The sequence below is a fragment of the Sinohyriopsis cumingii genome, chromosome 7 (assembly GCF_028554795.1).
Source record: "Sinohyriopsis cumingii isolate HCF-2022 chromosome 7, ASM2855479v2, whole genome shotgun sequence".
Lineage (NCBI taxonomy): Eukaryota > Metazoa > Mollusca > Bivalvia > Unionida > Unionidae > Sinohyriopsis > Sinohyriopsis cumingii.
Genome location: NC_142967.1, coordinates 33,258,825 through 33,330,913, shown reverse-complemented (window position 1 = coordinate 33,330,913; position 72,089 = coordinate 33,258,825).

Here is a 72,089-nt window from a genome sequence, read left to right as displayed (position 1 = left end):
TTATCTTTCAGAATAAATCATTCACAAAATTTCAAACACAAATATACTTATATAAATAGCCTATCTGTTTTAAAATATAGAATTGGTTCATCATAGAATCGAGAGAACAATCGAAGTCCTTGCCTTCTGCAACTTTATAACCTGCTTATTTCCGGTTCACTCCAACTTCACTGTGGCTGTTCTTCTTTGTCCTTTCGCTGTTGTCTTCTCCAACTTTCTATCGTCTCGCATCTTTCGGCCCTCAACCTTTGTGTGGGTAGGTGGATACGTAATTACGCTGATACGTAGATACTTAGATAAGTAGGTACGTGGTTACGTCAGTGGAGCTATTTCTTCATTCAAAATAAACAGAGAAGCATCCTCAATCTTCTGTCAAATATCCTACTGGGAATAGCTCATTACTCCCCTCTCGTTATGTCAGATATCGTCCTATCGGAATTCAAACAGATATCAAAGTCTATATGGTCAAGCCAAACATGACAGAATATAAACAAACCTTGTTTCATAAGATTAATTTATTTCCTAACCGCTATTTTCATCACTAACTCGCATTAACATCACACGAGATATAACATTTCCGTTCTCGTCTCAACTGCACAAAAGAATGGGTGAAATTCATTACATGCCTTAACTATGTTATTTTCAGCGAATACACACATTCAAGACTTTAGCATACATTAAATATTACTACATGGCTTAACAACGTTAATTTCAGCCAACACGCACCCAAATCTTTATCATACGTGAAATCATCTAAGACTGGCGAATTCACACGGATTCTCGTAACTCATATCAACTAAACTAATGCATGCAATTTTTAGAATACCTGACAAATTTAAAAAATTTCGTCAAACTGATATAAAGAAGATCATGGTACGAATTCAGATAGATGAACTCAAACACAGTTATAATCATATCAAGAAAATTGATCTATGAATTTAAACAAATACATTCATGCAAATATAAGCAAACCAATTCAAGCAAATCATTATATTGGTATCAACGAATTGCATGAGATTGACGCAAATACCTTGTGTTTTCAAGCTTTGGTCGCTTTTACCGCCAGAAGTGTGTCCTTCGACTTTCCACCACATCCGGTCCCTCTGATAAATGTTTTACGAGAGAATTTCTTTTAAATTCAAACTAGGAGTCACCTATATTTATTTCCTCTTGCAGGAAAAGGTAGACTGACGAAGTTGTTCGATGGGACATATTACACCAAAATATTTCGTGTTAGAAACACACCCCTTATTTAGCGTAACCAATTAGGATTAAATATAACTATAGCCTTTTATAACTAGCCGCCAAAATTTTCGTCAGCCTGACATCTAGACTTCCGAATAACTGATTCTGGACAATTTCAACTCTGAAATGTTCGATACAAAGATCGAAGTTAACCTTTTCCTTCCGGTATTTCTGACTTAAATAAACGAAGGCTTAATTAAGAATCATGTCCTCTCACGAAACAGACATTAAAAATCATTGCATTATAGTTATTTAACACGCACCTATCTCCAAAAATCTAATTAATTGTTCTCAAGCCCAAGTTAATGTGCTCTTTATAGATCGACATAAATTTGCACCCTTTCATAGCAATATGTTACATCTGTGAGAAACCAATATGTGACATAAAGTACGAGGCCCCGATAGCTTTTTATGCATTAAGAAACAATATCAAATCAGATAACACATTAAAAAGATAAGATGTTTGATTCTTATTTATTCTGTCTACGTAACAAACCCTGAAATGTTTAGTGACGATAGCCTCTGCATTGATCGTTTCCTTCCATGCCTATCATTTATTTAATCTGATCCTGAGCAGCGGACAATATTTTCCAGAAGTCCAATACTATTTATGAAAGACAGTGATAACATAAAAAAATGCTACAATGTCAAGACGTCTAACTGATTATTGATTAATGTGTACAAGCACAAAATGCATCAGGTATGATTTTGAATTTCGTCTTTTTTCTCCGCGAGACTTTACTGCATGGTAAGTAGTTACTATTTTGATAACAAATTCAAAATTTTTGTTTAAATTATAAATAAATCAACAACAAAGTAATCAATTCACATTTAATCGCGACTACTTTCAAAATCTTTTAGAGTCAATATTTTCGTTTGATGTTTTGAAATTTATATGTTTAAATTTTATTCCAACTAAGACACAACGTAGATAAAACAACATACCAATTTAAACGGCTCTAATTACTGGATGGATCGAATTCTATTTGATGTAATGCACACATCTTTCAGTTTATTTGGCAAACTCTCTGAAGTGTCCATCAGAAGAAATTTGTTAATCAGTGATGTCACGGTATAAATTTTAACACGTCTCAAAGGCTTGGAGATTATTATTGTCAAATATTTTATTCCTTTTTTACTTGTTTCTTGTCCAAATGTTCCGTCTCTTCTTCGGTTACATTTCATCCGTTTACTCCTTACCGTTTCAATTTTCACTAGACATTTGGAATTGCTGTTTGTTCTCTTCAATTTGTTTAGAAATGGAATTGTTATTATTTAGTCTTCGATGAATAAAAATTCGGTGTTCAGTTGTAGTTTATCAATTTCTTCGCTATTTAAATAACCGAAAAAATGGACGAGAGTAGTGGGGATGATTTTCAATATTTATTTAAAAATCCTTCGTACGAATATGATGTTTCTACCTGCCTAATATTGTTAGTCCTTTTTCAGAGAAAATCATAACAATTTTGAAGAATTATTTTGAAGAGTGAATGCGCTAATGTTAACTTCCTCAATGATGATGAAAAGGAAGGCACTGGAATGAGTAAATGACAGTGTAAATGGGAAAACTAATTTTAGAATATAGGAACAAAACACTCTGGTGGTAAAACAGTTCAAATATCAAGGACAGAAAAATATGATACGAATGGTAGCACCAAGCAATGTTGCAGTCCAATTCCTGGATAGGAATTGTTTGGCGTTTAAGAAAGTTTCTCAATCCTTATTTCCGAACCACACACCCAGATTGAAACTACTCGTGCGTCTTCTATGATATTTTAGATGCTGCGAATCTAACGTTTATAAATTCGAATGCCTTTTGAATTTTATTCATAGAGTAAAACTAAAAATATGTCTCAAGCACACAGGAGAGAATATACAATAACTACACAAGTGAATACCTGGGAAAAGAACTTGTTTATTGATAAGAATAATGAATAAGCACACCACATACAATGATGAGAAAGGACCCAAATCTTCGTTATATCTTATTTTTCCAAAGAAAACTAATACAACTACAAGAGGAAAAGGATATGCGCATAATAGAGAGTATTGAGTGGTTGATGGAAAGATATCGCAAGTTGAGACTATAACTTAGGAAAACCACGTACAAATTCATAGCGGAGAAAGCACCACCTGCAAGTAAACATCTTACTCAATTCAAAGATAGAAATATAATTAAATGGTTTTGTAAATGCTGCGGAAGTTGTCATCGTTTGAAAGTATAATCTATTAGATCTGACTTTCAAGACATGTTAAACATCAAAAACAGCGTTAGAGATGGTTTTCAGAGAAAACATGGAAAACCAATTTTTAAAAATAAGATCAAACATTACAGAAAAGGCTAAAGTAACTATTGAAAGAAACGGATGTCTGCAAGACAACCATAGCAACAGCATAAGCATGCATAAATCAACTTTTGTTCTGTGTACGGCACAATCCTACATGGTTTACTAGCTTGTGGAGTAAAACGTCATGACAGCCCGTTTTGGACGCAAATTTGGTTCGTTCTTTGACAAAATGAACAGGGATTAATTAAAACTTGCAATTACTTATCTGGGTTAGCGATAGCTATAGTAAAGGCATTATAGCAAGACGGCTTTGTAAACATCCGGATAGGCAGAACATGATAGTTTGTTTATATTCGCAGTCTGCCATTTGTATAATTTTTTAATCAAAGGTGTTAACAAAGCATCCAAAAAGACACATAATTCTTAAACAATTTGATAAAGTAAACTATAGCAGCTCCTGCAAATTACTTGATTTATTTCATACTCAATCATGTTTTCCTGGTTTCTCTAAATCTTTGTGTTATCTATACGTCCACGAAAACATATCGCAACATAAGATTGGAAAGCAGGAATTTTAAAAGCGCTACAGATTAAACTAAATTATTCATTATTTTTGCTATCGGTGTCTGATTGAATATACCATCGTTAGTTAAGCCTCACAAAGTCCATGCCCTCTTTCTAGTTGTGAGAGGTGGAAACGGGACAAAATAGGGATTTGCTGGGTTTGAGTGAGGTACTACGTGGCTTTATCCCACATTATGGTTTTCATGAAGTTTTCCTGGGTCACCACGAAACGTTCAGGTTAACGGGGCTATCGTTAAGCTATGACAGACCTAGTTAGCCGGTAGTGGATTCTCAACTACTCGAAGAAATGAAAGGAAAAATAACAGAACAGACTTAGTGGATCAACGAAATGGCAACATACAAGGACTACGAGCTAGAACAACAGAAAAGATTGCAACCTGGAACATTTAGCGGAGACATTGAGAAAACACCATATGGCAACAAGCCAAGCCTAGCATTAGTTCTTGACCTGAAACTCTCCCTGCGACGTTTTACGGCACAAGCGCTATGACAACAATAGCATCATTAGGCAAAGGTATTTAAATTCATACATTCATGTAGCAATGTTCGCATCTAGAACAAAATTTTAAATTTGTATACTGATTTGGCTGTGTGTGGAACAAATATGTCTGAAATTCAAGTCGAAAATAGACCATCCAGCTGTATGGCCGAGTTGTCTTGGCGCTCTCCTTTACTGATCTCGAGCAGTCTCGGCCAATGTGGGTATGTGAGAAGGCTTGCCAGCAGCTTAATGTTGTTCTTACTGGGACTTTCCATGTTTCTTTCTCAATCAGTTATACTGGCCGCTATATATAGTCTGTCTTGCGCTGAGAAATGGCGTTAAACCCCAAAACAACACCACCAACATATTAAACATAATACAAAGCCGTTTATTTACTCACATCAGAAAGATATAGAGGTTACTTGCTTGAAACGAGTGAATAACGGATATTATAGTTCATGGAGCGAGTGAAAAACTCAATTATATATGCATTATTGACTTAGCGCTCACTGTTACAGATCATTGCCATTTCACCTCTGTCTGCGTGGGTTCGAGTCTCAGGTTCGGCCATTGTGGGTATGTGAGAAAGCTTGCCAGTAGCTTCTCGTGGGTCGGTGGTTCTTTCCGGGGTTCTCCCGGGTTCTTCCTCCACTATCGATACTGGCCGCCATGTATAGCCTATTTTGTGCTGAAAAATGGCGTTAAACCCTACAACGACAACGACTCTTAGCAAGCAATTTTTTTATATATTTTATTTTATGCTCAAATTTACTGGCTTGCAAGATTTACTGTACAACAGATAGAAGTAGAAGTTGTCTTACTAAATCCCGATCGGTGTACTATTTATGATCTGCTGTGTTTTGTTCGAACATAAATGCAAACAGTAACATATCCCATTCAGAATTCGAAGAAACTTAGAAGAAAAAATAATTCGTGCTTTGTTGAATCTGAACTAAGGTCGTTTTTAACGGAAGGCCGTCATATATATAGCCCGAGTACAAGAGCGTCGAAGAATAACTTCAAATTTTATGATTATTAGGTTATCTGTTATCTATTGACGGCCAGTGACAAATTACGATATTTTTTCACTCTAGGGAAATATCACGATTATTTCAATCAGCAAATCCAGTAATTCACAACCGAGCGTAAAATAAGATTTATTCTTTCTTTATGCTGCTCAGTTTTAATCTTCGTTTCAGAGTGATACTTCTTATTTCTGTGTTGAAATGTAATCTTTAAATCTGCATATTTTCTAAAATTTTACAGTATATCTTTCTTGTTGCTTGAAATAATCATATAAGCGCCTTCATTTTTATGGATGCTATTCGTCAGCACCGGGTACATTTTAGTTGTGCATAAAATTGCAAATAGGTAGGTATAATATCGTGATATTAGCATGATCAACTCGAAAACTATTTCAATCACCTCGATGAAAAACTAACAAATTCATTGCAATGTTGCTGTGAACCACTACTTATATTTTTTAAATAAAATAATTAAATTAGTAGTATTGTTTAACATTACCGTTTAGTGAATATCAATTTGAGTGTGTTGGATAATATTTATTTTGTACGGTAACGTCATCGTTTATTGTGTACCTTTACGTCTTCTTTTATTGCGTACGTTCAAATTTATTGTGTAGTTAAGCCAAAGTAGTGTACGCCGTTCACCCAAATTTTTGCAAATTAGCCAAATAAATGTTTTAAGGAAGAAGAAGAAGAAGAAAACGTTTGCAAATGGTATCTTTGCCACTAAAAATTACCGCAAGCATTCAATTATTAGAGAAATAATTTGAATATAAGAAAAGATAATTTTTAATGCAACAATGTTTCTGTTGGACTAGCGTTTTTCACGAAGATTATTCTGCACACTGGTCCAATTGTTTATTATTCTTTGCATTCTTACACATATCGAAACAATGTAGACATTTGTCCCATATTACAACGTTCAACAGTTCTGACTGGAGCGCTAAACGTAAGATGCAAGCGAAGTATAAAACAAAAACAAACGAAAACCCCCCCCCCTCCCTAAGGGATATATAAATTTTCGGAATAAGACACATTTTCTTAAAACCCTTACCAAGCTTAAATGTTAGCTTCATATGATAATGCCAAGGGAATGTAACAGTAATTCTCATGTCGCGTCATAGGTCACGCCTGTGGATGGGAGTGACCTTGATGGGATCGGTCTTGAAGGCCCAAGTTTTAATCTGGATATATTATCTTTACTGACGTCATAGGCACACAGTTTTGGGTGACCTTAAATAACCTGGCTTTAAACTAATTTACTGGTGTGAATAAAAACACAGTTCATTACGCTGATGTTTTGACGCCATAAAAGAACACCTGAATAACCTAGATGGGATTTTACTTTTAATTGTCTTTAGAACGAGAACGATCCCAATGGCTAATCCGCTCATCCTAAATATTGGACGTGTCCTTGACTTATATTCCACCATGTTCAGACCTATTCATGACCGGCCTCGAGTTGAAACTGATTTAAATGGGACAAAAGGTCTCGCTATATGCTATATAAAAATCGTGGAAGATGACCATCGTGGTGTCTGTACATACCAAGGAGTGAATAATATACTGTAGTGTAGACAGATGAAGATCAGCTGATACGAGAGAGAGAGAGAGAGAGAGAGAGAGAGACATAGACAGACACAGAGAGACAGACAGACAGACAGAGACAGAGAGATTCGTATGTTATGATTCACTGTAGCATTGAACGTTTCGTTTTCGACGCTACAGTTTTTTTTAGATCTCCAACTTATTGGTAGAAATGAGCTTCTGTTAGTCCTTTTTTTGTAATAAAATACGTTACGAATGTACACTTATCACTGAAAGTCTGTTTGGAGTTCATTCACTCGGTCAATACGCAGTTACCCGGAGCACATCGTAACTCCATTCCAAGTGCAAATACATGTATTTGTATGTGATATAAATAAAATATATGCATATTATGTACGCTGTATCAATGGTATACCACTCGTTGTATACATTTTTCATCAAATGGGAACTCGACAAGCCTATATATATATATATATATATATATATATATATATATATATATATATATATATATATATATATATATAGAGAGAGAGAGAGAGAGAGAGAGAGAGAGACAGAGAGACAGAGACAGAGAGAATGAGAGAGGGAGGACAGAGAAAGAATATATGTATAGTATGTAACATATTTACAGTTGATCTCACTCTTAATTTTGCTTTAATGACAGTAATACCGACCATAAATCTCTCTCTCTCTCTCTCTCTCTCCAAATGTCAGCTTGACTTTAAAACTATCTCTCTCTGTCATCCTATGGTCGGTTTGACGTAACTTTTGTCATCATTCATATGTCCAAAGACATCGTGGGACGGCACAAACGAGAATGATCTACGCTCGTCTTCTCATAAATTTTCGCCCGTATCTTGCTACGATGGTTCAGAAAGAGATTACGAGAGAGGGCGGCCTTTGGACATTTTCATATTTAATTAATAATAATAATCAATTTTTAGAACATTATAATAGGTTTAAGAAACAACAACAACAAAACATGAAATACATGAAAGTATGTGTACCACGTAACCGAGAAATTTACCATATAATGTCGACAGGATTTTCAACTTTGCATCATTGTAGATAAATCCCAAAGAAAGTGTACTTAAGTGTATTTAATGTTTTCTTGTTATTGTTTTTTTTTTTGTATATAGACCTATTGTAATGTTCTATACAAGTATTAATTAAATATTACAATGTCCAAAAGCTGCTTTCTCTCTCTCTCTCTCTCTCTCTCTCTGTGGCCATTGTAGCAAGATACGGGCGAAAATCTATGAAAAGCGTAGAGGATTTTCGCTTAAGTCATCTGAGGTTGTCTGTGGATATAAGAATGAAAGTAAAAGTTAAGTCAAATCGACCAAATGATGCGGGAGAGAGAGAGAGTTTTATGATTGGCAGTGCAATTATTAAAGCAGAATAATGACTTAGATCAACTGTAAATAGATTAAGATATTTTAATTACCTCTTGTTGGTTCGTCATTTGGCTTAGTTTCTATTCCACATTAATTTCCATGTGCCAGTACGTGAATGGCTTGGCGTTCATGTGAATGGCGTAACTAACCAAGTGTTGCTAGTGCTCTATGTTTCCCTTTAAAACCATAGTTCATGCTTATATCATAAATGTGTATTATATTGATGTAATCAATGTAAAGAAAAATAGAAACTAAAAAAGAAAACAATCAACGTATTAATATGCAAAGGTGATTGTGAATAGCCACAATAGGCATAGAACTACATTTTGTAGCGGACACATTCGGTGATGTGAGGAGTTCAGTACATGTGCTTTATGAATTAGGTTACTGTACTGACACATATTCCAACTAGACCATTCAAGGTTACTCCATCAAGGTTACTCTTACTATCCAATGGTGTGATTAATGATGTCAATCAAATGCACCCGATAAACCCGCTTTTTACCGAGGTGTTAATCATTTATGTAAACTTTCCAATAATATTTAACATGGTAATATCTTCATAATTTTCAACATCCGAAATTATTTTTATGTGCTAATTTGATAGTGTAGAATGGCCAATCACTTAGCTTTGAGAATAAAAACCTTGTTTAAAATGGCTGTATTTTCTTTTAAAGAATAAGATTAGAGGATGCTAATACTGTTTATAATTGTAACTAGTCCCCTTTAATTGTAACTAGTTCCCTTTAATTGTAAATAGTCCCCTTTAATTGTAACTAGTCCCCTTGATCAACCTTGCTTAACTGCAACTAAGCTTGGTATATCCATCTTCAGAGATACATACATTTAATAAAATCATAGTTCATTTTTTTCTTCAATAAAGAATGGTTCAGTCTTTACCCTTAGGGTCAGAAGTTATTCAAGCAATTTGATGAAATTGTATCCGAAATCCAGAAAGGACTCCCGATTAGCTGGAGTGACAAATTGTTGTTTCTTAATCAGTATCAATTGACAATGTCTATGACTCAATGTAACTGTTGCAGAATCAAAATGTTAAATGTTTATTCTGTTGCATGCTAACTGGGCTTATTTGCTAAAAGTCCTTTGCATCTTGATTATTAGTGCTTTTAAATCTACACATCAGAATTTTATAATAAAAACTGTAATCTCGTGTCAATAGACCAGTACCGTTCTATACGGTTCTAAGGGAGACAACTTGTGAAAGAAGTTTTTCCAATAGCAGGTCTAACAAATTTTGGAATTTAATTTATGTCATCAAGTTATTTCAAAATATAAAACAAAATTGAAACGAAAACTTGTAAAAAAAATCTTCTTGTATATCAGTCTGCATATCTTTCCTAGGACAAAATTGTCTAGATAAAAAGATGTTTTGCTTTCATGAAGTTATTGTCGCTTGAGATAGTATAATTCAAAAAAGTATGTGAGAGTGACACTTGTGCGCCTAACTTTGAAACAATTCTACAACCATTATTTTAATAATCTGTAAGTTGCTGGTAGCACAACAAATTAGTATCAATATATGCTAATACATGAAAAAAATTAAAAGCACCTTAAATTATTCTATGTTTTGTAGCAAGCTAAAATATTTGAAAGCACCTAACATTATTCTATGTTTTGTAGCAAGCTAAAAAAAAATTGAAAGCACCTAGCTTTATTCTATGTTTTGTAGCAAGCTAAAAAAACTGAAAGCACCTAGCTTTATTCTATGTTTTGTAGTAAGCTAAAAAATCAAAAGCACCTAGCATTATTCTTTGTTTTGTTGCAAGCTAAAAAAATTGTTAAGACCCAGCCTCGGTACAAATTTATGTCATCCATATTTTAACGGACACGTGGAAACCGCGTATAGTTGTATCTTGCCTAAACTGCATGTATGTGACTACAGTTAGGCTTCGTGTTCTTTGCGACATTTTCCCATTGACATGTTATCTATTCCATACACTGATATTTCCTGATTTAGGGAATCACAATATGGTAAAAAAGCACCTTAAAGTTATCATATTCCTCCTCAGAAAGAAAGGAATAGTCATGTTTCAAAATAGATTACCTGACTTGTTGTGCCCGTTGCCACTAAACATTTTTTACATATATTCCTCTTTCCAACTAGATAATGAATTATGGCGGAGGGGGGTGGGTGGAGGATCTCGTTGCATTGAACTGAGATGATTCAAACACCAGTATGTGTCAACAGCTTTTAGAAACCAACAGAATATTTTATAAAACCCTTTTGACATGAGATGAGCTACCAGTCTCACTAGAACATTTTTAATAGATGAAACCCCTTTGACTTGAGCTCCCACTCTCACTAGAACATTTTGGTGTTTGAGCATTTACTGAACTTTTCACCAACGCCTGCCAAAAATATTGTGTTCGATACGAATATTAGAAGTGTCGAATTCAAGTAGTCGCGATCCCAACATCCTTGACCAAATTTATAAAGTGTTTCACTCAATTCTTTATTACGAAACACACAAGTATGCCGTGTATGAAGTACAGATATACTGCATAATGCTAACTATTTCATCATTATTTACCAGCAGAAACCATACTTTACACGAACAGACTTATAAATCACCTTAAACAAAGTTTATGTACAGCGTAAAATTATAATGCCAATAGTGAAATCCTTACTCAGTGCTAAATACAAGATCTTATGGCATAGTACTGGTTCACCCCTTACTAATGACACTGAATGATTCTTTGTTTGTAATCCTTTCATGTCGGCAGAACAAAGTCTAACAAATCGATTTATTGCAACTGTTGAGTGGTACTTCATGGAAATGAGTAGATAAATGGTTTTTTTTTTGCCCTCTGTTAAGCGACTAAATTTACCCAGATTAATTGTTTTGCACCCACATGGAATTATATCGTAAAGTATCAAAGACAGACGCAATTTTAAAACCTATTTCAACAGAGAATTCTTCACTACAATAAAACATCTATTTACGCTTTTCGCATGTGAACAGAAGTTAGCACCGTATACACTAGTACAAGTCGAGCATCTGTCAACAACATTAACCTTTATCTAGTAATAAACGATTAACCGGTACATCAGTATCGATGTTGTTATGTTCACTATAAATTTGAAATACACTGTATTGACATTGACATATTTCTTGTCTCTCAAGCAACTGACAAGACTGTAACCATATGCATCCGGTAAATATGCCCTATTTTAAAGAGTAACTCGGTGCCAAGTTTCATAATTCTCTGAAACCCCTTCTCTGACATCACTGTTCATTAATGGGACAAATTAGTCATAACCTGAAGAAAAGCAACGATTTTGATACCGTCGGTGCGAGCAAGCCGGAAGGGAAACAAAATCATACCATGTCTCCTTTATAGTATGATAGACAGGGTCCTGTGTCAGAACAGGTCATAGGAGTAATCGGCGGTAATTTTGTTCCTCTGTATGATTTTTGTTTCCGTCAGGTTATTGCTTTTTTCAAACATTAAGATCGCGTCTGTCATCTTTGCGTAAGAAGCTATGAGATAAAGCGTGAAGGTCAAGATATTGGTGAGGTCATTGTTCTAATAATCGGATAGGGGTAAAGTGCATGAAAAGGTTTCCCATGACTCCGATAAAGGAAATACTAATTTTATCTTGAACGCATAGGTAAGGTACGTGTCTCGAGAAAATTTATCGGGCGCTCCCCCTTACATGTAACAGTAAATTTATCTTAACCTTAGCTATGAACTAAGACATGGTCATCACATAAAATCAGGGCCTAAAGAGCCAACATATTTGTTTGCTTAAGGATGGATTTAAAGTAAAATTCTTCAGCAATGATGCTGTTCGCTATAGGATAACGAATCCATCGCCACCAGCTTTTGACCAATTAAGGAAGCTGTATTAATCTGGTTGAGCGACACATCAGAAAATGCATTGCAGATATAACAAATTCCTAACTAGGAAAAAAAGCACCTTTGCTCAAGTGCTGTATACATTTTTACACAAATTTCTTTATTAATTACTCGACCTTCCATCTTGATTCACTTGTACCCTCCTGTCTATTTATCGATCTTAATTTACTGTTTTCAATCATTTTATCACCAGCACCTAGAATGCCTTTAATTTTTCATAGCATATAAATATTCCATCATAAGAAAAGTAAATAACGGTTCGAATCAAACTTTTTATATAAAAAAAATGATGTGTATGAAGCGAAATGTCTTCCTAACTCGAAGAACCCGCTGAGTCGTCTGCATTTGTGATCCCTCTCGTGCATTGCACTAAAGGCTCTTTTCACGGGTTTGTGAAGAGGCATGAGTGAATTTGGTATCTGTACCCAATACACCTGCTTGAAACTGTTTTTATTTCGCAGATCTCAATAATCCACCCCACAATGTCATCATCACGTATTCAGGACCTAAATGTTATGCGACGAAAGACCTTATATTACTTAGACTGTGATTCTATTCAAAACAAGTGATACCTCTAGCTGTTCGAGTTTCACACTCATAACGTATTAAAGTATTCAGGGCACCATTTACAAATCAAGGCCTGAATACAAATTCGTGCGGTGGACTGGTTCGGGCAATTGTCCGGAAATGCATTCCAGAACAATTTGCCGGTTACTAAGTCGTGAAAGGAAAGGATCGACCATCAAAGGGCACTTATCAAAATGAATGGAATGAATGACGTTGTGATATTCTGTCTTTGTTCTGTCCTGACTTTACGTGGATTTAAATTTTGGCATTTTCGACTTCATCCCTTGGTGTCCAAGGAGCCAAAACAAATGACTTAGTGGTGTGTGTGTGCGTGTGTGTGTGTGTGTGTGTGTGTGTGTGTGTGTGTGTGTGTGTGTGTGTGTTCGAAGTCACAAATGACTTAGTGAGAATCCAGGCAGAATCTGTTCATTTACTTGATGCATAATACTATTTGTTTAGAAGTTACTTGATTTGACGTGTTTGCTGTTGCTTTATAAGACGATAATATAAATAGTAATTGGTAGTTAATTGCGAAAAATGATAAGGTAACACTGCACCCCTAAATGTACTAGCGTGTGACAATTCGTCATTTCCCATTAATACAAACTTTCTCTTGCCCAACTTACCTATTCTTACGCAATGCATCATTTTGTCCTTTTATCGAGATTTATACTCCAATTGATCAATTACTTTAACCTATCTTTTATATCTTCTTCCTATGATGTGTCGGTCTCAAAACTATATTTTTTGAAGAAAAAAAAAATAAATAGGTCAAAATAGGTCCTTTTTGTATATGATTAAATGTAACTACCCCCTCCAAAAAAATATATATGTAATATCATGACAGGCAGTGAGTGTATTATATCGAAACACAAGCCCGTTAGAGTGTGAGACTCGCAAGCCAAATGTCACGGGTTAATTCCTGTCCAGATCAGCACTAAACAGCCTTTCTCGTTTTGATGTGCCGTTAAGAACTAAAAAGCAAAGCCGTAAGAGCACTTTATTCAGTTCCATTGCAGACTAAAAATGATTGATTGACTAGGAAACATATATAGTAGACACACTGCTAATTTTTTTCTACAAGCTACACCAGTAGCCAATACTTACAAGTAACGAATGTAAACCATAGAGATTGAAGAAAGAATATAACACTTTGTGCAGTCTGTTTTGCCATTCTAACTTATAGTGACAGGTTATATAACCAGCGACATGCACCTCAGGAGTTGAATCCGACACATGTATAATTGTGTGCAGTTGTCAGATCGAATTAATATTTATAAATCATAACTACTGAACATCATGCAATAAATGTGACAAGTGAAACCACTACAAAAGAACGATTTTCTCGTGGTGGGGTTTCCAATTTATGTCGACATGATAGCAAACCATCGGAAAATTGCTTTCCTGACTGATCCTTGACACGGGGAAGCTCTCTAGAGAATGAATGTCCAACTTGATTAAACGAGTTTTAATGAGGGTTGAGGGATGGTAAGTGGTGTCGTAACGGCAACTAATGCAAGCAAATCAGCAAATAATTTGAAAGGCGTATTCTTGTACATAGTCTATTGACATACATACATTCATACATACATACATACATACATACATACATACATACATACTCACTAAAAGGGATATCTGGACTAAATCAATTTACAAGGTCTTATGTTATATGTATTTTACTTGGTCTGGTACTAAATAGAACAATTTCTTTTTACGCAGTCTGTTTCAACCGTGCTGTATCGGTTGTTCACTGAATGTTGCCTGTTTCATTTACGGTACTCCAATGGACAATTTTATTGCTATATAAGGACAACATGCAGGCGAAATGAACGAGTTCGAAAACGATCTATATGTTACCACTCTCTCACGACTTTATTGTATTAAATTAAGGAACAGAAAAGAGCAAAAGCCAGCAGGTTTTGTAAAATTCAAAAAATAAATTAATTCCCAAAATATACAAAGTGAAAATTTATAAAGATTATACAGCATTGTGAATTAAGTCCCAAATAGTCCTTACAGTTTATCACTAACCCAAATTTGCAAAGTTCCGACCGAATTCCAGTGTTATTCAAAATAAATTCCTGTATTAAATGGGTTGATGTTCCTGTGGTCGCGAATGTGGTAACGTGCCAATGGCCTGTTGATGATGTCCTAATAGTCTTTTATTTATTAAATAATATAATCCAAAAACATTTATTATTCCAAATTAACGTTTCTGTCCAAGAACATTATTCATGAACACTTTGTATTTCCAGTGAGTAATAATTTGAATAACTAATTTCTCCCAAATGAAAAAACTGCATTAAACAATAGGGCTGACTCTGCTTCAAGATGTTAATCTAGGAATGAATAATTTCTCAAGTAGACATTATATTAAAAACTAAGACACAAAAATAGAACCAGGATGAGTAAAAAATTAATTTCTAGAACAATCTAAGTTGTCAACAAGATGACGTCTATTGCTAAAATGGTAAAATGAACATGGGAAACATCAAGTACTCCGGTTTTGTTTCGATGGGGGAATTCCCATATCTTGAGTCAGGGTAAAATACACATGCTTATCTCCCTTGAACGTATTATCCCGTTTCGGCACAAGAAAACATTGTGAACTCCAGCAGCGTTGACTTGGTTCTACGAAATCATTATACATCAAATAGTAACTTTCTTTTTCATTTTTCTTTTTGAGAGGATTCATCCTGTACGGATGCTGTTTAATAGTTATTTAATCTACAATCTCACCGTCATTGTAGATTTGATTTGTTTATGTGGGAACATCTGGAAACAAGTGCTCATATTCAAGTAATAGCTGTTTTAGGTCATACTTTTCTTGCGGCTGCAGATGCGAAAGTTTATGGGCCAGATAATTCAATATTTCTGAATTCCGAGGATTGGTTTCAGCAAAGTCACTTCAGTCCGATTGCATTTTGTCACTTGTATCCTCACTGTGTGCGACAGGTATAACCAAATTCATTGTATGATTCACAACAGGTCGATATCAACACACTCATTTAACATATTTATAATGCAAAGTTGTTTTTTTTTGTTTTCGCGTCCTGCAGATTTAATTATATAATTTAAGTCATTTACTTTCTTTCTAACTTCATAACGACCATAAAACTGTGCCTGAAAAGGACTTTGAGGTACGGGCAAGAGAGCTAGAATTCTATCGCCAGGCTGAAAACTTCTTTACTTTGTATTTTGGACATACATTAATTTCATTTTTGACTGTTGAGTAAATATTAGTTCTTGCAGCATCACAAGCCTTTGACAACTAAATCTGAAATCAGAAGAATGGTCAAGACGACTCATTTCAAAGAAGTTACTCTTTTAATAACTTCAATTGTTCAAGGACAGTATGTCTAAAAACTAGTTGAAAAGGACCGAATCCTAATGATTCTTGAATTGATTCCCTAACAGCAAACAACAATAAATTAACATTTTCGTCCCAATCTTTTCGATATCAAAACAATGTGACCGAATCATATTTTTCAAAGTTTGACACAATTTTCTAAAGCCCTTTGTCTTCCAGGGTGATAGGGGGAAGATTTATATTGCTGGCTGCCTAATTCGTGCAGAACATGTCGGAAATTCCACATATGAAATTTGACCTTTGATCAGATTGAACAAATTTGGGAAGGCCAAACTGTAAAATATCTTTATCATTGCTTTTACTGTTCTTTTAGTTTTAATATTTCTCAAAGAAATTGCCGCTGGGAATCTTGTGACACACATTCTGGTCAACAAGAATTGGTTGTCGGACTTAATATTAGCTAAGGGACCGAAACAGTCTACCACTATTCTACTAAATTCGTCAGATACACGAATAGGTTCCAAGCGAACCTTGCGTATCGGCTTATTAGGTTTCCGATCCAAAAAGGTTCGTCAGTTACAAGTGGATTAACGGCAACCTTATTTCGAGCTATGTCATTGCCTAGTAATGAATAAATACCCTCGATGGGTAAGACGTAACTATTCCCAATGTCGCAGGTTCTGAGACTAAGTCTGATTACAAAGTTACACAATGGGGAGGAACATTGACAAAGCCACGCTTAAGGATGATTCTAGATCATATTTGAAGCTCTGCTTTTGTCCACCCTAAGATCGCTTCTCTCATTAAGCTCGCCATTAAAGATCTTTCGCTGTCGTTCTTCTGACATCCTGATGGCGTGGTATGCCCATATAAACTAATTCCATCAGCAGAGTGTGGATGCTTGGAAAGCCTCCCTATGTAAGAACGTCAGTGTCCGGGACCTTGTCCTGCCACCTTATCCTCATCAGTTTTATCAGGAAACTCATGTAAACATGGTTCAGATTCTTGTCATGGCCTCTGTACACCGTCCAGTTTTCATAAGCATACAGCATGTTGGTATCACAATGGCTTTGTTGGCCTTCAGGTTTGTTTGCAGACTGATTCCTATTCACTCCCACACATTTATACGTAGTCTGCCAAAGGATAAAGTTGCTTTAGCAATTCTGGCGTTGGTGTCATCATCGAGGTTGACTGCCCGTGACAGTGTGCTGCCGAGATAAGTGAACTTGCCCACTGGCAGGAGGGTTTGGCCATTTACTATGATGGTAGGATTTACGTAAGGCTTTCCAGATGCATGTTGGTTCATCACCTCTATCTTCTTCATACTGATTGTGTGACAGAATTTGTCACAAGCTGAAGAGAAATGGCCCATACCGTGTTGGATATCAGACCCAGATTTAACATTCAGGGGAACGGGTGTCGACAAAGAGGTGATCACGAATTGTTACTTCCGTAAACTTCGTCTGCGCCTCAGATTGAAAATTGCCTAAAGATTGTCGTGACCAGCACACAACCACAGTCATTAGGGCCATCTTCAATACTAAGTGTTGACAGTGCCACATTGTTCTGTGAGAAAGAAACGATATTTCAAAATGGACAGAACACATCAACAATATCCTCAGTCATTAGTCATATATCATTGAGGAGACAACTTATGTTCTGTCCCAAATTTAAATATAAGCATCACTTGCTGATCTTTCAACGCTCACTGACACTATGAAAAATATTTAACCTGCTGGTAAATGTAAAAGCAGTTGGAACAGATAATATACCAAGATAATTCTACAAATCAGCTGACTGAAATGCGGTGTTACAAAATGTGGAAAGCTACAGTTTGTACTAGATTTTATTTAAACTGAATTTAAATATTCTTTAAATTTTTCACAACCATCGATCCACATTTATGTAAAATAAGATATACAACATAAAATAGCTTTGAGAGACGTAATTTTATTGTACCTTGTGAGAAATTAGATTAATGCTTGTAGTTGCTTGTTAATGTTTGTCAATGAACTAAGACTCTGATGGTGATATATAATTGTTCAAACTTAGAAGAAGGCAACCAACATAACCTAGTTAGCGTTCGTTTGGATACGTCACAAATGACTGCCAAAATATGATTGTCATAAAAAAAATCTTCTTGAAAATTGTAGACTTATAGTTGTCTTTTACTACCAAGATAAAAGAGTTATAGAAATTATGTTGGAAGAATGGAAGAAAATAGCTTAGTATATGTGATCAATGAGAAGTGAAATATTTGAAAAATTAAAAAAGCACTAGAAAAACTTTTAAAAGAAGCATGAATTTCCGATTAATCGCCAAGTGGTAGGCTCAGAAACTCGTTAAGGTCGACATCACCCGTAAGGTGAAACATTTATCTTGTCCATTACATGTTCTTAATCACCAAAGCAACTTAATGCAACCTTATGCAACGCCACAGCGTCTATCTCATGTTGATGAATTATATTTTGGTTAATATAAAGTCTTTTTCCATTTCGAAATTAGGTTAATTTTAATTACTGCTCTGATTGATAGCTGGTAATTTTCTTTTCATTTTTGTTAGTTTCAAAAGTTTTAAATTTATATAGCTTTCTTGTTAGGCGACAAAATTATAGTACTTGTACATGATTCAGTTCCTAAAATTAAAGAGTCATAAAACGTTTTTCATCTGGCTCAACATCATGACTATTATCTTTGTAGTCGTTGCCATAGTGTCTCCCATTTCATTGTAAACGTTATCTGTCTATGCATAAAAACGAACCAAATCTCTGTCATTACAAATTTCATTTTATCACCATATCTCTTCGGGGGCTGGCCGTTGTGGGATATAGTGGAAGTGAACTTTAATCAGCTTTCTTAAATTCAAAACCACCATAAATTAGTTTTGGTGCTTTTAATTTTCTGTAAAGTAAGATAACTTTTTATTGTCTGTTTCTTGCAAATGACATATCCTTTTTAATATGTTTAGTGCTTTAATTCCAGATTCAATCATCAGGAACATATCATAATATGTAAGCTGGTTGAATTCTGCCTTACGTATTTTCAAACTAGCATCATGAGGAAGTCAATGTATTTGTAAACTAATGCTCTGTATTAATTTTATAATTATTCATGCACACATATCTAAAGTCCTCAAAAAATTGCATAATAATAAATTTATCTTTCTTTACACAGCCGTCATGTTAAGTAACCAAGTGAATTTACTTTGAAGTGTTTCGTGTCATCATCAACGAACTTATAATTCTCTTAGCTAATTCCTCAGTTACTAAGTTCTAATAAAACTTATGGTGGTAATTTAGTTTTATTACACCTTTCAACGAATCCATTTATCAATAGGGATAAATTTTTTTTCTCAAGTACGTCCTGAACTTGTTTGCTTTGTTATATGATTCCATGTTTAAGCCTTTGACTCCATCAAAATATTTAACTGTTTCTGTAAATGTATCACCGTTTAGACTTGTGGCAAGTTGTTCTACTGATTGAGTCATAAATCGGCAACAGGATGTCTTGTCTCCTATCCTTTTGCATTCTCCTGTATAGCCTTGAATATTTTATGCAAGACAAGGTAACATTGGCAGAACGCCAGATGACATTGTATTGTCATAAAGCCAGACGTTATTACATTGGCATAACGCCAGATGATATTACATTGGCATAACACCAGATGATATCAGATTGGCATAACGCCAGATGACATTACATTGGCATAACGCCAGATGACATTACATTGTAATAACGCTAGATGACTTTACATTGCAATAACGCTAGATGACATTACATTGGAATAACGCCAGATGACATTGCATTGGCATAACACCAGATGATATTACATTGGCATAACGCCAGATGATATTACATTGGCATAACGCCAGATGACATTACATTGTAATAACGTTCGATGACATTACATTGGCATAACGCCAGATGACATTACATTGTAATAACGCTAGATGACATTACATTGTAATAACGCTAGATGACATTACATTGGAATAATGCTAGATGACATTACATTGGAATAACGCCAGATGACATTACATTGGCATAACGCCAGATGACATTACATTGGCATAACATCAGATGACATTACATTGTAATAACGCTAGATGACATTACATTGTAATAATGCTAGATGACACTACACTGGCATAACGCCAGATGATATTACATTGGCATAACACCAGATGATATTATATAAAAGAAATGTTATTTTGCTAATGCTATGGTCGTACTTTGCAAAATCTAACAGGATTCTCAACATTGTTAAATTTAAAAATAATTCGTAATAAATGGCGTTTAGAAGTTAATACTTAGAAAATCTGAATAATGATATTCAGTAAACGATGACCTGATAGAGTCCCTGATAACTGGACCTGTAACAGTAAATAGTTACAAGTTCTCAATGATTTTTTTATAACTATTTAGAAACATTAAGCGTAAACCTGCAAATTAGGTCTATGGAGCGTTCGACTTAAGAAAGGCTATGTTATAGTTTAGATCAGTCACATCCTAAATTCATTGCAAAAATATACTATCAGTCGTTAAATTAAACTTCTCAAAATAGTTAATATATATTTCTATATGAAGAATAGAATTCATAATGGTGAATACTAATCCTTTCAAGGATCCAGCAAAGGGTCACGTGTGTCAGGGATTGATTAAGATAAATGCAGTAAACTGACAACGAACAGTGCGAAACTAGTATTTAATTTGCCAGAGCGCCTTCAACTCTCTAATGAGTCTTATTCAAAGGCAAATACAAAACATAGACCAAAAAAAAAACAACAAGCAAAACAGAAAAACGGTTATGTTTGCAAAACTTTACATGGCTGTTTCTACAGGAATTCAACCTTTTAACTATATTATGTTTCAACTAGTTTATTACAACTTGTTCCTGATACTGGAAAATATTTTTATTGACCTAGAAATCGATGAGCCATAACGGCATCTATTATTTTATGTAAATTTAGAGGAAAATATAAGCTGCGACCAACCCATATTCAGAAAGAAAATAAATAGGACCCCACCAAAACGTTCAATTTCAAATCTAGAAGCCTTTATCAACTCAGTTGAGAACGACACTTCCAGACACATCAGCCATACTAACAGATACTCTAATTTGACAAAAGAAGAAACAGATGCCCTACACTCACTGAAAAGCAAACATATATCATAATTAAGCTGCAGATAAGGGTTCCGCTGTGGTCGTTATGAATAGCGACGACTACATCAGTGAAGCAAGTAGACAACTAAGGGACGGTAGGTTCTACCAAAATCTAGACCATGACCCAACACTGGAATATGCAAAAACCGTCACTAATATTATTGGCGAGGCGTACCAAATCGGACACATAGACTAGCAAACGAGAAAATACTTAAGCCCAGAAAACCCAAGTGCAGGTAGATTTTATCTTCTACCTAAAATCCACAAACAAGGAAACCCAGGCTGACCTATAATCTCCGGTAACGGGTATCCCACAGAAAGGATATCATAATATTTGGATCATTTTATGAGACCACATGTCCACAAATGACCATCATATGTTCAGGACACAGCAGATTACCTCATAAAAAGCAAAACAAGCGAAACATTACTTCCAGATACATTGCTTGTTTCCTTAGATATCACATCTTTGTATACTAACACACCGCACAACGAAGGGATACGGGCTTGAAGAGAAGCATGGGAAACTAGATCTGTAGACAATCCACCCACACACTTCCTAGTACAACTACTGGAGATTGTCCTGAAACTCAGTAACTTTGAATTTAATGAAGAAAACTACCTCCAAATCAATGGAACAGCAATGGTTACAAAAATGGTCTCTTCGTATGCTAACATTTTTATGGGAAAAAACTGGAAGGTCAACTTTTACTAGCGGTTGAACTTACACCATAACAGTGTGTACGCTTTATCGATGATATAGAAATGAAATGGCAAAATGGAATAGAAAGTCTGGATGATTTCATATCAAAGGGAAATAACTTCCATCCCTCAATAAAATTCACGGCATAAGTCTCCAACTCAAACCACGTTTTTCTGGACACAACAACCGGACTGATAAAAAACAAATTCCATACAGACATCTACTCGAAACCAACCGACAAACATCAGTATATCCTCCGAAGCAGTTGCTATCCAAAACACTGCATTAGGAACATCCCATATAGCCAGGCACTGATGATATGCAGAATTTGCTCCGACGATGAAACATTCCTTAAAAGGTCTGAAGAACTATCTAAACATTTAATTTACCAAGGCTACGACAAAGACCTGATTACGAAGTCAACCCAAAGGGCTTAACAAACAAACCGCGATTACCTACTCAAATATGGAAAGAAGGAAAAAGGCTGATAGGATACAGTCTATCCTGATCTACCATCCAGACTAACCCGAAGGAAGTAAAATCATCGGGAAACAGACCCATCGTGGAATCGTCGGACGCATTTTAGTTAATCCTGCCTAACAAACCTGTAGTATCCTACCGGAGACCAAAAAACCTCAACGACATCCTAGTCATAGCGAAGCTAACGCCAATCACTAATCAAGGCAACCCTAGTCAGTCTGACCCCTGTAGCTTTAAAAGGTGTAAAATCTGTCAACATATAATAGAGACCAGAATATTTTCTAGCACAGTGACTAGAGAAAAACCAAACATACGTGGTCCAAACATAACGTGCAAAACATAGAATGTAATTTATCTCATCACATGTAAGATCTGAAGCCTTCGGTATGTCGGAGAAACTGAAAAACTACACAAAAGGATCAACATTCGTAGATCTGATTGGATGACAAAGAAGCTGTAAAGAAGCCCTTTCGCAGAATACTTCTCTTCCCCTGGACACACTTTCAGTGATATAACACTTATTGCAATTACTCACAACCCCAACTGGAGTTCCCAAACCAGGAAAGAAAAGAAATCTTACTGGATACTCCGCCTTAGAACATTGAAACCAAGCGGTTCAAAACAAGGAGACTAGAAAAAGACAGCCTTGCCCAAATAAATTTATCTTTGCAGCCGACACATTTTCTTTTAAGCAATCCCTAATTTGCTAATAACCTATAATGACTACTATAACAATGAAATATCCGGGATATAATTTGCGCTTACAGAAATTTACATAAAATAACAGATGGCGTTATGGCTCATCGATTTCTAGGTCAATAAAATATTTTCCAGTATCAGCAACAAGTTGAAATAAACTTGCTGAAACATAATACAGTTAAATGTTTATATCCTGTGGAAAGAGCCATCAAAAGTTCTGTAAACATAACCGTTTTTCTGTTTTATTTGTTTGTCTTATCTTTGTTTTGTATTTGCCTTTGAAAAAGACCCAAGAAAGAGTCGAAAGCGCTCAGGCAAGTTAGATATTAGTTTCGCACTGTTTGTTTTCAGTTTATTATATATATGCGTGTGCGCGTGTTGTCTTTATTCCGTAATGATCATAAGGCATAAAGATAATGGAGGTGCGTTTTAGAAAACTATTTTTAATTTTCATTTTAATTGTATTTATGTCATTTATATTAAACAAGTGCTTTATATTTTTTTTATGTTTTTGTGTTTTACATGGATGATATCTAGGTGGGTTTATATCGATTATGTGGCATAAACATACTTATTGCATTTATGCTGACTATTTAGACAATTGTATTGGTTTAAAATCCATTCTAGTAAATATATGTATATATCTGGTCTTCTCGTCTCTATCTATATGCAGCTTTACTTATTCGAACATGTATACCATAATTTATTTTGACACTAAATTTGATATTTTGTATATCATATTTTGATGTTATGTGATGGGATTTGGATTTTTAACGTAACTTTAACAATTTTTCAATCATATCGCTACGATGTCTGCAATGTGGCAGTTTATAGTGATGTCTAGCACAGGGGCATCATGCCATAGACATGTAGCAGGATGTTCCACCCAGTCATATTATCCTGACACCAGGCCGACCAGTCCTAACACTAACCTCTTGATGCTGAGCGCCAAGCGAGGCAGCTGTTAGTACCATTTTTGCAAGTCTTTGGTATGACTCGGTCGGGGATCGAACCCACGACCTTCCACATCCGAGGCGGACGCTCTAACCACTAGGCCACCGGAGCGGTGTTATGATATTTTGAGGTTTGTTTACCATGTCATTTATAATCAGTATGATTACTGAGGATGTTACGTGATACCAGTGTATACATTATGAAATATGCCATTTGTTCACACTGTGAGCTTAAAAGATAATTCTAACTATAATTTTACTGGATCGAAATCTTTATTTTTTCCACTTATTATTTCCATAAATAAGTATGGTTCAACGTCTAAAAAAATATGATCTCCTTCTATACTAGTTTAATCTCATGTTCTTCTTGTCATAACTTTATCTATTTTGACAACAATTCTATATATATCTCTTCTCTTCGGAAAACGTATCAGAAAAGGATTGAACTCTCTTCTTTTAAATTTTAGTATTTCTGTATGACAAAAATTTCTCTTGATTTGTTAATGTTGTTTCTTACTATTAAATAATTAGCATAATATTAATTTTTTATATCCCCTCCCCCAAATTTGCGAGCAGCTATTGTCTGGTACTATTTGTTCATTTTGTCACTTTCTCTAACATATTGCAATCTTGATTTATTGACTGAGGTTTTGACATTCCACTTGGTCAATAACCATATTTTGACCACAAGTGCAATATATAAAATTTTCATCTATTATATTACTTAAATGTTTGTATTCCTCTAAAATAATTGTCAATACAAATCATTTAAAGTTTCTACATTGTCCATTGTTTTATATTTTGCTTCTATAGCCTAATTAAAATAATAAACTGGTAAAACCTAGGACTTTTTCCTCACACATATTTATTATATTCTCTCCCAATTGCATCGTCATCTACTTGCAAATATCAAAAATAAATATAATATATATGTTTGGTGGCGATAATGGAAATTGTATTATTTTCTAAACATTGATGACAGTACTATGAAACAGGCTGATAAATTTAAGTGGTACTATTTCATTACAGAATATATCACAATAACTGTCCTTCAAAATATTTTTTGTTTTTGTTTTACTGAGATGATTCTTTGCATGTTGCAGAAACCGATTTCATGTATTCCATTTTTTTTTAAGCAACATAATATTTTCTTTTGGATCCCTAGTCCTAAATGACTAACTTTATACTTTTAAGTTAGATAAAATATATTTTTGCTGTTCATTGTTGTCATTTTATAAATTTTGTCAACCTTGAACACGTTATTTTCTTTGTCGTATATTGACAACTCCTTCTCGTCAAATATTTCCTGTGCATTCATTACCCTGAAGTCTTCCGTTTTATTCACAGTAGGGTGATATAATATACAGTGCCTGCTTGTAAATATTTCTTCCCTAAAATTAGGACTATAGTCCTTAGAAATAAAATAGATTTATTTTTTATTATAACGGTGTCCCCCGTTTAATATTTAGATGGTTAATATACAGTTGTCAGATAGGTTACTCAATACTTTAGACCTAGCTTTCGGGTCAATGGCGTTAATTGTGTGCCCTTTTTATCAATCTATGGTAGCTATTATTGTATACCTCAATAAGTTTAGGTAGTACTTCTATCCATTATTGCATTTTATTTCAGATTTAATAAAGTAATATTTTTCCTGCTAATACCCCCCCCCATTCTATTTTTGGTATAATTTTGCTCACTAATCTATAAATTAAAATGTTTCATTTGTCAATTTCATCTATGAATAAGAGACAAATTTACATTTTCCTATCACAATTCATGATGGCTGCCATTTTCTTAATGTTCATTTTAGTTATTTGTTCGCGTGCGTCCATTTTTGGCATTTAAAAGTATTCATCGGCTATCAATAATCCAGAAATATTAAGAGCTGATTATTGACCGGTCATATGTCGGAGATTTGACACGCGAAGTTGTCCGTTACATGAAGGTGTCATATTACTTGCAATATTGCGTGATCTCATGGAAATGTTTTGCACGTACAATTTCTTTGCCTATGCAAAGGAATTCTCTTTAAGTAGATTGAATTTGCATTTGATGAAATTTGTCTTCTCTTCCTTTTGCACATTTTTTTGTTCTAAATTTTTTAATCTCTGCTGTAGTATCCATATGTAGTAAATTAAGCTATAGTACTCATGTGTAATAAATTATGCTGTAGAACTCATATGTAATACATTATTTTTGTCGTACTCATATGTAATAAATTACGCTATAGTACTCATATGTAATACATTATTTTGTCGTACTCATAGGTAATAAATTATGCTGAAGCACTCATTATTAGTATATTATGTTTTAGTACCCATTTTTAGTATATTAAACTATAGTACTCATATGTTGTAAATTATGTTGAAGTATTCATAAGTAGTTAATTTCTTCCATGAATATTTAACATATATCAGGAATTCGTGTTGTTTTTATTTGCCTTATTTGATTTTTTTTTTCGTCTGAAATTTGCATTATCCGCTGAAGTACTCTAGACAGTAAATCAGTCAAGAAGCTGGAATTGGGAAACCGGAAGCTGGACCATTTTTCAGATGATACGCGTTACCATAACAGTTCGCTACTATTATACATTTCATGTTTATCTTGTTCTGTATGTTGAAACATTTACACTTTCCATATTTACATTAACGAAATAAGTCAATGGATGTTCCGAATGACTTCTGTTTAGTTTCAGGGTATCCATTATTTCATATCCAAATGTGTTTTACATTCATATAGATCCATTGACATTGTATTCTAGCTGATTTATTAATGACTTACCTTATATCCGAACTTGGCGCTTAATTGGTGCGTTGTGTTAAATAATGCAATTCGTTGTGAAAAATTCAAGTCTTAAATTGGATTACAAAAATATCTCTTACTTTTTTATTTAGAAATATGCTTATAACATCGTAGACATATTTCAGGCAAGAGTTCTTAGTGCCATTATCTCCAAAGCTATTGGCAAATATATCCTTTCATAAGGCATTTACAATGCTCTTCTACCATTAATGATAGTAACCATCGATCTTAACGGAATAACAGTAACATGCTAAAGAAGCTTCCTCAACAACTTTGCATTATATTTGTTTGACGTTAACGTTTTTATCATGATAATTCAAAGACTAATTTCAACGAGTGTTTCAAAGCGTAATGGAGGCGGGCAGAAGAAGTACTCTTGAAATAAACTCCACAGACTGTATGTCTCCATTACAGTCCTTCAAAAAGTCAAATCTTATATGTACACGACTGTATTTCTCCCATGAGTTTTCATTTTATATTTTGCTACTTTATTTTTTTGTTTCTTCAAATTACGTTTCCTCGTCGACTGAGATTGAAAACTGAAAATTCAATGATACTTGTACCCGACAGTGTATATACCAGTTCCCAATGTCATCTCTCTAAAACTTTTGTCAAATGATTTCTTTCATAATGTATTCTTTATGCAGTATAATGATAACAGAAATAACATTTGACAGAATGACAGAACTACGGTCAACAAGTTCTCTTGAGAAGACCTCTCAAATATTAGGCATAATGATGTAAACTGGGCAATCAATACATACTCCATAAAGACCATAACTGTAGACTGGCAAATCAATAAATAACCCTTGAGGACCATAGCTGTAGACTGGCCAATCAATAAATGATCCCTAAGGACCATAGATGTAGACTGGCAAATCAATAAATGATCCCTAAGGACCATAAATACAACCAAATTAACGAATTGCCGTTATTGTTTATCGGTTAAATTATAAAAAAAGCACACATTGCCTGAAAATAGAATTTATTCATTCAGTGCTCAAGGGCTTCTATAAATTCTGTACATGCTTTCGTTGCTTAATCTAGATGAGCTCGATGTCACTGGCTTTGAACTATGATAGACACAATACATTTAGACTCCACATATTATGGGAACAAAGCAAGCCGGAAGATTTCTTGTTTAAATTTTCTATTTGTTGAGTTAATTAGACAAGGCAGTTACTTGGCGCATCTAGTTTCATCTTATTGTATAGACATTATGATGTCGTCATATATTCCGAAATTTATTTGATTAGGTAAATTCCCTTTCTTTACACCTTCTCTTCCTAATCCGCTAATTATGACGCTAAATAATAGTTCAATTAGATAGATTAGGACAGTCTATAAGTTCCATGTCTCCTTCCGTTCTTTGATGCAATTCTACAAGATAAAATGATTATTTTTTTTACTGTAATGCTATGATGATGATGATGATGACAGTGGCGAAGACGACGAAGATGATGGTACTATTACCACTACAACTGCTACTGCTACTACTACTAATACCGCTACTGCTAGAAATAAAATAAAGACGATTATAATAGAAGCGTCGTTTTAAAAAGAATAAATCAAACTACGGGTTCTTATGATTACGTTTTCTACAGGCCTTGGTAAAAATTGTTAATTAAAAGTTACTTTGCTTCTACTTTTCCAGTATTGAGAATATTAACACGTAAATTGTGTTTCCTGTTACATGGATTACTATGACCGATTTTAGACAAACAGCATAAACTTTCTTGATTAATTCATTTGAAATTATTTTCAGCCATCTTGTAGGTCGTCCTGTTACGCCTACTTTTTGGATCTGTCTCTTACCATGAAATCGGTTATCTACTTCAATGTGGAGTAAAGCGAAGTGTCCAGATGGCTTTATGACGTAATATCCATATCGTGCTTGACGAATGGAAAGAACAATTTTAACAGACTTTTAAATGACTGTTAAGTTACCCATTTAAGTTCTCTCGTGTTGCAATTTGAAGACAGTACTATGCATCCAGTGAACTCCATCAGTAATATTTATAAGTAGATCAGTTTAAAGTACCCTTAATTCTTGATGTAAAGCAATTATCAAAGATTCATATCAGATTGATTGCAGCTATAAGTGTCTATTAATACCAGATTTACATTAACGAGGAGATATTGTACGTCAACAAAATAAAGCCATAGTCCTTTAAACCTTTGATTGGACACAGTATGACGTATCCAAAATATATTTATTTGTAAATAAAATCACATAGATAATGTTAGTAATTAAACTAAATCTCCATTAATAGAACAGCATGAAGGACAGTTTTGCGTCATGAGTTTGATAACGAAGAGCTAGTGAATGATCCAAAGAAACATTATTCAGTTTCATGATACTACCTCAAAATGTATGCGTACCCGTACACACACACACACACACACACACACACACACACATTTTAATAAAACAACACAAACGGCGTTTTTATAGATAGATAGATAGATAGATAGATAGATAGACAATATATAGATAGATAGTAGTATATCTAATTTGTATTATTTGTTGATTTGTTGGCTTTTTTGAATGATTTTATGTTCAGTATATTTGTAATTTACTCTTTACTTTGTCTAAAGTCATGTTCACTGTGTACCTGACTAGGGACATTGATTTTGTAAACAACATAATACATAGCTAATATTTCTTTGTGAGAATAAATTAAATATTACTATCATTATCAATGGAAGCAAACATGTTAATCTTAATATGAATCTAGGACATTGGTATTCTTCCATGGAATAGTCTGCTTTATCTGCTATTTGCCATGTTTTTTTTTTTAAAATTATACATTTAATAACTGACCTTGTTCTTTTGACAGCTGAGAATGATCTAGAAATGAATGTTGACCCTCATCGTGGTTATATTTGTATCTCTTAGATTTTAATATAATGTTGTTTACTTGGGAATCTATTCATTCTTTCCTTATCATTTTGTAGCAGAATCAGCCTTATCTCTGTGTTCAGTTTTTCATGTGGGTGGAATTATATACTCAAGTTATTATTCACCGGAAATTCAAAGTATTCCTAAGTAATATTCAAAGACTGGAACATAAGTTTCGAATTATAGGGAATTCGGACTAGAACATTGTTTGGATTATATTATTGTGAGATATCGAAAGACAGTCAGTACATTCTCTCACTTAGGCCATTGGAACCTATTTGGAATATCACTGGAATTCAGTCTAAACTTTATACATTTGAACTTGTGATGAAACTTTTAGGACTATTTAATTCACAAGGCAGTAATTCTTTTTCATAATTTTAATTTTCACTTTGTATTCTAGGGAAACAATTTTGTTTAAATGAAGAAAAGTTGATGGTTTTCGTTCATTTCTGTTACTTAGTTTAAGATCACAGAGTTGTAACTATATATATATATATATATATATATATATATATATATATATATATATATATATATATATATATATATATATATATATATATATATATATATATATATATATATTCCTAACCGCTATGATGCTATTACACAAAGCGTAAAATCTTTACTGGAAAAGTAACTTGAAAGCCGTAAAGTACAGACAGAACCTGGGCAAGCTCAGCTTTTCTTTAGTTAGTGAAATTGACGTGACCCAACAATCGCAGTTAGTGTCATTAAGTGGAGAAAATGCTTGTTCCCACTACAAATTACGGAAAAGGTAAGATAACATACGATGGACCTCTTGCTGGTCACTTGCAAAGCGCAGGGCATAAGTGTAACCGGAAGAGAAAAAATTCACTATGTCTTGCTTGTCTACAAGCACAGAAAACGCAAAGAGAAGAAGCAAATCTGCCACGGTGTTTACATGTAATCAGTGAACTATTGGAAGCACACATGAAAGATTGCTAAGCGACAATTTCAGCGTGTGTCTTTATTGGAGCTTGAGAGAAACATCCCAAACTTTTATACACACCACCGCCAGATGCGCGTTCCGTACGTTGGCTCTGTGGATTTCGATACCACGAACGTACCCATGGCAAACCCTGCCGGTGATCCGAATAAAGGGTGTACAAAGAAAATCGCTGACCACGTCCAGTGCAGCTTCAGTTATATAGTAGTAGTGAAGGGGGACACTTTACGGACAATGGGAATTAGCATTAAAAACACCCTTGGGACACTTTACGGACAATGGAAATTTAACATGGAGAAAAATCGTGGGACACTTTACGGACAAGGGGAATTAACATGGGAATAAATCGTGGGACACTTTACGGACAAAGGGAATTTAACATGGGAATAAATTGTGGGATACTATACGTACAAGGGGAATTTAACATGGGATTTTTTTTTTAAAAAAAAGTTTTTTTAAAATTTAAATTTAAATTTAAATTTAAAAAAGGGGTAGGCAATTCAAAAGACTATCTCTTTTCGAGAAATATGGCTGGCCCTGAAAAGGGCCTTTGGGTTTTCTTCTTCTGCTTCTAATTTCTTCTTTTCCTCCACCAACTTCTTATTTTATCTCCAACACTCTTTCTCTTCTTTTTTTTCTCCTTCTCTTCTTTCTTCTCTTCCTCCTCTTCTTCTTTCTTCCTCTTCTCATTTTCCTCTTCTTTTTCAATTTTTTCGTTCCATGTTCTTATTCTTATCTTTTCCTCTTCATCCTCCTTCTCCTCCTTGATCTCTTTCATTACACCACTAATCTTGTCCTTTGCTTTCCTTAAATTGTTAATTTCCATCTTTACACGATGGGGACTATAGGAATAATGGTCTTCAACCAGTCTTAATAGCATCTGTTCCATTATTCCTAAGTTGTCTAAAACGTCTTGCAAGGTTTGTAATTTGTCCATTTGGTTTGACGCCATCTTCTTTGTATTCTTTGCAGAATGGTTTGAACGACGAATACTGTGGGTTCTTATACGAAAAGCGCGAACGTGAAGGAAAACATCCCCTAAAACATAAAATGGATCTTACCTAGATGATGACCGAACATCGCGCGTACGTGAAGGAAAACATCCCACTTTTCTCATTTCATATAATATAACCCTAACTATACTCTCCACATTTGCTAAGAAACCCATAATCTACTATTCACACCAACATACCTGAGCTCTTACAAACACACAAACACATACACTTCCACTTTTAATAAAGAGTTAGTGTTTATTTTCACACTACTCTACCTACATACATTGGCAAATCGATCGTTATTTCTTTTCTAGAGTATTGGGTAGCCCTGAAAAGGGCTGTTTTTTTTAAACTCCAGATGCACCTATCTAATGGTTGCACCTTCCTGGCCTGGCGCCGCACACGCATCTTCTTCCCCAGTCTTCTTTCACCTTTCTTCTAGGGAGCGCAGAGGGAGGATGATTCGCTTCAGCACCCCAATCCTCTGTTTCAGGAATATTAAACGACATCATCTCTTCTCTTTTCTTTTCCTCCTCTTCCCTCTGTCTTCTCTCCTCTTCTTCCTTCTTTATTCTTGCTTCTTCTACTATAGCCTCCGCTGATAGTTCGTTTACTATCCGCCTGGCATATTCCAGGTGCATCTGGAGTTCTAACAGTTTCACTATTCTGCTAGTCATTCTTCTGGCTGTGTTGATCAATCAACAAGGGTAGCTGGACTGCCGAACGAGTTTCAATTTATACTGAAAGCGCGAACGTGAAGGAAAACATCCCCCTAAAAACATAAAATTCATCTTACCTAGATCATGACCAAAAAAACAACAACAACGCGCGGACCTAAAAGAAACACTCACTCACTTTTTTATGCTACCCATTACTATTTTAAAATTTTTTATAAATCACTTCAATAGACTATCCACATAAGCAAAGCAATCCAATCTAACCCCAAATATACACCTCAAACACCAAAAAAGACATAATTTTAATCTACTATCCACACCATCCTACTTTATCACTTACAAACACACAAACTCACAATCCTATACACTAACACATGCCCTTACAGTTTTTTTAAAAAAGAGTTAATGTTTATTTTCACACTACTCTACCTACACATTGGCAAATTAATAGTTATTTCTTTTCTAGAGTATTGGATAGCCCTGAAAAGGGCTGTTTTTTTTTGTTTTTTTTGCTATGGCATTCTTTTTTAGTTTCTAAGAATGCGATGTCCTCTGAGGATAGACTTTCTGGCAATAGGTCTGCTTCTTCGGAAAGAGAAGAAGAATTCTTTGGTGTCGATACGACAATCGACAAAGCCTCTGTCAGCTTCAGGTTGTTGCTGCTGCTGCTGTTGTTGCTGCTGTTGCTGCTGTCTCTGAAGTCTGTACTTCTCTGTCCATTCTTCTTTCTCCTTGTTCATTTCTTCTCTGAAGAGCTCTTCTATCAGGTCTTCAGTGATTTTTAACATTCTCACATTCTCTATTTCTTCTGGTTTCGGTATCAGACTGTGTCTGACCCTATGCAGATTCACGTAGGCTTCGTTGAGCTTAGCTAGTTTGGAGCACATCTTCGTAGGAGGATGAGTCGACAATGGATGGTTAGACTGGAAACAACCCGGTTCTTAAAGTGAAAGCGCGGACGTGAAGGAAAACATCCCCACACGGTTTTCGATTCGCAACGTTCAGTGAGTGTCATGAGAGGGATAGTAAGAAATGAAAGAGCATCAATTCAACATTCTTATAGCTAAACAAAAGACAAAGGCATTTTTTTTCAAAACACAACATTTTTTATTCAAAAATCACTTAACACTAACTAACAACAACTCTAACAATAATCCAACATTATAACATCAAACAATTTTTTTTCAAATTACAAACATTTTTTTCTTCAAATACAATCTACTTTAAACAAGGCTGACAACGTTGTGAATGAAATTGTGATTTCCACTGTTGGAAATCATTAGGCCATTGATGGACACTACGTTTCCTAGCTTGAGACAAAAGATAAGCATAATGGTCACAAAACCATCGATCTACTTTCACATCGTTTCTAGCAGAAGAACGAGGATCGAAATGAGTCACTAAATGTTCTAAGGAATAGCCCAGGCTGCGATGATGCAGAAAATACACACAATATTGTCCACACACCAAGGAATCTGTGCCTTGTAATTTCACGTTATTGAATCGGGTGGTTTGAGCATTTCTTCTCATAAAGTCGATGATATCGTCTTCCAAAGGGGGCAATCCGTACGAATCGAAATATTCCACACAGCCTTCTTGAGGAAAGTAGACGGCTACCCAGTGGGTTCCTGGGAGATGACTTTCGTCCGTGTTGATCACGTAAGCTTGATGGTCTTTAGGTTTGCGATGAGGGAGTTCATCTTTAGCACAGACGACGGGATTCCAAGAAGACGTATACGAACTGTGGTTCAAAAGGTAATAAAGTTCCCAGGTATCCATTGTTTTGTGTTTGTTTTCTTCTTCACAGGTAATAATACGTCGTCAATTCGATCCTGACTTTTTGCTTGAAAATGTCTGAGGAATAAACGGTTATTCGTTCTGTTTCCTCACTCTGATTCAGGAGAGCTTCGATACGATGGATCTCTTGAGTGGTTAATGCTGGACAAGAATGTTCACGCAAGTCTTTATACCACTGGTGCAACACGTCTTTGTTCGAGATGAGACTCCAAGCTTCGTCCAGATACTCGTCCAATTTTTCTTCTTGACTCAACATCAGGCATTTATCGTGTTGAATTTGACTGGGATGATCGTTTTGACATCCATAGCAATTTTTCTTGATCAATTCCGTCATTTTGTCGACCAAGTGTTTGGCAAAACAGGAGACTAAATGGGCTTCTTGTTCTGGCCATCTTGACTTCATCATGACAACTTCTTCGTCTTTGTCTTGGGATCCTTCTTCCACGATCTCCTCACATTCCGTCTCCAAAGTTTCTCCACTTTGTAAAGAGGGATAACAGTCTTCCATGGCTTTCTAATAATCTAGAATGACTTCTCTCAAACTGTTGATTTCTATGGTATTATCGAATTCTGCATACAGGATGACGTTCACTGTCTCTGTCAGAGGATTTGCAAACTGAAGTTCCACACGAATCTGGCCAGATTTTATAGGGTGGAAATGTCCCTCGTCGCTGCCTTGGTCTGGAGTGAAATCGAAAGCCCACAAAGCATAGCCTCCGTCATAATCGTTGTACGTAATGCCGTGAGTGGTGTTGGTTCCTAACTGTCCGGTGGCTTCGTATAGGGACAAGTACGATCTCAAGTAATTGTTCTTGGCAAAGTCAGGTTCGAAAGGTCGGGTACACAAGGTCTTGCCATCACGACTGACTTCGATTTTCTTTACGTCGAAGTGTTGAAAGTTAAAAGGATTTTGATTGAAGGCTCCGTTGAAGGCTGCATTCGAGACCATACCAAGGATCAAACGTTTGGGTAACTGTCCTTGGAACAGATGATCTTCGGTTATGGATTGTAGTCCAGCAGAAATGGTGAACGTTTTCACTTCCACACGTCGGATGGGATACTTGGCTGTCGTTCTGCTCAACGTCTGACTGATGTCGTTTGCCACTTTGGGTAACACTTCCACGCGCCGTACGTAGAGTCTGGCTTGTAGGATTGTGCTTTTAGGATTGCCACCTTTAGTAGCATCACTATCAGCCAACAAATGGAAAGCGGCACTGCTGCGATTCAGTCTCAGGCGCACATTGACACCGTTCAGCAAATATTTCTCTTGCAACCACATGTCCAAATGCAAACGATCCATCAGTTCTAAACTCTTTCCACCTAGGATTTTCTTTTGTCTTTCCTCAAAGCCGTCATTGTCTTTTTTTAATGTGTTGAACTCGTTCGCTTCGTCAGGTTCCCACAGCACACAAGCATTGAGATGAGTATCCTTGGCATCTATTCCGTACGTCAAGAGATTTTCCAGGTAGGCACGGTAAGGGTAAGTATCCATGCTACTGCTGACTAGTTTGTTATTCAAGTACAAGTCCACTGAGCTGAACAAGGAATGCATGAAATTGTTGACGGGAGCTATATTCTCAGTGTCTTCTACTGCACCATCCTCCTTATCTAGAACTTGGACTTTCAGGTACAAGTAACTGCTATTCAGATCGATGTAATCTTCGGGCTGTCCTTTGATTTCAAACTCGATGGGAGCTGAGGCTGTCAATGAGGAGACGGGATGAAATTCCACCCATTGGGATTCTTGCATGGTCATCATGGTGGGGGGCATGGCAAACAGATCCAGTTCCGTCTTGGAACAAGCGCAAGACTCTCGGTGCATCATTTTTTGTTGTTGCTGTGTTTCAATAATCGAAAACGTCTAAGTCTCGAACGGTTCTTCTTTTCTTGGCCTTTCTCGCTTGAAGTCTGGTGAAAGGGTGTTTTCTTCTTCGTCGTCTCTTTCTGCCTTGTCCTTGCTGAATGCTTGACTCGGTAGCCTGCAGGGCATTTATAGGTGTGTCTCGTCGGCCTAAAATGTCTTTGCCCGTTTGCAGCAAGACATTTTTGCCTGCCCTCATGAAGGCTTCTTTAGGGTTCTGTTTGTCGATGATGACATTTTGGAGAAATTCTTTGCCTTGTGTCAGTGCCGCATCTTTCAAGGCGTGCAATCCTCGTGTCACCATCGGTTTCAACACTGGGGCCACCGAACGAAAGGCCGATTTTAACATGTCTCCTAAACCGTGTCCTCGCTGTCGAGCCACCCCTTGGTACACTGGATACATGACTTACTTACGAGTCGTGAGAGAACCGTTTTCGAAAATGGAGTTTCACCGTGACTTTTCCTTTGTTAGTGAATGGAATATTTTGTCCCAAATCTCCTTTTATAGTAATGTTGACCGTGTCCAAATATGACTTAGTGACCGGCAAATAGTGAGGATGGACAAATTCGCGGTGGACGTGATAAGTGTTTCCACCTTCCTCGTCAGCGTTTGTGGCAGAATCCACTTTGAAAGGAATGACACGCAGTAACGGTACGGAGGTGTGTCCCACCACGTTGTATTCCACCACATCGGAGTACACGAACATCAAATTCAGTCCTTGGTTCAGTTCTACCGGGGTACGAAAATACTGGCCAAAAGTCACGTTGTCGAAAATGACTGGTAATTCGGGGGGTTTTTTTCGTTCTAAGTTCTTCCTCAGCTCCATGTCCCCGCCCAACATGTCAAACAATTCGGGACAAAATATAATGGACACGATTTTACTTCGCTCAAATTTCATCAAGAAGCGACGAGCTACTTTGTGGTACTCCATGGTGACACTTTTGTTCCTGAAATTGTCCTTCTTAAAAACTTCCCCAAACACACCATTAAACTTGGAGGCTATGGCGCTGACCAAATGATGACCACTGAAATAATAGCCTGGGGGAATCACAAAGTTGTAGGTCCACGTTCTAAGTTTCTCATCATAGGTTTTATTGTCATATTTGACATTCTTATCCAAGTACTCTTGCAATGGCTCGTCATGAACTTCCACCGTAAAAGTATTTTGCTGGGCAATGACATTGAGGACTTGGGTCGGGTGAATCATTTCTACTAAAGCCACTTCCCAATGGGCTTCGTGATCTAAGGGGATGGCTTGAGGTAATTTGGCTGTGTAACAGCACAACGTGTTGTTGGGAAACACCTCCATGGAACTGTCACTGGGTAAGGTTAAGTAAAATTGGTTTTGGTGACTCATAATTCCAGAGTTCTGTGGCTGTCCGAGGGAATATTAGTGGATGTCAGAGGTGTGTCTCCGCCCAAAATGGGGTTCTGATTGTGGTTGGACTGGTGACTGGCACTGGCACTGGACACAACGTTCCCGTTCGAGGAGAATTTCAGGGAGGGATTGGGAAGTAGGTAACCGATGCAACTGCTCAATAAAATGGTCCACAATTGTTTGTCTCCTTGTTGCAAACTCAAATTGGCGATGGCTGCCCCGATGACACAATACACCACGAAGATTTGGCAGAAAAAGACGATTTGCGTTTTAGGCACACGTTCTCCACACCACACCCACAAGGGTTGTTTTTGTAAATCTTGCACAGAAGAACTAGGGGAAGAAGGACTGGTCGACGTAGCTGCGTCTGCTGCTGTGTGAAAGGGCATGATGGTCACTTCTTCTTTTTATAGTCGATGACTTGCGAAGCGTCGATCCAAGAATCGAAACTGGGTGGATATCCTTTCCAACGTACTTTGACTTCTTTGACACGTCGTTTGCCCACTTTACGGGTTCTGCGTTCGAGAATGCTTTCGATGTCGTACACGTCGTCTTCTTTTTTGGTGACACGTTGTAACTCGGGCAAATAAAACGTTCCTTTGAGTACTTCTCCGTTCATGTCTTCCAATTTATAGACGGCAGGATGACGGCCATGCACTCGTCCAGTGACGCGAAACAATTCGGTCGTCCAGTTAGGTAAGTAACCTTTGTCGAAAGTGCGTTTGGTTTTGCCAATGCGCACCCAATCTCCTACGGCCAACTCTCCACTTTTCTTAGGGACAGCCCTCGTCGGGGACGTACCAAACAGGCGCTCAAACACCAGCACTTCGTTGTCGGGAGTCACGTCTTGCGGGGCACGTCCGATGCTTCGATGGTAAGATTGGTTGTACGCTTGCACCAGGTGCGGTAAGATGTCGATGTACTTCAGAGTGTGGTGATGCGTAAAATATTTCCACATGCGTTCTTTCAAAGTGCGTTGAAAACGCTCCACGATGCTGGCTTTGGTTTCGGGATTCTCGGTGGTAAAAAAATGAATGTCACGTTTCTTTAATTCTTTTTGGAAAGCTTGGTTCAGAAATTCGGTGCCTTTGTCCGTTTGCCATCGAAGAGGGTGACGACCGCTTTGTTTCAACACCCGTTGCAGGGCTCGCACTAACTCGCTGCTCGATTTGGAAGTCAAAGGCACGACCCAGGCAAATTTGGAAAAGACGTCGATGACACAAAACAAATATTTGTAACCACGATTGTAGCTGGCCAAATGAGAGACATCGGCTAAATCGGCTTGCCATTGATGATCGATGCCTTCCACTCGGGTGCGACTTCTGGCAAACTTGCGTCGAATGGGTTTGTGTAAAGTGTAGGTAGTTTGTTCTTGTAACCATCGTTGCACTTGAGGTAAACGGAGACTTTTCAGTCGCGTTTTGGCAGCACGATACAATTTTTGAACTCCTGCGTAACCTGCAGGATGCGAGGGATCGTAGTAAATGCTAGCTAAGACTTTTTCCATTTTTTTGTGTTGATTGGTGTCTTAATAAGGCACCCACTCTTGGAAGAGGCTACTCTTTTTCTCTTGGGGTATTTTCTTGGATTGCAAGGCTTTGCGTGTGCGGCCAGCAATAGGTGTCGAAGAGGAGGATGTCTGAGCGGGGGATATCGGTTCTTGTTTCACTTCTGTCTTCACTTCTGTCTTCACTTTCTTTTTCTCTTGTGAGGAAGAAGGGGTGGCCATCATCTTTTTAATCCATCCAATTCTGGAGGTAGGTGGTGTTGTTAACTTGCGTACTTTTTCTGGTGGAGTTTGAAACCCTTCTTCTTCTTCTTCTTTTCCTTTTTCTGTCTTGACCACTGGTACTGGTACTGGTACTGGTACTGGTGATGGTGCTGGACTTTTCATCAAGGTCTTAAAATCTTTCAAAGTGGGTAGAGCTGTTTCGTCTAAAGCTTTCTGGTGAAAGAGTTGCAGTCTTTGTAAGAGTTGACCGTACTTTTGAGATTTTTCTGTTTCGGACAAATCTTGGCGATCCAGCAAGGATTGCAATTCGTGTTGTAACTGGGACATCTCGCTCAAATTGGGATTGGGAGGTAAATGCGGGGTGCGTTGTTCTTGCCACCGATGGTATTCCATCCATCGTTTGTAAGGCACTAAAGCTAGTTTTCGTCCTTCCATGGGGTTGCCAGGGGTGAATTCTGAGATCTTGGGACTTCCGAAGGCCTTTTTATCTTGCTCCCATCAGTCCTCCCAACATGGTTCCCAAGACTCCTTTCAGTATGGGGCCTAACAAGAGAGGTAAAATGCCTCCACGTTGGACCAACATCTTCTTTTTTTGACGAATGGGAATTTTCTTTTGAACCATTTTCCGAAGAACGTGACGATGTTTGCCTAAGCATTGTTTCTGGTGTTTGGACAAAGGGATAGTGCCTTTCAAAACGTTCAAACAACATTCGCACACGGTATCGATGACCTCTTTGGAGGCCGTTTGAATGAGTTTTTTTCGTAGGGGTGGAGAAGCTTTGGACAGGACAGATAACAGGTCCCCATGTTTGGCTAAACGTGGTGGTAGTCCTTTCCTTTTCTTTCCTTGGGGTTTTCTGGAGGGTGACATCTTTGAGTCTTTAAGAGCACCTAAAAACACTGATACCCTACTCGGTCACAGGCCTTTTTTATACTGGAACGCGTCGCCACTGATTGTCTTTACGTTTTATCAGTTTGAGGACAGGCATGACACGTCGTGCAGGGGTACGTAACGGACTAAATCGAGCCAGTTCTTGCTTGGACAAATCCAGTAAACTTTGTAACATGCCCGATCTTTCTTGAACTTTGATTTTGGGAGAAGGTACTTTGTGAGCAGCAGCCACTGCTGCTAAATTGGAAGGTCCTGCCACTGGGGAAGCTCTTTTGGGGGTCATCAACGGAGAAGTTCTTGGTGTGATCAACGTCTCCAAGTACTCTTCAGTTCCTGGTGACATCAACGGAGAAGTGGACAAACGTGAGGTTGCCGGAGACGTTGTGGCAGGTCGTGGCTTGCGAGTGTAAGGTTGCGTCCTGGCTGAAGTGCCTCTCTTGCGACTAGTTTTCTTCTGTGGACTTTTCTTTTTTTGAGGACTTTTTCTCTGTTTCTTTTTCTTGGGGCTTCTTTTCTTTTTCCGGGGTGATGGTGGTGGTGTCTGGTAAGAGGAGGGTCCTGCCACTGGAGAAGTTATTCTTCTTGGGGACTTGGTCTTTTTCTTTTTCTTCTTGGGGCTTCGTTGAACTTTTGTCTTGGGGATAACTTTGGGGGCATTAGGATCCCATCTTAAGAGTGAGCGAATGATGACCCCTCCTAGAGTACCGCTCCCTCCAGGTTTCAAAATGATTTGTTTTTTGGTTTGAGTGTCGATGCGGGGATCGGCCAGTTGGACCAAAGCGACTTTGTTTCGATCGAAAAAGCGTTTGGTTTGATGAGGAATCTGAATGATTCCTTGGAGTAATTGACGTGCCGTCACCGTGAACCATCGTAAGACTTCTTTGAGACTAGCTTCTAAGACACGGGCTCGTGTTTGTGGATCTTTTTCTCGGCTGATGCCATACAAGGCACGAATCAATTTGACGGGAAGATGTGACTGAAGGGACGTCATGTTCACACTGTGTGAGACAGACGAAAAAGGGTCTGAGGTTTTTATAGATTTTTTTCATGGGAGGAGTGAAATGAAGTCGAGGACGGAGACGTGTACAGGACAGGCCCTCCGTCTTGGCACCAGTGGTGAAACAAGTGGGTACGAAATCGCAAATCCTCGGGGGTCGTAGGTTTCAAATCGACGAGTAAATAGGCGTGTGGCGTTTGAGTGGCATCGTCGTACGCCTGAGTCAGCCAAGGCGTTCCTAACTGTTTGGCTAAGACTTGCACTTGCGATTTATCTCGAGGGCTTTTAAACAAGACCACGTAATGCGCATTGAGACTGATGGTGCGATGGGCTTTACTTTGTTGAAACAAATTTTGGGTGATGTAAACGACACTGGCATTACGGTGATGCCCTTTGCGCGTGAACCACAATTTAATTTCTTCTTCGTCTTCTCCTAACATGTCGTCGAAAATGACCAAATGGGTTTGACGGGAGTCAGAGACGATGCCGTCGTCTTCTTTAGGAATGCCTTCCACAAACACGATGGAATCGCCTTGACTTTCTCGCAAGAGGCTGTACGCCGATTGCCACTCTTTGTAACACCACACGATCCGTTGAGGGGGCCGATCGATCAAATGATGTTTATGTTCGATCAAACGTTTGACGAATTCGGTTTTGCCCGAACCGCTAGGTCCAGCAATGAGCATGTTAAAGGGATGGCGAAGATACAAAGCCTCCCAACTGGCACGATCTAAGTGTTCGTCGATGACTTTGACAGTAGAGGAAGAGGGAGCAGAGACAGCAGAGGTAGCCATGGTGTGAGAAATGTCACTTGTGATACGAAAACAAACAAGACAAGAGTTTATATACTTTTTCAGAACACGTTTATTGAATGTTTTTTTTTTTTTTCAAACATGAATACGAAAGACAAAAATAAATACAACCCAAATAGTGATGTACAGGAATATAAAACACAGCAAAGCGATCAAAGTGAAATATAAACAAGTGTCTGTACAACATGTTTTGGTTAACCAAGATGTCCTAGGGACAGTGTGTAATGTTCTTACAGTTTCTACATGAGGTATTGTCACACAAGTGTCCTCCCGGAATGACCTTTCAGGCATGTCCATGACAGTCCTGTCCTGAAGCGAGTGGTTGTTCTCGGTGACGGGTTCTTCTGGCACCGTCACTAACACGGGTTGAAAAGTAACTTTTTTCCTTGAACAACTCTTGTGCATACTGGGCCACTTCTTGGGTCCAAGCCTCAAAACCCCCCTTTTTCCAATCACGAACATCTGTCCAATGAGGGTGTAAGTCACAAGCTACACACACATCGTCATACACGTCTTGGGTCGCTAAAAGTTGACGAATCTTTTTTTCCTGTTGAGGTCGAGAAGTATCCAGATGAAAACGCAAGGCTTTGAACAAAAGGAGTTTTTCGTGACCATTTAAGGCCATGGAGGTGGTAAGTACTGATCGTAAAGAGTCCACAAAGAATCGGCTGGTAAACGAAATCCCAGAAAACAAGTCACTAAGACACACACCACTTGTCGTCCAAAATTGAATGGATACAGTTCTTGTAATAATTGATGGTAATGATCCACGGTTTGAATATGGTCATTGAGTTCCTTCCACGGAATCTGTTGGATGACATGTGACATAAACCGTGGCATGGCAGCCTCTTTTTATATTCTCTTTTTTTCGGATGCAATAGACGTACTTTCTAGCCAGAGATCTTCGTTCTCCAGTAGGGAATCTAAATCTTGCATACTGTAACCGAAACGTCAGAGTTCGTTTAGGTGTTTCCTCTTCCTCTAAGTAGATTCCACGTAAAATATGTTGGTAATCCTTTAACTTGTCTTCCTCAATGTATTGCTGTAGGTGAATCTCGAAGTAACCATAATCATGAACATGTCGATCATTAGCGACCTCAAAGTGTTGAACAATGTCTGACCATTGAAAGAATTTCTGACGAATCAGTTCTTTTATACCATTCAAGTACCAGTGGTTAAAGATCTGGTGACGTATCGGATGCAATTGTTCTTTACGTTTCACTTGTATTTTCACCAGCTCTCGGTAAATGCGTTCTCTCAACTCCACAGGCAAAGCACGAATGTTCTCTTGTAAAGTATCCATGAATAGGTCATACTAAATCCTCTTTGGTCTGACACAAGAAATGTACTCTTTGCACAAACATGGTTTCACTTCAGTGTCGAATTTAAATCGTTGAGTCACTAATCTACACATGACAATTCGTTCAGAAGTTTCCTCTTTCACCAAGTTGACATTGTGTGAAAGATGTTGGTAATTCGTTAACTCTTCCTCTGGAATTCGATGCAATACGTTTACAATGTAGTAAATAGAATCGTCAATACCAAACCATTCCTTTTTATAACCAGGAGGTCGTTGATCAATGTCTGTCCAATGGAACACTTTCAATTGAATCAGTCCTTGTATAGCCTTCAGGTACCAGTGGTTCAAACACCGGTGACGTATCGGATGCAATTGTTCTTTACGTTTCACTTGTATTTTGACCAGCTCTCGGTAAATGCGTTCTCTCAACTCCACAGGCAAAGCACGAATGTTCTCTTGTAAAGTATCCATGAACAGATGATTATGGTAAGAAGTTACTTCAATGTCTCGGTCCCACTAAAGGTAAGTAATGACAATTCGGTGACCATCGAGCATGTTCTACGTAGGCCGAATCTTGCGGTTCCCAGTGGTGAAGTGACACACCGCAACTGAAGCACTTGACTTTATCTCCTTCGCCCAAGTAGAAAAATCCGGCTCTGGCTAATTCTTCGGGGGTCGGTCCTCCCAGATACTTTGGCCATTTTCCTTTGAACGATTGAAGACGATTTTCAAAGTCGCAGTATTCCGACGAACGCACAGGAAACGAATATTCGTTTTTCACAGGTTCGTTTCGATGAGGGTTGAGTGAAATGGGTAGGAGTTTGCTCAGGGCTGGATGACATCCGTAGGGAGGTAAACGTGAAGGTCGACATTCCCCTTTAAAACGAAACCCAGTAAAATGTCCAAGAGGACGAGCAGCATCGCTTTCGCATCCCACAGGTTTGACACGCACAGCATCACTTTCCATGACAGGGGTAGGGGTACTAAAGTTCCCATGATGCTTTACGGCATCGCTCAGGTCACAAGGTACAGCATCGGTCCCATCGCAAGGCTCACAATCGCACTCGTCTGCAAACTCCGTTACGCAATTACAATGGTAACCACATGGACAATCGCAGTTTCCTTCCGGACATTTTCCGTCGCAATGCATGGGTCTTATCCATCCAGTATTAGTCACACTAGAGGAAGATACAACTTTTTTACAATCCCCAAACTGAAACGATGTCTTTTTCAAAGTATTCATCTTGTTCGCTCGGTCTTGGTAGTCACAATGAACTATCGATCTTGACCATAGCCCCTTTTTTATACTAGTCTCAATGCAGTCTCCAACTTGTACATCTTTCCTTTTTTACGTTTTTTATGTCCTGTTCTGGAAGGTACCGTCTCTAAGGTACCGTCAACATTGTACCGTAGTGTGATGGGTGGAAAGGCCATAGAAAGGTAAGGGCAGTGCGGAGACCATCGAGTATGCTCCAGAATAGCTGAATCTTTATAGATACATAGATCCATTCGTAACTTCAGTCCGCAAGCGAAACACTGTACCTCGTATCCCAATCCTGACTCAGGTCCCAAGTAGACAAATCCTGTTCTAGCTAAAACATGCGAAGAAGGTAATCCTTCCCTATTCGTAGGCCATTTCTGAAACGTGTCCAATCGACGGGCACAATCACAATAGTCAGGTAAGAAGACTGGAAAATGGTAGGGTTTGAACTTGGAGTTCTCATCGGGTTTCTCACTCGATTCTTGCTGTGGCGAAGTCATCTTTCTGGTGGGGTAACTATCCTCTTACAACCAATGTTTTATACCAACGTGTCCATACGGTAAGGTGAAATGATTGGGAAGTCGAACTCGCTTCTGGTACACGATTTGATAGACTTTTTCCAAGGGCCGACTGACGATGTGGTGAGTGGGTAAACGTACAATCTTGTTCGGTTGGTAGGTGGTCACTTTAAAGTTTCCATCCTCTCCCGATTGCAAGGCTTCTTTCAATACCCCAAAGTTGACCACTCGACTGGTACGATAATTCAGAGTCAGTCCTTTCACTTTGCACGTCGTGTGCACTTCTCCTTGTTTGTCACGGTATTCGTAGCCGTAATTTTTGGGACCGCCACTGACGAAACTTAGAATCTTGTCGTCGGGATGCTCGTCTGTCCAGGCTCCTAAACGGTCTCCTTCGATGTTAGGATGATGTTGAATCGGGTGATGGATGTAAATGCAACTGTCCGTGTCAAAGTACAGGACGCGTTCTTCTAACAGTTCTAAAGCTTCGTACAATTTTAAGCGAGCATGGGCTGTCACGTAAGCCGCAATGATGACATTTCCAAAAGGGTCGTCTTGCACAAAGTCCAGATCTTCTTCGTAATTGACCAAGATCAAATTCTCTCGAACGACGTCCACGTGTTTCATGTATTTGGTTTTGTCGTGAATCATCTGGAAGTAGCGGGAAGGTTCTGTCAAATATTCCGTCTTGGGTAAACACGGTCGTTGTGCCATTTTGCCCCACAAGCAATTTAACATCACTTTGGCAAACGATCGCCTGCCTTCGTTTTTCTCGATGTGGTCTAAAGTGATGCCTTCTTGTTCGTAGTATTTCTCTTTGAATTGTATTTGGTCTTCGGGAGTGTGACACCAGGAAGGATAGCCGCTGGCTTCTTGCTTCAGTTTCAAAAAGGCATCCACGTAGTCGGCGAAAATGCCTTTCTGCGTGGGGTCACCCTTGCGGTATTGTTGTGTCTTGGGAAAGTGGCAAATTTCGTACACTTCTAACAGTTGGTATCCCATGTCCATAGCTTTGAACAATTCTACGCTGACCCAGGTTCCCGTCAAGGCACGTTCTTCCTGGCTGTGCTGACAAGCTTGGTCTTGGTTGCACGTTTCGGCACAAGTACGGCACAAGGGAAACATCAATTTGCCTTGACAATGGTGAGGTAAGACGGGATGGTAGAGGTTCGTGGGAGGCAAAACTTTGCACTTGATCAAGCCTTCGTATTGTCGAATGTTTTTCAGGTCGATGTGTTCCGTCAGCAATTGTGGGTGCCCTACGGGAAAACGACAATATTTGCACACGTAGGGATACAGCGAACACACGTCCAAGTATTTGATTTCTTCTCCTTTCTCTTCGTCGGCTTGGTACAGCAAACAGGTGGCATTGGTCCTTCCTCCGTACAAACTATCCCTCGGGTTCAGCGGGTCCACGAACTGGTAACTTTCCACGAGGCGTTTAAACTCGGGATCGGTTTTCATACGGTGATCGTACTCGTGTTCCCACATTTCCACCACTTGGTATCCTTGCTGTTCCAACTTTAGGCGCCGCTGACAAGTGTCCTGGTACAAGTCTTCCATGGTTCGTTGCAAAAACTGATTTTTAGTGCCACGGTCAGGGTAACAGACGGGACATCCGTGAAATAAGCAACCGTTAAACTCGTACACGATCTTGGGGTTTTCTAAGTCCCAGCCATCGACCGAATACGTTCCGATGGTCTTTTCGCCCCCTCCGTTGCGGGCATGCTGAATCCACTTGTCTTCCTTGTCGCACAAGTAATGTAACCAACGTAGGGCTTTGACCGAGTATTGACGTTTGACAAAGTGGGTCGTTTGAGGACTGATGACAGCCACGGTCTTTTCAGGCATGAATCGTTGTCGATACACTAAGGAACACGCTTTGGCAATGGTGCAAGCTTCTTTCAAAGGATCGACCCCTCCGTGTTCCATGAACAGTTCTCGAAATTTTCCACAGCAACGCCGTAAAATGTCCACGTCGGAACGACAATACTTTAGCATTTCTTCCTGAAAGTCGAAGGGGTCCGAGGCGTGAATCTGGTACCAAGCGTAGAAAGCTTCTCGTTGTTCGGTACGCATGTTGTCGGGGTCGTAATAGTGAGCCTCGGGTAAATGGGGTAGAACGGCGTGTTGATTGGCTTCCGTATTGAAAAAGTGTGGAAAGTACCCTTTAGCCATTTCTGTCATTCCAAACGTTTTAGGCATTCGACTCAAAGGCATGGCCAAATAGCTCATCGAATCTTTAAACTGCACTTGTCCCACTTGCATGAAAATGATTTTGGCTCCGTTCAAAGTCACTTTAGGACGCTCGGTGCCTTGTTCCGTATAATATCTGAGAAGAAACTGTCCATCGTATCCGGAGAAATTGTGAGCCATCACCGTGGCATGACGATGACAATCTCCGTAACGTTCGATGTCCTCTTGGCTCCACGTCTTGTCGATGGGGTCTAAGACCCATTGGGCAAAATCGTCTAGCGTCTTTGGTCCTCGAAAGATTTTTTCACGCCCTCCAGGAATCTTGCTGCAGTGAGGGCAATGACTGAAGATAGGTTCTTGAATGCACTTCTCGCACGCTCGATGAGCCACGCAGAAATTAGGAATGTGAATGCCGGTCTCTTGCATGCATTCGAAATCGAAAAAGATGAAATTGCCTTTCTTCTTGTGACCGTCCTCTTTCTCTGGTGGGGGTTGGTATTTTTGCACGTAGCATTGGTGTTCCAAGTCCACGATGTGGTGACAAATGTGACATTTTTTCTTTCCTCGACATATGTGTGCCTTGGTATTATTGGTACGTATGACTTGTTCACACGTAGAGCACAATCTCAGCAGTTGACAAGCGCATTTCTTCTGTGAACCTTGCGTTTTCAGATGTTGTTGGTAACAGGTAGGGCTGACAAACGTGCGCAGACAAGTGGAACAAGGCACTGGTTCTTCGCTCAGACAGGGTGAAGAGGCCAAACATCCTGTGCATTTCGATCCACAATGCTTGTGTTGCTCTCGATTATTATAACCATGGTCACATTTCTCACAGTAATAACCGTATTTCAGGAATCCGGTGATACTGGTAATGGTATCGAAATGTTCATCGTGATGATAAAGATGAATGTATTTTCCGTCCTTAAAGTCTTGGCCTCGAAACAACAGAGGTCCGCGCACTTCTTGAGGGTGCACTTTCAAGGTGTAGCGTGGAGCTAGGGCATCTTGCAATTTTTGCATCTCAGGAATGCCACAGGGTGTGTCTTTGGACAGGCCAGCTTGTTGCAACAGGAGTTCTGCTTCGTTTCCTTGTTTGGCTCGATGGGAACGTTGAATAGTGTCCCAGGTTCTTTTCCATTCTACCGTGTCGTTCTTGTTGGCATAGGTTCGTCCCACCACGATGGCACGGGCTAAGCACATCTGGTCATGAGGGTTGTCAATTCGGACGAGACTCTTTTTGGTGTTGCGAAGGTCGTCCACCAATAACATCTTTTTGCGTCCAGTCCCTTGAGGAGGAGAGACGTGGGTCATGTCCAGTGTGGCTTTACCATCGGTGATGTCAAACTGATCATTAGATTGTTGTACGTGTTGAATCTTGTCCATGACTTTGGAAGCAGTTAATTCTGCAGGGGTGCTAAACTCGATCCAAACAGGGGATTTCAAACCGTCGTGTTGTATGGAAAGTCTCAAACGATCGTCTTCTTTGGGTTGACATTGTCGCTTGAGTGCAGTGAGCAAAGAATCCCACACCTCAGTGATGAACACTTCTGCTTTCTCTAACGGTACTTCGGACTTGAAATCTTTAAACTTCACCGTGTATTTGTAAGCCGTGGTTCTAAATTTTCTAGAGGAGCGCTTTTCCGTCTCTCGAATGGAATAGTACTTTTCAGGGTTGACAAAGGGTGGTGAACTTGGTTTAGAGGGTTTGGATTCTGGTTCACTCATGTCCTCTTCAAAATCACTGGCATGAATTTGTGCCAAGATTTCAGCCCTGGTACGAGGCGATAGATCACGTTTCTGCCTCTTACTTTCTTCTTCTTTCTTCTCGAATGAATGGGATCGTTTCATCTTGAAAGCAAAAAGTCAAATGACTCAAGTTCAAACACCATAAACTACTTTATAGTCCTGGCAGACCAGCGTATATAAAAGGGTGTGTGTCTTGTCCTTTCACTATTCATTTCACTCTCAAGCCGAGCACAACGATGGAAGAGACTGACCAGATGGAACGTTTCGTCAGAGCTTTGCGAGGGGTCATTAGAAAATTCTCTTCAGACCAGCCTACGGACTACTCTCCTTCCTTTAGAGATAAAAGTCAAGATACTTGCTATATCTGTCAGAAGAAAGGGCATTGGTCTTCAGAGTGTCCAGACCGTCAAAAAAGAAAAAAAACAGGGACTAAAAGAGACAAAAGTGAAGATACCTGTTATTATTGTCAAGAAAAAGGACATTGGTCTCCAGATTGCCCAAAAAAGAAACAAGAGGAGTCAGAAGAAAAGAGGAATTCTTCAGAAGAAGAGAGGGATTCTTCAGAGGAAGAGAGGGATTCTTCTGAGGAAGAAAGAAGACAGGTGAAGAAAAAGAAACAGGAGAAAAAAAGAAGAAGGGAAGAAAGCGAGGAGGAAGAAGAGGAAAAGAGTGTGACGGTGAAGAAATTCAAAAAACAGAGAGACTAAACAAGGAGAAAAGAAGAAATTAATGAACTTATTATTAAAGTGTTGTGTTATAAATTGTGAATTGGATTGTAAAAAAATGGAGAAAAGAATAAATGAATGATATAAGGTAAGTGTCTTTGAGTTGTGATTTTAAAATAAGAAGCTACACTCACGCACTCATACACAGACACGTACTATAAGGGTAACATGGGTGAGTTTTTTTGAGTTATTGGCAAATTGAAATTGTATTTCTTTTCGAGAAATGTGGGTGGCCCTGAAAAGGGCCTTTTTTCTTCATGGTGTAGGGGTGAGTTTAAGCAATCAATTTTAACTGCCTTAAGCCTTTGCCACGGCCAAGGCCTACTTCTGGACTGCGTAATGTTGATGATGATGATGATTGGGTTGAAATCACTAAGGGTGGTACGGTAGGCTTAGTCACAGGGTTGACATGTTTGGCTCGGGAAGGTCGTATTCTCTTCGGTCGTGATAAAGAAGTCTGATACATTTGTTTCAGACTTCTTAACTCCGCTAAAATGTCCAACAGTACCGTGACCGTTTGATTTTCACCCTCTTGTTTCTTTGCTGCTACTTCTTCTTGCTGTTGTTTTTTTCTTACCTCTTCTTCTTCTTGTTGCTGTTGCTGTAGGAGAAAAGCCTGTTCCGCTTCCTTTTGTCGTTGTATAAATTTCTCCAATTCTTCTTTCTGTCTCTGTCTAAAATTCTCCACTTGCGGTAATGAAGAAAGTAACGAAGGTTCCGGAACAAATTCTTGCGAGGAGAGAAAATCCACAAAATCCCAATTCACCTCTTCTGAAAGTAAGTCCGAGTTCCCTTGGGCAGTCTCCCCTGCTGGTGCACCCCAATGGACCGTTTTCTGAGTTTCCGTCATGTTGAATCACTGTCGCATAGACTGACTGCACACAAGCGCTAGCGAATCTATATTGACTACGTGACGTCACAGACTGCTCTCTTCGGATTGGATGCGAGCTGACTGAATTCTGTAACGCGTGTTCGGATTGGTAAATGAACTCAATCCGTTTCAATCCTTCCTCCGCCTATAAATAAGCGCCGTTCAGTGCATTGATTCACCTGTTCTCGTCGCTTCAAGATGTGGACTACAGTTGAGTCATCCACCCTTGTGTCTTCCATGATGTTTCGGACAGACTTGCTCATGTATGTCCGATCGAAGTGGACCGTTGTCCACAGGACCAACACCAGCCTGTGGATACGTAGGATCTACGTCGAAAGACAAGGATGCCTGAAAAGAGTGCTGATGTACGGACCAACAGTAAGACGCAGCCTAAGGACAAGAAGAAGACCAATGCGGTGCCATTTATGTTAATGAATACATTAACATAAAACCCAAAGGCCCTTTTCAGGGCCAGCCATATTTCTCGAAAAGAGATAGTCTTTTGAATTGCCTACCCCTTTTTTAAATTTAAATTTAAATTTAAATTTTAAAAAAACTTTTTTTTAAAAAAAAAAATCCCATGTTAAATTCCCCTTGTACGTATAGTATCCCACAATTTATTCCCATGTTAAATTCCCTTTGTCCGTAAAGTGTCCCACGATTTATTCCCATGTTAATTCCCCTTGTCCGTAAAGTGTCCCACGATTTTTCTCCATGTTAAATTTCCATTGTCCGTAAAGTGTCCCAAGGGTGTTTTTAATGCTAATTCCCATTGTCCGTAAAGTGTCCCCCTTCACTACTTATAGTTTTTCATATAAGCCAGTGTTATAGCGCGACAGTGATGCTATCCCTCGATTCATCCAGCGTCTTAAACGTGGGAACGAAATAAGTTCCTCATTATCTAGATGAGATTCTAATTTATGGAGATGACTGCAAGATTTTCCAGACAGCCACATACTACCATTTGTGGCGAGGAACTCGTTCACAGAGCGATTGCTAAGGTGAAAGACCACTGTCATATTACAGACACGTTTACGACGCAGCGCACAGAGCATGTAACCTAAAACTACGGATATGGCTTGAAAAGATAACGCTGTCAGTTGAGTGTCATACGCTGCGCGGCTAAGACGGACATTTTATCAAATAGGCTATTGGAACAGCCTCATCTGGAAACATCAGCGCCATTTCAAAGAACATGGAGAAGTACATGACGTTTTCACTAGGGCAGCTACAGTTTACCGAGAGTCTCCAGTTTCTGGACATCAGTCTGGAAAAGCTTGTATCTGCACCCATTTGCGTCACAATGAGACATGTGGTGCATGTTCCAGAACAGGATATAACCATCGATTTATGCAAAGTGATTTAGCCATATAAATATGAGCAGATAAAAGCGCTTTGAAGCAACGCTCCTTCCGCTGATAGAGGCATTTTACAGCAAACTCAGTCCTAGTTATATCTGAAACAACTATGAATATGTGCAGAGGGTGCAGCATAAATTTGGCTACTACCCCGACCTCTTCGTCAAGACTGATGTACTTCAGCACGTGAAAGTGTTTAAAACATTATGAGACACGTCGCTAAATTAGCTACAGCACTGACCCTACTCATTAACACTGCTCGCCGGGAATAAGCTGAGACGCTGTCCTAAAGGTCACAAGCACCAGGCTTATTCAGTTAACGGACAACGATTTAAATCTATGAACAAAGAAAATCCGTGACTCCTGAAACCATGAGTGTTCCAGAGAGCTTGCTTATCGACTATGATCATAATGTAATGAGAAAATTTCGGATTCTGATGTTTAACCAAAGTGCATGCATAGCATACATACAGCTGAACACGGAAGTGCGGACTATGGCAAAATGAAATTGTGTAAAAGACATTTACAGCATGGTGAATGAAATAGATGCAGGCAAATGTATTAGAAGGTGTCCTTGGAAAAGTATTTTAACCTTCACCCAAATATATATTAAATAATGAAAGATCACAGCACAAAGAAAACGTAAGGCATTTCAAGTGTAATCGTAAGGGCCTACCTCAGGCATTGCCTCCACATCGAGTTCATCTGAGATAAAAAGAAAAGAGTTTCGACACCCCTTGACCCCATATGGACAACAACCACAAAATGGGGATGTACCGCATCAACAACACAAGCATTAGTCCGCTGGTCGCCAAAATGTGGTTTCTATATGACAGCAATACGACTCCTGCTATCATACAATATACCATCAAATCGCATAGGTGGAAGAGTACGTCAGCGATCTATTGGCCGGGTAAGTATGCCCTTAGGTGGAAGCAGAAGTCTTCGGGCACAATCTTTTGTTCATCGCGATCGAAGACTGTGCGAAGTACAAATACCCGAAATATGGCATATAGACGACTGGCATGATGTGTCAATCTTCTCAGCTAGGATAAATACATTGAACGATCATCAATGCCCGTCTTCCTGCTCTCCCTCGGTGCATGTAGGTACCGTACCAATATTTAAGGCTGTGTTCTTCTTCCAAAAATGACCGGCCGAGTTAAAGATGCCGCAGACCTAGACCGTACCGAACTTTCACGAATGACATCAGTAGGCCTCTTACCTGTTTAGGGCTGCCACAGTGTAAAACAGCCGTCAAACGCATTCAGTGCTACAAAACTTGTAGTCTAGTTCTAGGAAAGCAATATCTTATGGGCATACCGTTGCCTAAAGAGCCGTTCGGCTGGAGTACGGTTCAACAACTCCATATTGCCCAGTCTGGTTCGGATAAGATGACCTCTGTCCTACGTGAAGATCAGACAGCGATCGCTTAGGTCTCGCTGGATAGTTTCGTATTTTGACACCTCCCTAATTTTTAAGGTAGAAGGCATGAACCTAATTATCACAAGCCTAGCATTTGTAAATTCACACAGAAGCTAAATCTGTAATGTGGTTTAGATTTACTTTGAGTTCGGCTTGGCAGTGGGTTGGCTTGTTAGTGAATGCCTGTCACAGTTAGACGAGCATTGGAGATCAAATGCGTAACTTAGGTTGCAACTGAGCAGCCGACTTGGCTTAGGTATTTACGTGCGTCTGTTAATGAGGTAAATATCTAAATATCTCAATTGTTGAAGGGTGATGAAAAGTCTGTTAATTTATTATAATACTAGTGAACTTTATTCATACATAAGGCACATGCTGATCCTTTTAGCTGCCTTGTCACAGGAAAATATTCAAAATAGCTCTTTGCTGTCAAAAATGAATGTAAAATTTAGGATTGGTGGCAGTGTTGGCTCAGTATAAAAGCCGCCACTTGCATCAGGAATTAACCGGATTGCCGCAGTCAAAATCTCACATGTATGCTTTCTACAAAAATCATTAGTTTCTTTTTATTTGTATCTTCAGTGTAAAATTATTCTCATGTTTCTGCAATAGGTCATTGTCGGATGAAAATTCACCAGATAAACTGTCCAGTGAGACATGGATCATGTTTGGTGACCTATGCTATTACCATAATCGCTATTTTAATAGCCAATCAGATGAAGTCTTATAGCTTTGCGTTTTGGGAGACTTTGTAGTATGGCTAAAGAGCAACAAAGTGTACCGAATTATATGATTCACTTTCGAATTTCTGAAAGCAGCATTTCCATTGGCTAATTCAAAGGTCGTCAGAAAAGTGGCTGCTAATGTTTAGAAAAGACATCTGAATGATTGGATACTTTTCTAAGTTACACGCGGTTATCTATAGGCAGAAAGTTGCTTCCATTTGCAACATATTTTCCAAGCAAATGTCATGAGTGACAGCATTTTAGTTTCATGTTATGACCCACTCGCTTAAGACGAAGTGGTGTCTAGTATAGGTAAGGTCAGAGAGGACTGTTTCTTTATGTCAGAAACGTACATCGTCGAGTAGAAAAACCAGATAATTTAGATTATACTCCTCAGAGTTGACAAGAGAAATATCAACAGCCTGCCCTTAGAATTGTTCAGGTATATAGCAGGGCAGACGATATCAATAAAATAAAAACGGTACTTAAATGCCAATTCGATCAGTTTGCATAGAAGTACGCTGCTGAGACGGCATACGGTCATAACCTCTGCATGGCCGTATTTTATCAAAGATCTCATCGCTAGCACTACACCTGTTTGGCTTCGACGTAAGCATCGCATCTAAATGAGAATCTTTTTTCACCTGGTAAGAGACGTGGAACTTTTAAAAGCTTCGCACAAATCATTGTGGTAGCCATGTCCCGATGGGTAGCAGTGGTTGTAGTCACTGACGCCACAATCCGTGGTCGCACACGAGAGAACATAGTTTGGTTGATTTTGTCAAAGATTCATCTCGCGGTCTGCTGTTATTGATAACCATCTGTCCAACATTTTACCGCACTCGACGTAAGGTATCTAATACTTATCGGTTATTTCAATAAAAATTTGGTCCGGAACGAAACAAAATACTGTACAAATACGTAGGGGTTGGGCTGTACTATGTGGATGTGCGGAACTGACACTGCAACTAACATCACCATTGGAGCAGAGTAATTGTGGCAATACCATTTCATATATTATTGCTCGCACAAGTGCAAACAATATAGGCCTTATTGACCGATCCTCTAATGCATGTGGCTCTAGAATGTTGATCCACACTTGTCCTGGTAACCTTTTGACCAAACTGAAACAGATTCCGATGCCCGACGCAAGACGTAACCAATTCCTATGATCCACTCTAAAAAGTAATACAGGCTGCCATTCCTGGAATGGCTGCGGACTACAGTACAGTTTATTTGCATTATCTTCACTGACTAAACTCGGTCGGTCCCATCATTGGATCGTAATTATCCTGGTTTTATGGATGCGGCTCGTACACAGCCCCCCCCCCCCATGCCTCAGCGGCTATCAAAGTTTCCCGGATTTATGTCCACACAAAATAAATAAAATAACCTAGGAGAATTCTTGATTGAAAAAAAAACAGAACCCTGCAACAAATAATTCCTTTGGGTAGTGATTCCTACGGGAAAACATACGGTATACTATGGAAAACCAGATTCGGAAAGATTACACGAAGACAGCACGCATGAGCTCTCGATACACATCTTATACGAAAGACAATAGCCGGTTAATATGTTGCCGTGCACTATCACCCCTTAAATTAAAAGCAGTGCTTGCATCGGTCTACGTGGTCGAGATTTTCAGTCACTCTTCGGCTTTTACAATCAGATACCGTACTATATTTAGCTTAAAGGCAAAATAAAACGCCAGGGGTGGGGTGGGGGTTGGCGACCAGAAATAGACAACACTTTTCAATGCTGAGATCGACTAGAAAGACTTAGTACTGGATCAGCACGCATAGTGCATGATATCGTTAAGAAAAACAAAACGTTGACGCTAGACCATCATACTGGTTCAAATTGGCGTGAAATCTAAAATGCAGATCAACAGAACACTGAAGATTGGAGTTACCCAGGTGATCCTAGGTGAACTGGCCTATCGCCAGAGCAGAGATAACCAAGCACTACTTTTTATCATATCAAATCCAAATATTTTGTGTTGACACCAACTCAGTGTGAATTAGTAATACTTTTTTGAGAGCATACTGAAAATTTGATAAAATGTGGTTGAAAAATCTTAATGTTATGACGATCTGAATTTATATATGTCGTGTAGTAGCAGTCTAATAAATGGTAGACATTAGACCGAAAAGTCACTAAAGCTTCCAATGTGATTGTAAATCGGGCGCGATTGCTAATCCATAATCTTCCTTGTATGAAACAAAACTGAATTTAAACAAGTTTCATAACTTCAGTGACACTTGGGATATAAATAAGCTGAGACCGATGAAATTATGGTCAGTTCTGCAATACTATCTGTTTATGTGAGAAAAACTTATTTCTTTTAGGATTAATGGAGTAATGTAAGAATAGATATTCAATTTTGCACCTACGTTCTTAGAGTAACGCAGTACATGTCGTTCTTACGGATAAGCGCACCAAACATCGTCAGAACAACAAAGACAACGGTTGTGTGTTTGCCTCACTACAAATATCACTGGTCAACAGTGAAATCATTACTGACTTGAAAAGGCCCTAATCTGTAGTATTTTGGTGTGCCGAACACGAATATAACCGTGAAAAATTTGTATTGGCTGTCGTTTTGAAGATATTCATATACCTCATTTTCTATGTTTCACTGTGTAAATTTCTCCAGTAGGACTGCAGCAACATCCGGAATAATGATGTAACATTGCATAATACCATCATGCTCACATCATCCACAGTTGATTGCATCATTTTCTGATGCAATGCAATACTAATGCCATGCGGCTGCTGAAGTAAGTTGACGTCAGCAGTGTACTATACATGTGTAGGCCTATTATACTAATGCCAGGCGGCTGCTGAAGCTGACGTAAGCAGTGTACTATATAAAGCCCAATCAGATAGGTTCAGCATTTAAAATATTTTAGACGTTGTGCGAGACAGTTCAAGCTACTGTTACATAAAACTTATTATTTTATCCATTTACGTACAATAAAGAACAGTAATGCCTCGAAAGTGTGTTAATACCGCGGACAATTTTTGCTATATTTGTGGGGAAGTGACATTTGCCAACCAGAAGAAAAGTATCAATTCTCAAGTGAAGAAGGCATATCATCTTTACTTCGGATGCAAGGTTGGTGACCAAGACAAGCCTTGGGCTCCGCATATATGCTGTGCTACATGTACAACACAGCTTTCACAGTGGTTGAATTGCAAAAGGTCATCAATGCCGTTTGCAGTCCCAATGGTGTGGAGAGAGCCAAGCAACCACCTAAATGACTGTTACTTCTGCTTGGTTCCTCCTCTTTCCGGCGGAATAACGAAGCGAAAGAAGTCGAGAATAGTCTACCCAAACATTCTGTCTGCATTGAGACCAGTTCCACATGGTGAGGGACTTCCTATTCCAGAACCTCCAGCAGAATATTCTCTTGATTCATCTGACGAAGACAAAGGTGAGTCGACCTGTTCTTCTCCTGGTCCATCAGCATGCAGTGATCCAGATTTTCACTGTGGTGCATCATCAACCCCACACAGAATAACACAGGAAGAACTAAATGACCTGATTCGTGATTTGGACTTATCAAAGAACAAGGCAGAATTGCTAGGATCAAGACTCCAACAATGGAATCTTCTAGAAGAAGATGTCACAATTACTGCATATCGAAAGCGCCACCAGCAATTGGAGCCTTTCTTCAGAAAGGAAAGTAATCTGATATTCTGTTCCGATATTGAGGGCCTCATGAATGCTTTAAAAATCACTCATGACCCACAAGAATGGAGACTATTTGTGGACTCTTCGAAACTGAGTCTCAAGGCTGTGCTTTTGCACAATGGAAACATTCTTCCATCTATTCCAGTAGCGTATGCTGTCCACATGAAAGAGACATACGATAACTTAAGGCAGCTACTGAATTCCATTGAGTATAACAAGTACAGCTGGCACCTCTGTGGTGATTTGAAGGTAGTTGCCCTTTTAATGGGACTGCAGCAAGGATATACAAAATACATGTGTTTCTTATGCGAGTGGGATAGCCGAGCAAGGGAAATGCACTACATGAGGAAGGAATGGACTCACAGGCAGAATGTAGCCATTGGAGAGAAGAATATCCAACACCCAGCTCTGGTTGAGGCTCAGAAAATCTTGCTACCACCCCTTCACATCAAACTAGGTTTGATGAAGAACTTCGTGAAAGCCATTGACCGGACTTTGCCAGCATTCCGATACCTGCATGAAAAATTCCCTCGACTCAGCGAAGCAAAGATTAAAGAGGGAGTTTTTGTGGGTCCTCAGATTCGAGAGCTTTTCAAAGATGACCGGTTCAACAACTTGCTGGAAGGTGACGCGAAACAAGCATGGAATGCTTTTCGCCTAGGTTCTACAAACTTCCTCGGAAATGTTAGGGCAGAAAACTATAAGGAACTAGTAGAAGACATGTTGATGAAGTATAAGAAACTTGGCTGCAATATGTCTCTAAAGATTCACTTCCTTCATTCCCATTTGGATTTCTTTCCTAGCAACTGTGGTATTGTTAGTGATGAACACGGCGAACGTTTTCATCAAGATATCGCAACAATGGAACAAAGATACCAGGGAAGATGGTCCACTACAATGCTGGCTGACTACTGCTGGACACTCCTCAGAGATGCTCCCGAACAGCTGTACAAGAGACAGGCGAAGAAATCTAAGATGTAGTCAATGACTTGATTTTTTATAGGTAGGCTATTACAGTTGACCTTTTACTATTGGAATGCATTTCGTTATGTAAACATTAATTTCTTGCAGATTACAAAAAAACTAGAGCCAATTTTGCAATTTGACTGTCATATTCGTGTTCAGCACATAAAAATTGATAAGAATTGACTAATTTTATTTCAGTAACATGACTTTTGTAAAAATTTGTTGTCCAGTGTATTCAGTATAAAACCACGAACTACTACCACCACTGTCAACATTACAGGCCTACTTTGATGCAAAACTCCATAGTTTTTTTATAACCAAAGGGAACTTTCATAGGCAACTTGTTCAATTCTCTGTGTACGAATTCTAGTACACTGACGTTTTATGCAAAGAAAGATAAATGTGGTGAAAACGAAGACAACAAAGTCATATGCTTTTCTACGTTAGCTCAACAAGAACGACCTGTCGATTGTCATTTAACCTTTCATTTTAATGCATATTAGGACCTAAGTAAACAAAGAAGAATTACATAGTGTTATTTATAAGTGGCGGATACTTCCTCCAGACCGTACAAGTAAGATGGATGCACAAAAATATTAATTTTCGCGACTGGTCAAGGTCATTAAGACTGTCAAGCTGGACAATTCATTCTTTTCTAGCTGCACGAACATTGTTAACTTTTCATGCACTTTCTGTCAAAGATGAAACAGGTGCTGGTACCAACTAACACTGATGCGAAGATTGAAATTCTCAGTTGTTACCTACTGCCATATTATTGAACAATATCCAAACAATGGCAACTGTTGCAAATTATATTACCAAGTGTTTATGGTGACATTTTCTTAGTAACGAGTTGGTTAGCTTCCCAACCTTTGCAATATTGAAACCGAGAAAACTTGGCTTCACATGTACTTTGAAACCAAGCAGGTGTCGTTCGTAAGAAATCATGGATGCATCATAAATATATATAATTTTCATACGCTTTCAAAACTTTAAGCTAATTGGATATCTGTTTCAAGATGAAAAACATACTTCTACCAAAATCATAACAGACAGTGTAAATTTGGTATGAAATTGGATATATATTTAAGATAGGTCGATTTAAATTTTCAAATCAGCGAACCAGTGCAATGGAAAGTATCGTATAACTGTCAAATACAAATTGTCATACCCAAGTTTATTACTTGGTCCATAGGGTGTAAAGTACGTTATGTCATAAAACCGTACCCTGAATGTAGGATAGGCGACCCAGTGAATTTTTCCGCTCATCTGGAAAAAAAACAAAACACTTGGTGACCTAAATAGGCGGACACTCCAAACCTGCCATGATAGTAGACATTTGATAAAGAGGTAACATAATACAAGAATACAAGTCCTGGATAAAGAGATATTTGAGTTTTGTTATCACGTTTGATACCAGGAGTACTTTGTTTTGTCTGACGACCCACATTCTTCTCCCTATGCCCGACTAATTTCCCCAATCATGAGTTGTTATATAATGCTTAACGGGGAGAACGTTCAAACTACTGCACATCTGAAAATATTTGTGTTTTGTTAATTTTGCTGATTTATCCTAAATCGGGTTTCCTTTTGTTCCATATTTGTAAAGTTTGTATAACAAAAAAGTATCAAGAAGTTTTGTGATTACTTTTAAAACAATAACAACAACGTAACGAAGTACGTGGTTCAAAAGTATTTTATTTTATAAAAAGATGCTTTGTTGTGTAAATTATCTCACATGAATAGAAGTGAACAAAAAACGGTCGACACATTTACAAAATCTGATGATCGCTAATATGCCGCTATAATACAAATCAAATTTATATTGGCCTTATATGCTTTAAATAAGACACTTGTGTCTTTCCGAGAGGAGTGCAAAAGTGATAAATTGTTATCCACAGTAAGATCTTCAGCTTTAGTGCAGCACGTTTTAGATCTCGACGTTCATTTCATTTGCGTGATTCCTATGATATCGCTTCATATTTTTGCATTTTTCTCTTGATCATTGTTTTCTGTTAAAATATGCCTGCAAAAAACTTTCCTTAATACTTTTCTGTCTCCCTTTCAACTCAATAAAATCTTAAAAAGTCCTAAGTGAAATGGGTCATGTTTTGGATATATGGATTTTGTCTACTTCAGAACGTATCTCGATAATTTTGCTAACGAATGGATTCAGCTCTTAATGAGCAGATTCCTCTCATGAAGAAAAAAAAGCACATTCGCTGAAACAAAACGAAACAAAACCATAACTGGGACAAGGACATTTAGTTTCAAGTGTTTGCGACTAATTTTGATTCAATGGAAATTATACCCGGAATACGTTTTTATGATATTTAAAAAATGCACAATAACTTTCATTATGTCACAAGGTAACATCAAGACGTTAAGTGTGGACTAAACTATCATTATTTTGACCTTTAAAATCAAAATCTTCACTTATACGGACCTCTTCCTATATCCGTCTGTGGCTTTTCCAAATAATGAACCTCAGCTAAACTCCGATATACTCCATATATAGGGTCACATAGTTTTACAGCTCTCGGCTCCTGTGCAATTATACATTATTTTGGGATTTTGAAGTGTACCTAACGTGATGTCAGAATGGCAAGTAAAATGATAAATGTTTGCAAATACCCATAGCAAGAGAGAAGGTAACTTAATATATGTACACAGCGACTGAAACATAAGCCAAATATTAAATCAAACTGACCTTAACTTACCAGCCTTTTCGAAAGGATTAGAATCCATTATCAGGAGAGGCTCAGTGGGAGTGGGACAAGAATGCTGTGCAACACACACTATTGTAACAAAGATGCTATTAGTAACATTTATTACAACTGGTCATAAGACTGCACGCAATCAAGACGCATAATGTAATCAAATAAGAATTATTACAATTTCCGTTTCTTAAACACAATATTTGTTCAAAGTTTCTAAATGCCAACTGAAACATAGGACTAAGACAGTGCTCGCAAGTTTTGGCTTTTTTTATTTACATGTATATTTCTAGCTGTTAGCCTGTATGATTTATAATGATGCAAAACAGTCTTCGAATTGTCATTTAAGGTGATGTCAGAAAGACATGGAAAAAAGTCAGTGTTTGTAGCTAGATAGAGCTCAGCCTAATGGTAGTACACTTTGACTAAATGATAAGTTAAATGTTGACCGTAAGATATCAGCCTTGTCGAAGTCATTATAATACATCAGGGGAAACGTAAGGGGAAGCAGGATAATTATGTGTACACATCGACTGAAATATTATGTTTATATTAATTGTAACATTATATTTACATTAATTGTAAAAGCATATATGTCTGCCTGTCTAACTATCAATATAGCCATACACATTTCCTTTGAAATAATTATCTAAATTTACTTATTAGTCACCCATTATCCCATAAATACTACTATAACAATGAAAAATACTTTGGATTAAATTTGCGCTTACATAAATTTACATAAAATAACAGATGTCGTTATGGCCCACCGAGTTCTAGGTCAGTATAAAATATACTAGCTGAAGCATAATAAATTTAAAGGTTTCAATCCTGTAGAAATAGTCATGTCAAATTTTGCAAACACAACGGTTTTTCTGTTTTGTTTGTTTGTCTTGTATATGTTTTGTATTTGCCTTTGATAAAGGCTCATTAAGAGTCGAAAGCGCTTAGGCTAGTCAGATACCAGTTTTGCACTGTTCGTTGTCAGTTTATTACATTTATATTAATCAATCGCTGACACACACGATCTCTTGCTGAATCCAGAGCACTTGAAAGGACTGCTGTTGGCCATATGATTTGTATTCTTTATATATTAACCAATGAACACTAGGGTGCTATGAAAATTAAAGTATGTTAAGATTTTTCAATGCATTATGTAAAACAAAGGTTTCTTTTTAAAATTGAAGTGGTTTTGCAGTTAGAATGAAATACCACGATAGATAACAAACGGACATGTATAGTTAAAATATCGCAAAATCAACAAATAATGTAATCTATTACGACGCAAAAGCATGTCACACAATTGTAAGACTTTTGTACAATTCACAAGTAATGGGTGTTATTCTAAAGTGTTTAAAAATCGAACATTTTAATTCGTGTTGATTTTTCCACTGTATTATTTCAGCACAGTTTTGGAACATTATATACGACAATGAACACATGCCTATATATACTCTCAGAGAGTGGTTGGCTTACATACACGTAGAAACACCTGCAATTGTATGAAATGTACACATGTGTGTGCAGACAAGATTGTCTGCAGAATTTTGCATGATTGAATTAATATGCGATATGATACCCAAAACCGCCAGGCAATATCATACAGGTGTGAGGCTGTTTTACCGGCCTAGATCTTTACCTGCTGTTTACAGCTATACCAGTGAGATGTCAAATCGTGTCAGTTATAAAGGTTACTCTGTTTTATAGGTCAGGTGAATAGGTTGGTTGAAGTGTTCTTGAAGGTATATTTTTCTGTTTTAAAATTCAGCTGTATAGATTGGTAGAAGTTGGCTTTGGAATGTATTCTTTCTGTTTTAAAGGTTGTTTATATAAGTTGGTAAAAGTTGGCTTGAGTGTGTTTTTATGTTTTACACGTCAGCGGTATAAATCGGTGGGAGTTTACTTGGGTGTTTATTTTTTCTCTGTTTTAAAGTTCGGTTTTATAGCGGTTGGTAGAAGTTGGCTTGTGTGTGTATTTGTCGACGCATGAGGTTAGGTGGATTACATTTCTTATTATTTATGCATCGACATGTTCAAATCTATTCACAACACAGGTTTATGATATCGAAGTTTATCTGCATCCTCGAACTCTCATTTCAGGCCTTAGTCCTATATCAAACCAATGTGGTTCATTACAGCGCCTGCAATAAACTCTTGTAGTACATTCAGTAATGTTCAGTAGTTGTAAGATTGTTAAATTCAGTCATACTCTAGAAGTTCATATCCCCAGCAGCCTTAAACGGGTGAACACATGTAAAAAAAAGGTGCTTACTAACGTACACTATGTCTGCTGAGTTACTTAAATTATGGATAATTTCAATTTCGAATGCAGAAACAAACAAAACAAACAAACGTGCAGTTTCGGTAAATCGGCAGATACTTTGGCACTATATAAAGAAGAATCAAACAAATTCGCACATTACATTTTAATGGTTAAATCTCTTTTATCAGGCAATGACTATGTTCAGATATTTATTTTTTAATACAATTTTCAAGAATTCGAACTCAAGTTTAATCACAGTTTTGACTTGGATGACTAAAATTCATGTGGAACGAGTCGCTTGCTGGTGTGTCATTTAAACGTCATGAAAATAGGTGGGATCAAATTCAAACCTGTCACAAGCTTCATCCTTGTAGCACAAACTATTCTGGCCAATTATCATCAAGTCAATGTTCGTGAACACTAGTTGTTTCGTAAACATTAAATGCAGGACAACAAACTCTCTTATTCATTAACACAAATTGTTCTCTAAACAGTAAGGGCAGAGCAACAAACTGTCTTGTTCATTAACACCAGAGGTTCTGTAAAAAATAAAGACAGGACACTGAAATGTCTTGTTTATTAAATCCAGTCGTTATGTAAACATTATTGACATGACACCAAACTGTCTTGTTCATTAACACCAGACAGGACACTGAAATGTCTTGTTTATAAATCCAGTCGTTATGTAAACATTATTAACATGACACCAAACTGTCTTGTTCATTAACAATTCTAACTGTGTTAATATTAACTAAAGGACAACAAAATATCTTGTTTATTAAGACCAACTGTTACTTAATTCTTGAGGTTCTGTAAACATCTTCTCACATTATCACATTCGGCACAAGGAAACAAACCCCATAAAATATGCTTGCAGATAGGCAGACTTTGATTTGTACAATATTCAGTTCTTTTTGAGGCATCTTTGGCATCGACTAACTGCAGGGGTCACTTGACGAAATGCATCTTCCCGGAAATCGCTTTATTAAATAATAAAGTTCGCTTACTTAATGCTGTCTTAATGACTGGTGTATCTGTTATTCTTTTGAAATAGAAAATATACACCCTTATTAAGAGCATTATTGCGCGGTATTATCATGCACGCACATGTCGCAATTAGCTACAATGGATAAATGTAGAGTCGCTATTTTAGCGTTGGGACAGGATATGTTCGCTTTCTCATATTGCCCTAAATGTCTGTGAAGGAGCACTGACAAACCTGGTCACGGCATTGTGCACATGAAGCAGTAAATTGCATCAGATGCAGATAGTAATGCAGATGCCACGGGCGTGCAGATAAGTTAATGAAAGGATGCACATCATACATTGCAATGTGTTGCCTTCCCAATTGCATTTCGTGCGCACTATTTTCTGATGTAGGTTTCAAGCTTTGTTGTAGTGCAAAACAGTTGATTCGAATTATCTTTGCAACAAAATACTTCAAAGTTGTACAACTTTCCTAAAACAGAAGTATTACCACATCCCTATGTAATTCAAGTTCCCTAACAACCACTGATATACAAATTTGCTTTGTTAAGTTACAAGTATCTGTATGAAAAGATAATCAAATTACTGCAGGTTTTACAATATAGACACGATGGATATAAATGCTTTGTTACCTTTAAAACATTGACAGAAAATAAATTTATATTAAAAATATTTAAAATAGGTACCTCTATCAAAGACATGTTCGAAATCTAAGCGAGCCTTGCACGACATGCCGTACAAGGGCCTTAGGTTAACGTGACTTCCTGTCTATAATATGCTCGCTTGGCAATACATTTTTAAATAATTTGCTAAACATATTCATTTTTAACATGAAATGACTGATCAGGAAAAATTCTCTTGACAAATTGAAAAAAATACGACAAGATATGTCTTGGTACCTTCATTAAGTTCAAGAGTCTTTTATTCGCTTTTTTGCAAACAAAATGCTGATGTAGGGGGATTGCGCAGACTCCTGGACCCTATTTCACGATGCAACGTAAACTTACGCATACATTCTTCGTAGGTTCAAAGGTAAAAAAATCTTATCATATTTCGTAAGTGCATTTCACAAAGATATCCTTAGGCACTTTTCGTACGTATAATACAAACTTTTGCGTCATTTACTAGTTTGTATGGGTAATGGGGTAAATAATAAATTGGTAAAATATAATAGGGCACCTGCAGGGTACTTACAAATGACGAAGATGACGACAAGAACAACAGTAGCGATAATGGGACCACAAAAATATCGGCAAACATGCCTTGACAGAGAGACAGAGACAGAGAGACAGAGACAGAGAGAGAAAGACAGAGAGACAGAGACAGAGTGAGAAAGCGATAGAAAGAGATTGTCGAGCTAGAAGTCGATGCAAAAATATTTAAACTTACTTTGGGACGAAACGGACATTTATCTCTTTAAAATACACGAGTGTACTTGAAGGTCCTGAGAATGGCATTTCCAAAGTCAACCCAGTAGAGTTAGACCAGAAGATAAATATGACATTTGATGCAATTCGTTGTGTCAGATACAACCTTCTGAACTTCTTTATATTCCTTTCAACACTAAAAATATGGTTCAGAAACACTGCATGTTGTTTTCAAACCTCTTTGTGTTGGTATGCCTGGAATAAAATTACACTGCATACAGCGAGACGTCAAGTAGATCCATTTCGTTAATTAGGGGGATCCCCTCTCTCTCTCTCTCTCTCTCTCAGACACACACACACATGCACGCTTCGCAAATTCTCTCAAAACAGGATTAAGTTAAGTTAATGACCTTATCTGATGTGTAAGTTCGTTCAACACAGGTAAAAGTACCTACTTCGTTTTAAATACATAGCGTGAAACGAAGCAGGTATTTTTAGCTACATTAAATGACGCTGACATGAAAATTTACTGAGTTACATATCGGATAAAATTCACGATAAGGTGTGGAATGAAATATAACCATATAAAATAAGTAGTTTTAATATCTTTTTATTTATTTAAGGAGACATTAATACAAAGAAATACTATTCGATAAACTAATAGGTGTGTCTAATTATTTGAGATCCATATAAACAATGAGTAGTTTTATCTTCATTTCTGTTGTATCGGCTCGTTTTTTCGCATCTTTTTCTGAATAAAACCGAGACAAGAAATAATTAAATAAGTGAAAGTAATACATATGCTCATCATCGATCTCGAAACATATATTTTCCGTGTAAAAAAATAAACATTTCATTTTTCTGTTTGCACAGCATTTAACACGCCAAAATATGTACATTCATTCCGTTGATGGAATATTATTGTATTCACTTGGGTGTCATATAAGATGCATTTTCTTATACTTCATTTTGTGCTGTCTTGGGTAACATTTCCCTTTGAATACCAGCGCACTTGAAGAAAAAGCATATATAGATCAAGGCTCAATGAAATAGAACAACCGTCCAAGGCTACTGTTTCGAGATTTCAGAATGTCCTAAATTAAAAAATATACAATTAAATTATGAAAAGTATTTATGCAAACATGTACTAAACCATATAAATCTGATTAGTAAATAAGGCAACCAATTACGTAGGAAAAGGTAAGAGAAGAATTCTTTCGCAGAGAGCCACGAACTCGAAATGGAATTAAGCTATTAATCTAATTTTTCATTTCAAGACATTTTTCAGCCGCAGTTTCAGCGATTGTCTTGCTGTTTGATAATCAGCATTGTTACGACTCTATGGACATAAACTAAGTAACAGAAAGAAAAACAACCTAGTTTTGTAAAATTGAACAAATAATTTAATTATCAAAGCTATTAATGAAAATGTGAGAGGAAATAATGAAGTGAATCCAAAATAATCTGGAAACGTTCTATTAAAGTTCAAAAGAATGAAAAGTTCCGTATAAACGTCAGAGCCGGAAATATGCTGGCCAGCCAAGAATTGTAACATAGTCAAAACGGCCTTGTTCAGAACTCCATTGAATAATTATATTAGTTCCAAAATAATATTATATTCCAAAGAGTACTTTCTATTTCTGTTGAACAGTCTAAGTAAATGTTTTTCCTCTCAAATACTAACTAAGAACAAAATAAAACACGTTGCAGACTTCATGTTACAATAGGAACTCGCGAAATAAGATAAAATAAGACTGACTCCAAAACAAGAATGAATCTGACTGCTTATGTATCTTTTTATATACACCTTCAAGAGGATATTACAAATATATGTCGCAAAATATTCCACCTGACAGATTTTACTAATCAATCGAATATTTCAAAATACCAAGTCATGTGGCCGAACACATTAGGGATGCCACGATATGCCCAAAACCTTATTGCGATATAACAAACCCATATAGCAATTTGTATTGCAATACAGTAACTCTTAATGAAAACAGTAACATAATCACTATAACATTTACTACTTGAAAAATACAGCTTCTATGAGTGATTTTACCCTTTAAGACGTCAAATGGTAGCCAACTGAACATATAAAATTAACCCAAAAGTTGACAACACCTGAATGCAGTAAAATTATCAGCAAATACAAATCTCACTGCCATTTCTTGTCTGTCTATGTTTTATTTTAAACTTCACAGGAACATTGCTTAAAATGCCTTAACAGGTTTGAACTATCCTTTTCAACCTTTTTAGCAGTAACATTAAATAAGTCATTGCATATCGTCGTGTCGAAATGAAATTTTGTGTAACATCCAGCTGGGACTGAATACTGTATAAATGATGAGGATAATACCAGACAAGATGTCCATTTTATAAATATTAGTCTCTTGTTTAACTGATTCCTATTTATTTTATCTAATTACCACCAAGGATTTGAATATCTACCTAATTTCATCGGATTATGTGAAACATTTCAGGACATCAGTGATAGTCTACAATCATGAGATTACACTGAAGTAAAAGTGATTGGATTAATAATTCTGTTAAATTCAGTGATGTTATCACGGTAACACAAGCAGTATAGAAGCTTCGTCAGGCATACCTAAGAACAGTTTCCAGATTGGTGTGAAATTGATACTTCATTATTATTATTACATTGTAGGAGTCCATGCACTCGACGTTATTTTTAATTTTTTCACTTTGCTTGACTCATTATTTAATTTAAATAAATTTATATTTTGGAAACTTGTAAGCTTGATGAGTTTACCTTGTCTTCTTAAGTTTAAGCCCTGACATGTCGTATATACAAGGGTATTTTGCCGTCATTTTTTATGATTCTAATTTCTCTTTTGTTTATATTTTTCAGGCTAATCAATCAAGTAAAACGTATCATGTGCATATTATTTTACAGAGAACGTTTAGCTTTGTCAGAGAAAGACAAACTATAGCTATATACGGGAATATCAGGGCGCATCTCAAAATTACCCTCTCTCTGTGACTCTTGTTATCCACAAACATACGAATAAAGTTACGAATGCCTGGTATTTATATAACAAACATATATCAACCGTGCATGCATGATTAACTAAACTCTGCCTGTGTCCGTTGGGAGAGAAACACATTCAGGTCGTGTTATGTATATCTCCATTGAGTGTTTAACTTTCTTTCCATGATTTAAGATTGTAAGGGTCACTTGTAAAGAACTAATTACATAGCTAACTTTTATTAATGATTGAGGATTGAACTATAAGATAATATTTGCAAACATATTTACATGGCCATGCAACCTTAGAAGGTTCTAAGAGAACATATTAACGAATTTGATGGGAAACTGACCCATATCCTAGTTATCTTATTGTGTTTTATTTTCTTTTAATATAAGGTTTAGGATTAACAAACGTTTTTGTTCCTATTTTACCATCAAGTCTAGTCGAATTACTTTTAGTTGTGTTCAGATATAATTTGAGAGGAATTTCAAATGCTCCTTCACATTTTGGACTAAAACATTATTTTTACAAATTTTACAATCCAATTCACAACACAACACTTTAAAACGTTCATAGACTTCTTCTGTGTCTTTGTTACCCTCTTTGTGCTTTGAATTTAATCGCTTTTACAGGTTTTTCCTCCTCTTCTTCCTCAGATTCTCCTCGTCTTCTTTTCTTTTCTTTTTTCTTTTTCTGAACGTGTTGGGTTCTTCCTTTTGGGAGGGTAACTCTTCTTCTTTCTCTTCGGACCCCTCTCTTCCTCTTGCTCCTGTTGCTTCTTAGGGCAATCTGAATACCCGTGTCCTTTCTCTTGACAATGAACAGGTATCTTGACTTTTGTCTCTTACGACACGTTTTGCTTTCTTGAGGGTCTGTACATTCTGTAAGCTCAATGCCCTTTCTTCTTACAAATATAGCAAATATCTTGACTTTTACTTCGAAAGGAGGGTGAGTAGACCGTCAACTTGTCTGAAGAAAACTTTCGTATGACACCTCGCAAAGTTCTGATCAGAAGTTCGATCTGTGTTGGCTCTTCAATCGTTCTGGTAGGTTTGAGAGTGAAATGAATACTGGAAGGGAAGACACTAACCATTTATATAGGAAAGACACTGATTTGACATAGATATAGGGACCCACGGCCTTTAAAATGTAGTCATTTGACTTTTTGCAGTCAAGATAAAACCATCGCTTTATTTAGTGAAGAAAAGAGCAGAAAGTAAGAGGTAAAACGTGATTTATTGCCTGGCACAGTAGCTGAAGTCTTGGCTCAGATTCATGTCAGCAATTTTGAAGATCACATGAGTGAGCCAGAATCCAGACCCAGAGAGTCTACACCCAACAAAAGTTCACCACCACCAGTAAATCCTAAAATGTGCAGCCACACTTGAGAGACGGAAAAGCGCTTCTCTAGAAAATCGAGAACTACGGCTTATACGTGCTCGGTGAAGTTTAAAGATTTCAAGTCCGACGTACCGCTGGAAAAAGAAGAAGAGTTCATCACCGAGTTGTGAGATTCTTTGTTAACCACACTGAAACAGCAATGTCAAGCCAAAGTAGACGATCGCTTGATACTTTCCATTCATCACGACTGTTTGAAGTCCCCCGTTTGGATCGAGTTTAGCAGCCCAGCATAATTGACACCTTCCAAAGTCATCGACAAGATTCAACACGTGCAACAATCCAACGAAAAGTTTCACATCAGCTATGGAAAAGCGACTCTGTTCATGACCCACGTGTCTCTTCCCCAAGAGACAGGACGCAAAGAGCTAATTTTGGTGCACGAACTTCGCAGCACCAAAAAGAGCCTCGTTCAAATTAACAACACTCAAGACCAGATGTGTTTAGTAAGGGGTATCGTGGTGGGACGAACGTATGCCGAAAGAACGACACGGCAGAATGGAAAAGAGCCTGGAAAACTACTCAACAATTGGACCTAGCCAAAAAACAAAAAGAAGCAGAACTCCTGTTACAACAAGCTGGCCTGTCCAATGACACACTTTGTGCCATTTCTGAAATCGCAAGACATTTTGGCTCCACGTTACACCTTGAAAGTACACCCTCATAAAGTGCGCGGACTTCTGTTGTTTCGAGGCAAATATTTCTAAGACGGAAAATACATTCACGTCTATCATCACGATGAACATTTTAATGCCTTCACCAGTATCGCCCCATTCCTGGGATACAGTTATTATTGTGATAATCGTGACAATGGCTATAACAATCGAGAGCAACACAAGCATTCTGGATGTTTGGCCTCTCAACCCTGTTTTGACGAAGGACAAGAAAGAGTGCATTGCCCGGTTTGTCAGCGGATGTTCGGCAGCCCTGCCTGTCACCAACGTCTGAAGACGCAAGGTTCACAGCAGAAAAGTACTTGTCAACTCCTGAGAGTGTGCCCTACGTGGACAAGGCATACATACCAATAGTGCCAAGGCACACATAAGTTCAGGAAAGAAACGATGTCACATTTGTCACCAAATCGTGGACTTGGAACACGAATGCTTCATTCAAAAATACCATTCCAAAAACGAGGAGGAAGATGACCAGAAGAAAGGCAATTTCATCTTTCTTTTATATTTCGAATGCATGCAAGAGACCGGTATTCACATTCCTAATTTCTGTGTGGCGCATCGAGCGTGCGACAAGTGCATCCAAGAGCCTATCTTTAGCCACTGTCCTCACTGCAGCAAAATTCCTGGAGGACATGAAAAATCTTTCGGGGAACTAACACGCCGATTTCACCCAATGGGACTTAAACCCCATCGACGAGACGTGGAGCCAAGAGGACATCGAACGTTACGGAGATTGTCATCGCCATG